The 61,304-nt window shown below is 39.7% G+C and overlaps 5 protein-coding genes and 1 non-coding gene across 11 annotated transcripts in view; 1 reads left to right on the top strand and 5 right to left on the bottom strand.

Moving 5' to 3' along the window:
* Window positions 1-1,437: 1,437 nt before the first annotated feature.
* Window positions 1,438-23,190, bottom strand: LOC119742984. Of its 2 annotated transcripts, none has more exons than XM_038219278.1 (5): window positions 22,738-23,190; window positions 6,433-6,650; window positions 5,258-5,472; window positions 4,343-4,468; window positions 1,438-3,758 (listed from the first exon to the last, which is right to left on the bottom strand). In XM_038219278.1, exons 2-5 carry the CDS (start codon window positions 6,603-6,605, stop codon window positions 3,172-3,174), a joined length of 1,101 nt encoding a protein of 366 aa, XP_038075206.1. In that variant the 5' UTR covers window positions 6,606-6,650; window positions 22,738-23,190; the 3' UTR covers window positions 1,438-3,171. The 2 variants fall into 2 exon arrangements, with proteins under 2 accessions (XP_038075206.1, XP_038075207.1); XM_038219279.1 differs by lacking the exon at window positions 22,738-23,190 and adding an exon at window positions 8,928-8,986.
* Window positions 23,191-24,521: 1,331 nt separating this feature from the next.
* LOC119742983 (mediator of RNA polymerase II transcription subunit 18-like) lies at window positions 24,522-32,788 on the bottom strand. 2 transcript variants are annotated; one of them, XM_038219276.1, is made up of 6 exons: window positions 32,471-32,788; window positions 31,139-31,202; window positions 28,820-28,990; window positions 28,565-28,643; window positions 27,246-27,379; window positions 24,522-25,568 (listed from the first exon to the last, which is right to left on the bottom strand). In XM_038219276.1, the coding sequence occupies exons 1-6, from the start codon at window positions 32,670-32,672 to the stop codon at window positions 25,544-25,546; spliced, it is 675 nt and encodes a 224-aa protein (XP_038075204.1). In that variant the 5' UTR covers window positions 32,673-32,788; the 3' UTR covers window positions 24,522-25,543. The 2 variants fall into 2 exon arrangements, with proteins under 2 accessions (XP_038075204.1, XP_038075205.1); XM_038219277.1 differs by having other exon boundaries at window positions 28,820-28,942.
* Window positions 32,789-32,916: 128 nt separating this feature from the next.
* On the top strand, window positions 32,917-38,244 carry LOC119742982 (lipoyltransferase 1, mitochondrial-like). Of its 3 annotated transcripts, none has more exons than XM_038219275.1 (10): window positions 32,917-33,022; window positions 33,289-33,372; window positions 33,680-33,738; window positions 33,912-34,086; window positions 34,222-34,380; window positions 35,259-35,366; window positions 35,818-35,964; window positions 36,223-36,291; window positions 36,701-36,872; window positions 37,749-38,244. In XM_038219275.1, exons 1-10 carry the CDS (start codon window positions 33,020-33,022, stop codon window positions 37,874-37,876), a joined length of 1,104 nt encoding a protein of 367 aa, XP_038075203.1. In that variant the 5' UTR covers window positions 32,917-33,019; the 3' UTR covers window positions 37,877-38,244. The 3 variants fall into 3 exon arrangements, with proteins under 3 accessions (XP_038075203.1, XP_038075202.1, XP_038075201.1); XM_038219273.1 differs by having other exon boundaries at window positions 32,949-33,022; window positions 33,184-33,372; XM_038219274.1 differs by having other exon boundaries at window positions 32,920-33,372.
* A 192-nt stretch (window positions 38,245-38,436) lies between these two features.
* On the bottom strand, window positions 38,437-44,141 carry LOC119743526 (O-phosphoseryl-tRNA(Sec) selenium transferase-like). 2 transcript variants are annotated; one of them, XM_038219948.1, is made up of 6 exons: window positions 44,017-44,141; window positions 43,289-43,411; window positions 41,657-41,832; window positions 40,712-40,830; window positions 39,312-40,134; window positions 38,437-38,949 (listed from the first exon to the last, which is right to left on the bottom strand). In XM_038219948.1, exons 2-6 carry the CDS (start codon window positions 43,379-43,381, stop codon window positions 38,727-38,729), a joined length of 1,434 nt encoding a protein of 477 aa, XP_038075876.1. In that variant the 5' UTR covers window positions 43,382-43,411; window positions 44,017-44,141; the 3' UTR covers window positions 38,437-38,726. The 2 variants fall into 2 exon arrangements, with proteins under 2 accessions (XP_038075876.1, XP_038075877.1); XM_038219949.1 differs by having other exon boundaries at window positions 43,289-43,409; window positions 44,009-44,118.
* Window positions 40,212-40,284, bottom strand: Trnaa-ggc. The gene has a single exon. It is a non-coding gene; the product is annotated as a tRNA-Ala (tRNA).
* Window positions 44,142-52,459: 8,318 nt separating the features above from the next.
* Window positions 52,460-61,304, bottom strand: part of LOC119743144 — a 10,718-nt gene continuing 1,873 nt past the window's right edge. Inside the window, exon 2 of the mRNA XM_038219508.1 lies at window positions 52,460-56,222. Within this exon, the coding sequence (XP_038075436.1) occupies window positions 56,044-56,222 (179 nt within the window). The 3' untranslated portion in view covers window positions 52,460-56,043. The remainder of the gene's footprint in view (window positions 56,223-61,304) is intronic.

Raw genomic sequence — 61,304 nt, 5'->3', positions numbered from 1 at the left:
ACCTCGCTTCTTTATAGGGTGCAGACCAGTAAATCGGTCCGAAATTGCCTGCGCCGGCCAAATCGCGATTTGCATGCCCTCAAAATCTTCGGTATTTGAGCATGCTGTGGGCCATGAACTTGAGGGTTTGTAAAAAATATGGGTGGAAGCCGTGCACAGGACTGGGAGCTTGCAGTTCTGTGTAAATTGGATGTAATTTGGACCCTAAAAGCGCTCTATTTTGCAATGGGGTGTAGGCATCGTTTTTCAAAATGGCGATGGGCTTCAGGACTATTTTCAGGGGTGATCGTCTTCAGATTGAAATTTCTCCTAAAAGTCATCAGTTGCCCCCCCCCCCCTCGTAAATTGAACAGAAAATGAAAGATGATGAAATAAGCTTTAATTTGATGTGTGTCTCGAACACCTTGGAGAGTTGTGAGTATTTTTCCCGAATTTTTGAAGTGGGAGCATTTACCATTGGGGTCTATGGTAGCAGACCAGTAAATAAACTTCCATAGACCCCAATGGTAAATGCTCCCACTTCAAAAATTCGGGAAAAATACTCACAACTCTCCAAGGTGTTCGAGACACACATCAAATTAAAGCTTATTTCATCATCTTTCATTTTCTTTTCAATTTTCGGGGGGTCAACTGATGACTTTTAGGAGAAATTTCCATCTGAAGATGATCACCCCTGAAAATAGTCCTGAAGCCCATCGCCATTTTGAAAAACGATGCCTACACTCCATTGCAAAGTAGAGCGCTTTTAGGGTCCAAATTACATCAAAATTACACAGAACTGCAAGCTCCAAGTCCTGTGCACGGTTTCAACCCATATTTTTTACAAACCCTCAAGTTCATGGCCCACAGCATGCTCAAATACCGAAGATTTTGAGGGCATGCAAATCGTGATTTGGCCGGCGCAGGCAATTTCGGACCGATTTACTGGTCTGCACCCCTATGGAAGTTTATTTACTGGTCTGCTACCATCAGAGTATCCCAGCGTCCTGTTTGCAGGGCGGGGGCGGGGACGAGCGAAGTCCATTTGCAGCAGTCGGAATCTTAAACGGCGCCCTCTTGCGATGTTATTGATTTATTTCCGTGTACCGTCTCGTATGGCTTAATTGGAACACCTGCGTTTTACAAAACACCTGCCTGTCAAGATTGATTAGTTTATTGGGTGAGCTAGAAATGATCGATTGTAAGACATAGGATTTGTTTATCCCTCACATGCAACTGTTTTTTTTCTGTTCCATGTGAAATGAGATATAATTATTCCATGTTTTTTCACGATTGTAAGACGTTATTTTCTTTTAGCAATCACATGCAACTTTTTTTCCATGTGAAATGATTGCAGTAAAACTTGAAAAACCAGTAGATTTATTCAGCGTATTTTAGACAATTTATTCACCCAAATTGCATTAAACTCAGAAAATGATTACAATATCACACTATGAATTCACATATTCTTTAATATTTATTTTCCGAATGAGGCTTGATATTATGTCCCAATTCACTCTAGAATGGATAATGAATTAAAAAAAAGACGCATTGCAAATTGTAATACTTCCTTAAAAATGTATACAAAGTGTATCCGAAACAGTCGTTTTGCCTCCGCATAAAATACCTTTTTATCAACAGTTTGCAGTGGCAAAAAATACAAAACACAAAATAATCAGCGTTACTAAACACACAATTCGGACTTGACATTATAACGACCACATAAACGCTGACACGGTTGTAACACCGTGTCTTTATGGAGTCATGACTGTACAGGGTGAGTAAAAAAAACCGTGATCCGTGGACAGAACCTTAAAACGGTGGTTGTGTTTAAAATTCCGTAACTTGAAAAGTACATGAGTGATTGGAATGATTCTTGTACTCAAAGAAATCTCATGAACTGGGCTCTCATATCCTAGATTTTGAAAGTGCTACATGCAAAACTTCAATAAAACAATAGTCCCGACATTTGGGTTTTGGTTTTTTTACTCACCCTGTAGAGTTTAAATTACATTACTATCTCAACTTGAATCGCAAAGAATCTGGTATGTTTTTAGAGTGGGGCTCCTAATATGCACGACCTCACCCTCATAATGTGGTATATGATACAACTACAATGCAAGACGATGGCGCGGAAAAAAAAGATCTTTTCACTTAAAAAAAAAATCGAAATCAAGAGGAGCAATGGTTCCCATAAGTTGAAAAAAATATCTTAAATCAACCAAGTTCAGAGAAACCACACCAAACCTTTAAAAAAAAAAAACTGGCTCCAAGACTTATATTTGGTCCATATCGGTTTTGTATGCAACATTGCGACCGGGCACCAGTCTAAGATGACGTGCCGAATTCATGAGACGGGACAGTACAGAACCATACAAATCAAAGTAATTAATTTCCAAGGTACAATGATCGTGCGCTTTGCCCAGCCTGGCGCTAATACGATGACAAGGCCCTCCGTTTTATAGGCTTTGAAGATTTTTGATCGAACTAAGGCATATAGGATCATTTACTTTTCGTGCATGTTGTTCCTTTCCAATCAAAATCCAAAGAAGAATGTTCAATCCTAACCTGTGGAAGTTTCAGCTCAGTTGCTATCACGAGACAAACTAAAAACAAACTTCCCCATCTTTGCTGATCACGAAACACAATGTCGTCTTTTGCACTCTTTATCTTAAAAAAATCAGTCAAATGACTGCTCGTTGGAAATCACCTCTACATTCTTGATTTCTTTTTAATGGCAGCAAGCCAGATGGAATAATTTCACGGGGTGTTTATTACCAGTACGATCTTTAATCCAAAACTTGTTTGATAATACATTGTAATTCGGTAAGAATACCGTTGGGATAAATGTAGATGATCTTATATGCCTTTAACTGGCTATGGCTTGCGATATTATGCGCCATCATATAGAAGCGGCATAATCCTCTCCTGATATAATCGTATATTACTGCCGGTCGTAGCCATGATTAAATTCAGATGTGGTTTTATTTCTCGCTAGCCAACCTTCTCCTCAGCAGGTTAGCACCTTCACTGTATAACGAGCAACCCAATCCAGTGAGTGCACCATATCTTGACATTAGAATTGTTTACATGGAATTTACAACAATAAAAAACATCTGTATTCATCTATCAAGTAAAAAATGTATTTAAAACAAACACACAATTTACTGCTCATCTTAAGAAACGGAGGAATCATTTTTTACACACGTAGGTCACGTTATCGAGCGGATCCCCCGGTACAGGGACGAGTGTGATCGACTGGAATCCTGCTTTCTCCAGGAGTGGTTTGAAGGATTCGCGCCCAAACGCCGTGCCCAAACCAAGCCCGCCCTCTTCGCTCAGCGACTGTGGAAGAGAACTGAAGAGACTACATGTGTAAACAAAAACTGCGGTGGGATTGTCGCGATTGTCGGCGATCTTTGACCTCATGTTGCTCTCCATCATAGCAAACAGTCCTTCGGGTTTCAGGATACGGTAGACCTCTTGAGCGATGACGTCAGGGCGTGGAGAGTCCCGGATGTTCTGTATAGCCAGCACCACGCCGAACTTGCCCGACCAGTCAGCGGGCAGCTTAGTCGGATCGTGCGTCTCCGCCTTCAGGTTGAATTGTTTGTAAGGCGAGCCGGGATTGGCTGTAGGGTCGCCGGGATTGTTTTTGTCGTCGTGAGCTAGCCGGGGGACATTGCTCAGGAAGAAACTACTGTCTGGAAACGCCCTGGCCAGTTTGCGAGCGGCTGACCCGTTGTGGCTGTTGATTTCTAGAACCTCAGTACCTTGACCTGAAAATGTATTTTTAAAAAGGATAGACTCAATGAACTTCTTGGCGAAAATGGAAATTTGAAAGAGACTGAGGAAGATTAAGCTTCCAATGAGATCGTTCTGAGAAGCATTGAACACAGTGCTTAAAGGTATATAGGATGTTTTGCTCTTCAATTTTCTTCAACATCCAAAGATTAATGTTAAAAACCTAACCTGTTGAAAAATCAGCTCAGTGGATATTGACACTATTCGAGAATTTTAACAGTGAAAAACCATGCACAACCTTTTGATCACAAAACGCGATTTCGTCAATACCACTCTTCATTTCCAAAAATCAGTCAATTGACTGATCGTTGGAAATCAGCTACATTTCTTGATTTCTTCTAAATGTCAGCAACCAGATTTTCACGCTGCGCGGGGTTTTTAGTACCAGAACGAAAAGCTTGAACATGTCGATCGGTATATGCTCTGGCTTTATCTTCAAAAGAAGAATTATGACATGAAATCTTTACTGCGCGTCTATAAAAACGATTAACTTCCAAATGGTGGCGGTTTTGTTTGTGATATTTCCAAATTCTACAAATATGTTAACCCTTTCTGTTACCGAGTATGGACTCAAAGCATGGAATGGATGGCACCACGGCTTCGAGGAGTGACGTCTGCACGAAGGTGTCGTAACATTGATTCCTCCATCGGTGGTAACTCGGAGAATAGTCAGCACTCGCAATACCTGACAGAACAATATATCCACATATTTATGGTCACTGATTGAAATCATAATTAGCTGCAGGTGTATACTACAGGTGTATAGACCATGTTTCCATTGTTTACTGATTGGATGTTGTGGTCACGTGGTGCCAACTTTCGGCAAACTGTTCTCTTCTGCACTGCATGTGTATCTCTTGAAATATGATTGGTGAACAAGAAGCGACATATACTGTTTAATGTGGGTCAAATAACATGCAAAAGCTGCTTCAATGTTTGGGTTGCCTGTCCATTGCCCGTTGGTATGACCAGGGGTGTGAGTGACCACTGATAAAAATAGCTGAAAACAGCTGGAAAAAAGGTGTAAAAAAGCTGAACTTAGGAAATCTCCTATACTTTTGTACACAGCAAGTGAGGGAAAAAGCTTTTAAAAAAAGAGCTGAAATCCAACACACACAAAAGCTGAAATCAGCTTTAAAGCTGACATTTCATACCCCTGTATGACGTCACGGGGCACGTACTCTTCGCGTGTCTTGGGTTCGAATCCTCAAAGTGTTAATTTGAAGTGGTTTCCAGTCCCCACCCAATTCCGGGAAATACCCTTATATTTCTCTCAGATACTCCATATACTTCAAACTCTTTATCTTTTTATCTATCATCACGTGCTCTCTTCCATCTCGTTACTAAGCGAGCCACGTTTTGTAATTTAGGCATTTGAATTTGATAAGTGTTAGAGTTTTTAAAGGTATAAAGTTATAAACCTGTTCAATGATTATAATTTGAACATATCAGTTTCAACAATAGAGTTGCTTACCAGTCGGTCCCGTTGTCTTCATGGATTCTATGACTTTCTCGTACACGCTAGAGACCATAGGTAGTCCCTGAGCGACCATGGACCAGTCTACTATGTCCCCGAGCCGCGTCACAGCGGCTCTTCGGTGTGGCGGGAGAAAAAATAGTTCGCTGGTTTCCTCGTCTATTTCAACAACGTAGCCGGATACCATCGCACCTAGCCACTCGCGCACGTATCTGAAATGTATATCATATTGTAATAAACGCCTTACCCTATGTAGTCGTTTAAATTTAATTTAACAATTGTTTTCTTTTATCTGTCAGAGATAAAATAAAATTGTTTTCATTTTTTTCAATTTCAATACATTTATTTCCATACAAAATTGAAGAATAGTACTGATAATTTCTAAGAACTTAAAACAAGACAAACAAACAAATGATCAAGTACAAACGAATACAAACAATAACAATGGACGGACTGACGAACAAATTGTAAATTGTAATTGCGATATACATGTAGCTGAAAAGTTACAGATTTACATTGTGAAATGTAGGTTTTCCCGGCTATTTTAAAACATTTTTCATTCCGATTCACCAACTCTAACATTCAATTTCGTCCGAAAAAATCTCCACATGCTTTTAACATACCACTTTAGTCATTAACCATTCAATTTCAAAGTTTGGTCACCCTTTTTAGTCACCGGGTCGAGAATATTCGTCATTACAGATCAAATTCGTCTTAGCTGTTGCCGAATGGCAGCATTCAGAGATCAAATTCGTCTTATATAAATCAATGAGACGAATATGATTTCTGAATAACACGATTCGGCGTTGACGAGACGAAATCGAATACACCGGGTCGAAAACGTGTGCTCATTGTTTGAATTTGTTTGGACTAAATTTGAAATTGTCTGACAAAAGACGAAATTAAACATTGGAAGTGCACTAAATCGATGTTGCTGGACGAAATTGAAAATAGGAATCGGTGAATTCGAAGGAAAAATGTTTTAAAATAGCCGGGAAAACCTATAGTTGGCATCCATTTATAACTTTGAATATTAGAACTTTTTATTTACTTATATAATTAATACACTAATAAATAGTACAGTGAAAATTGCTTTAAAGTAATTAATGGTAAAAATTTGAATAAATAATCCATATCAGAAGGTTTTGGCCTCAAATTCTTGATATCCTCACCTCTCTTTTAAACCAGCCGCGTCAGCGATTTCCTTGGCGCTCTTGGGTTCGTCAAACCCCGCCATCGTCTCGAACAAGCCGGTCTTGTGCCCCAGCGACAATGACAGACATAGAAAACCCTGGGTGACCGACTCAGCGAGGCGGTTGCCAAACATCTCCTCCGTCTCAGCCATGGTAGGTGAAGACTGGTGCCGGACTAGTCTGGTGCCAAAAATGATCTAGGAAAATCAAACAAAAATATCATATTGTTTGAATATTAATAATAACGTTTATAAAGCGCACGTATCCACCATTATTGGTGCTCAAGGCGCTACATCATTATCACACCTGTTCGCTTGGCCAGTGAAATATTCCAAAGACATTCTCAGCTCCCTAGGGAGTATACAGCTCGATGCTGTCATCTCGGCATAAAGCTGTCAATCAATAAGCTCGTCAAGAGTTTTCGAAACTATTTTATGACGACCCTTTTCAAACCTGTACTTTTCACAGCGTCAAATCTAGTTGTAAGTCTTCTGTGGTACACCTTATTCTCGAGGCATAGGAAGCCATTTTTGATCGTGTTCCCTGAATTATTTTGTGAATTGTAAACTGTTGAATGGGATGGTGCCAGACTATTTTATGATTGGAGTGCGTTCCGAGCCTCACTTTCGGGGTTTTTTAATTAAAATGTGGCTCAAAGCATTAGGGTATGTTTAATCACAAATGTTAAATTATTTATCAGAGCAGACTGGTGTTAATTTGTAATGAGCTTTTATTTCATTGCTTTCATTCTACTCGCAATTCAAAAATGAAGAGTTTACCTCGCTTTAAATTTAATATGGCCGACTCGTGAAATAAGCTTTATACAGCAACATACACGGCGAGAGAACATTCAGTTCAAAATTCTTGTCTGACGTCACAGGAAACGTCACAGACAGATATCTGGTGCTTCAAGCTGAAACGACTTGGACAAGTTTAGGTACGGTTCGATATGAGAAGCTAATCAAACAGAGTAACGCGTCAGGCCAGGGATGCAGGCCACGCGAGAAACCAGATCTGATTTGCGCGTTTTTAACAAACTGGTTACCACGTGGTTGTCTTGGAAACGGGAGACATAATCTTCCTCATCTTCTGGTAGTGTGGACGATTGTCTTACAAGAGCGGTTGATGAACATATATAGACGTGTGTGTGCGTGGAGAGATCAGATAACCGAATTGATGAGCGTCATCCCCCCAACACAAATTCTGCGTCGACTTGACGCAATCTTCTTGCTTGGTGAGGGCTAACGAAAACCTTGAGTAACCTTTATTAAAATCTATTCTTCTTAAATATAAAGCAAATACTGAGATTGACACTAACTGTATTTTTTGAAACGTTATTTCACTGCATCTTTCCCTGTGGAATAGATAGTTAGAACTAACGATTTTTAGGGGAGTATGAGAGGAATAATTAATGAACTTTTGATGGGACTTGTTTAATTAATGATTTCAGAATCAAAGTCCCTCGATAACTCGACGTCCTAGCAAATTAACCATAGATAATGGTACACTTTAAACTGCCCTTTACTTGCAAGAGTTTAAGGTTCGGAAAATAATCTACAGTTACTGTATACAGCAAGCAGCTCTGTTTAATGGCACTTTGAACTACGAACCTGTTTAGAACGTGTACAAGACCACGTTCTTACATGGTTTCAGTAACACTTGTCGACCTCTTATCAAACAACAAATATATGTTTGGCAAAAACACATACAGACGCGCTAAAGACAAACAAGATAAACGACACACCACAAAATCCGTCAAATGAAAGCCAATTTCCCACAGGCAGCGAATTGATGAACAAACAGGTCCCGTTACATTAAGGTCGTTAGAGTTAATGAAATAAACTAATCACAGGAAAAGGCCCGAAGGTTTGTCCATGGAAACAAAAAAATAAAAATTCTCAAGAAAACCAAGATGACATCTACTTGGCAGTTATGGGATAGGAACATGATCCACAGAACAAAAGCAAACATTGATGTCAAAATAGAACACACTTGGCCCCTCAATTCCATAAAAGATATAGCTTGCCAATTTATTCGACACGGACAACAAAGTCTTGCAGTACTTTGTACCTCATATACATCCTTAGTAATCCTGGTCCATAGTACCTTCTCGGCCTCTTAGCTTGAAACATTAGAAACCCTACTACGACAAAGATACAGACATTGCATCATCGGGAAAAAATCTAATAGGCCTATCAGGTTCCTGTATGCATAGCCACCCCAATTATGCGCACACGCTATTTGCTGTTTAAGGGGTGAAAATCACGTCACGTGTCAAGCCAATACAAAACACAGGTAAAACATCGAAATTTTCACCACTTGCCACTGAAAACATATCTTACCTTATTTCCCATCAGCTATACAATTCCAAACGCAACTGTTGAACTAATATAATAATAAACTGTCCTTATACAGACAACATACACATTCTAAAATATTAGAACGGCAAAAGATTCGTCTGCAACCAGACCTACCTGACGCCGACCCTCTCCGCTCGATGCTGAGTTTCCTACAAACTGCAAAACTACAGACACCTGCGCTAGTGCTATAGCAGCCCGATGTATTTTTAGCTGATCATAGATTAGGCTCTCGGTGTGTAATGACCCACGCACTCCAGGGCCGTGTCATATATTGACTGAGCCATCGTGATTTTTGAAACGATAACAGCTCTCAAAATTAATGTTTGTCATGTTCATATACCATAAGCGTGATATTGTAAAAAAAATCTCTTATAATTATTCGCAACATGCAAGAAGGTCGCATTGAGAAGTACTCGAATATGAACATGTCGTCTGTGAATGTTTGTTTTATCGGGCGTATTGAAACTTATGAGAAATGTAGTATTCATCCATGAATTGAAACATTCACTGCTATACAAAATCAACAATTCACATTCTTAATTAATTTGGCGTATTATTCACTGCTATTCAGTGGATGAAAATAACAACTTTACGCAAATTAACGGAGGCTTGTTATTTTCAGCTAATAAGCTTAATGAGTTCTCTGCCAAACAAAATTAACGCTCCTTCCACCAGAAGTAAATTCAGCTCGCATTTTTGACAAACTAAAGCCTAAATTTATAATAAAGGACCCCTGGGCCAGTATCTTATAATTATGATTAATCATAAAGATGTAAGAACCACGATTCAATCAGTATAATCAGTTCATTAATCTATGAATTAAGTTCCGAGTGTAGGTACCATCTGCCTGCAGTCTTTTAGAATCAGATGATAATCAGATATTATGATTATAAGGTGACTCGCTAAGTAACCATATAATATATGCACCTGCCTCATAACGTAAAGTACATGACGCAATTTTAGGCTAGAAGAATATAGGGGCTAAAACATATTTGAAATGAATGAGCACTTGATTCTGAGACAATTATTCTGTGGGGGAAACAACTCGATCGCCTTATTAAAATCTGCGGAGAAAAGGGAACATTTTGGAAAAAAATTTGAGGAATAGGGGAAAATTGGCTGTGGTTGTATAGGCCTAACCAAACTCGGAAAACGGTGAACAAAACAATTTAAAGATGGGCTATTTTTTAGATGGATTTTTCAAGGATGAAGACTTAATCTCTACAAAATACTAAATGGAATAAAATAATACATGAAGACAAACGGTAGTTACGTCGCCAACATGAGCGTCGGAGTCAGCCGTGAGTTTTTCCCCGGAAAAAAAAACACCTGTCTCCACTCGTACTAGGCCTACTTGATGATCGATTTGCTTGAGTAACGCTCAATGAGAGAGAAATATTACATAAATAATAAATCAGACAGAAAGACGCTCGGTCACGATCCAAACGCACATTAGTAGATTATGGCAGGAAATGTCACCGTCATGACTCGTTAAATCTCGTTCAATAACAGTACGAAGGCTCTGAGCACTATTCGCGTACAACGATTAGGTACTCCATAATAGTTTTGGTGGTCCCAGCTAGGCCGGTGTGGAAGGTAATTCTGTCCCCCGGTAAAAGTGTCCGGGGGGACAGAATTACCTAGGTAAAAGTGTCCTCCCTGGCCCGTTAATTCTGTCCCCCTCCAGGTAATTCTGTCCCCTCCAGGTAATTCTGTCCCCCAGGTTTTTTGTCCCCCTCTTTTGACCCGGAAGGTTATTGTTTTGATGAATTCACTCTACAAGGTATACATTTTGGACTTTTATTCTGCCCTTCATGAATATATAAAATATTTAATTTAGTCTTTTAGATGATACGTGAACACAATGTTTCGATTCGGAGTACGGTGAAGTCTATCGTGATTCTACCGCGATAGGTCAACACAGCGGCGATGCATGGCGATGGCCCTCGTCTCATTGATAGTATGATACAACGTCTCCTTGGATTGGTCTGTGTTCCCATCATAGCGCGTAACGAAATTTCCTATTGGACGAATTTCCATTGTAGAGGGAGACGCATATATGTACACATGTTATAATCACTGCCTCAAATCTTGCAGCATGTACTGGCGCGTGCGACACGCTGCTGCTCTCAGTACATACTGCAGGGGACACATTTACCAGGGGGACACTTTCACCGTTGGGCAGGGGGACATTTTTACCTGGAGGGGACAAATTTACCTAGGTAAAAGTGTCCCCCCGGACACATTTACCGGGTCACGAGCCGGTAAATGTGTCCGGGGGGACACATTTACCAGGGGGGACAGAATTACCTGTCAAACCGGCCTAGTGTCCTACACATTATCTGACTGACTGACTGACTCCCCGACTTCCCCCCCCCCCCCCCGACGGACTGACTGACTGCCATTTGTGACTTAGCCTATGGGCAAGTTCGCGCAAGCACTATTTTTGACCAATGGTTAACCATAGTTCGACTAAAGCTAGCCCGAACTCTGTCTAGTCGACGATGGTTGACTGCGCTAGTGTACTCTTGGAACCAGCTTACCGTGGCTGGTCGTGCAACGATTTACAGCTGGTTATCAATAGCAATTTCCATAGCATAGTGCAGAGGGGACCAACTATCGACACAAATGGCGGAAAACGAAACTGTGAGCGCTAAATTTCATTTTCATTGCACAGGTTTTCCATGTCAGTTTACGATTATGTCACTGTTGTCACCATTGTACAATAATATTGGCGATTATGTAAGATGTCCTAAACTATACGCAATCGCAAAATAAAGAAAAACAACAAGTGTTGAATTATTGTGCGACCGCCATTTTTTGACGGTCAATGACATGACAATAGTTTGACTAGAGTCGTTCGCACTTCAACTTCAGCGCACATGCGCTAGGTACGTCACGAACCAACCACTAGTCAACCACTGGTCCTTGCTCGAACTTGCCTCTGGTTGTAGGCAGGTGAAGAGAGCCGGGCAGTGCTATCGTGAATGATTACCCCGTGTAATGGGCTGAAGCCAACCCATTGTGTGGAACAGAGGCGTGGACAGCGCAATCAATTGAAGTGCATTTTGCGCGCTCTGTCTCAGACTCTGAGGCCAGCTTTATAAGTTTTCAATAACATCTGACGGTTCCTAGACAACAGAGGGCGCTATGACTCACATGCCGGTTCATTGATTTCTGCGCATGTTATTTATACATACACATACCGTGGTCGTGCCAATGGAAACTGTGAATTTTTCACGAGTTGTCAGCACGGCTCGTTATCAAGTTAAGCCTCGACGGAGCTGAGGTATCACTTGACCTAGATATTACCCCGTGCCTGAGACTCTGCTAGGAGCAAGTCTTGCATACGAAACCGTGAGAGTGTCTCCCAAGGCTTTTAGGCCAATTAAAAAAAAACGATATGCGGGGCTTCGCTTAGTGCTTGCATCAGAAAAATACGCCACATTGAGTTGTTTTTTCCTTTAGAGACATTGTCTGGTGTTCCTTCACAATTAATGAGTCACCAGGTGGTACTGCTGTGAAAATAAACCAGTTGGCGAAGAGACTGTTGATTTCGGTTTGTTTTGCCAAACAATTGGCAACATTGTAGAAATATAGATACTTTCCACACATTCGACGTGTCTTCAGCCTAAAATATTGATGACCTAACCGAATTGAATGGTTAGAATCTACGATTAAAAATTCTTAACTGTTAATACATTCAGCATTTTCAAAAACAACCTATTAATAAAATTGACGTTCAAAGTTCAAATTGTAATATTTGGAAATATTATTCCAATAATTTTATGAATTGAACAATTTGTTACCAATTAAGTAAATATTTATAATGTAACTTTGGGAGAAGACGAGGTTGTCCATAGTTTATCTAATTATTAGTAGAAACTCTCATTAATACAGAAAAAAAAGTTGTCTCCGTATTTAATTTCATCGAGAAAATAATCGTGGCAAAGCCTGCTTTCCTAGGAATGTGCTTTTCCCTTAGTTCCCGTTGAGACCTACAGCACGACTCCCGCATCAACCACGGAGTAGAACCAACTAATTATCCCACAGACGACTGAGCATATGATTATAATTAGGACTAAAGAACACTGTGCTTCGTGGCGCATATATCATGTCTGTCTCGCAAAACTACAGACAGTACAGAATTTGAATGAAAATTGTAGAAATTAAAGCAAATAAACTGGGTTTTTCTTACCAAAAAATGGGCAAATACGCAGTGCAACCAAATGACGTCATTATTGTAGAGTACTGAATATTAACCAACATTCCTCCAAAAATTTAGGAAAATCGGGCCTCGCATGTGGAAATTAAGATGCGGGGGGGGGGGGCAAAAGGGAATACCAACAATGCCCTGATCCTGACAGGGTTAATCAACTAAAATTCCAAAATGATATTCGATTTTTTTTTTCCTGACCAATTTTTAGTTAGTATTTTTTTCTTGTTTCGACATTTTCAATCCTCTTAATATACACTTTTACGTATTGCTAGAAAAAAAAATAGGAATCGAACAAATTCCCCTCTTTTTTTTAAAGCAGGTGAAAAAAGCAGGTGGAGAGCAACATTCAGAAAGTACATTAGAAAATCTAATTAGAAACAAAATAATTTTGTTATAATATTAACATCCATTAACATCCATAAAAGATAACCTGAAGGGGGAAAATATAATTTCCATTCTTGCGGCTAGAAGACTTTGCCTTTGTCAAGCCAAGAGACTGCCCGCGGCTGTTTTATGTACAAAAATTAACGACGGCTTCATTAACTGTCGCGTTGTGTGACGGAGCGAATCACAGTTGGATGATCGTAACTGACAGTTTAATTTAGTGGAAGTTTTGAGAGGGTCATGAAAGGGTCGTTGGTTGCCCGACTGCGTCTGCGACATTCGGTCTCCGACTAAGATATACTCTGCTTTTAATGTACGTAATTCATCTTTTGTGCATCAGTGCGAATAACAATAAAACACACACATTGTCACTGTAATGTTTGTGTCTGTTAATCAAACCAAGGTTCAATGTCCGAACTGCTTAGACAAAATGGTGCACATGAAAACACATTAACCCTTTGAACAAGACTGAAATATTACTGCTTTGCTTTCTTCCGTGAAAGTGTAGATAAAATAATGTAAACGTACATGTATTCGATTCCTGGTAATTTCTTAAGAAAATTATCCATTATGGTACGCACATATTCACTACTGCACAGTTCAGCGGAGCGCTGACGGTTTAAGAACGAAGAATCAATATACAAGTTTCATCTGGAGTTTAGAAATGTATAACATTCCTCAACTTTATGCCAATATAATTCATAATGACCATGATATTCAATATCTATCACAAAGGTCAAACAAGCATGGTATGACGCTCATGTATCTTGTCAGACATAAAACTGTTAAGATTCTGTTAATTGATTACAGCCAAAAGTAATGTGTACACGTCATCAATCGTCGATACCTGTGGCGTGTACATTATTTGGGTGGCGTTTCTCCCGGCAGGATCCATAGGTATTTCGTTCAAAGACATAGGATCATTTGCAAAAAGTAACCTACATTATCGAAAAGCTTACTTGGATTAAAGATCGTACTGGTACTAAACACCCTGTGAAATTTATTCCATCTGGCTTGCTGTCATTTAGAAGAAATCAAGAAATGTAGGTGATTTCCAACGATCAGCCAGTTGACTGATTTCTGGAAATAAAAAGTGATATTGACGAAATCGTGTTTCGTGAACAAAAGGTTGTGCATGGTTTCTCACTGTTTTCTCAAAAAGTATAATATCCACTGAGCTGAAACTTCAACAGGTTAGGTTTTGCATGCATGCATATTCTCCTTTGGATTTTGAGTGGTGTTATTATTGGAAACGAACAAATGCATGGAAGGCAAATTATCTTATAATTGTGCCTCTAAACATCGTGTACTCGGTATCAGAACCATATATGTTCGCGTAATGATATTAATTATACCTACAGACCTATCGTGATATGTTCATTGTGATAGACACTACAATGCGTCCCCAAAATACCCGCAACTTTCTTTTTTTGCGAGGCTCTAGCGTCGGCGCGAAAACACGTACCGCCATTATTTTTTTATACAATTTCAAAGCTTGGAATCTTAACTTTATCCCTGGTGAGTATTGGTTTGATATTTGAAAGAGTTTTAAAATCATTCTTGTTCAAATAAAGGCATGTCGAAAACAAATTCAACCGATTTCAAGAAAAATCGATGATGCGGTATACATCAGATGCAAACTCCAGTCATTTGAGCGCGCTTGTTGAATAGGTACATACTTGCACGTGAATTTCACAAAATTGAACTTGAAACGAAGAACACTATTGTGAATTAATTTAAGGTGTAGTCTACGTGGATCGAAACGAATGAGAAACACAGAAAGTAAAAGGCAACGAGATCGTCACATCATGAACATGATGAACCATTTCCACATTCGAAAAAACCGCACGATTGATTTTCCTTGAAATCGGATTCGAGTTTGTTTTTGACATACCTTTATTTGAACACCAATCATTTCAAAACCCTTTTCAAATTCAAACCAATACTTACCAGGGACAAAGTTCAGATTCCAAGCTTTAAAATGATGTAAAAATAATGGCGATACATGTTTCCGTGGCGACGCTAGAGCCTCGCAAAAAAAAATGTTGCCGGTATTTTGGGACGCGATGTATAAACATAGTGCTTTTCACGCACTAGCACGTTAATTCGGGCGTCAAAATGATAATGTTAGGTAAGGACATCGTCGGTAGTACATGCACTATGCATCAATATACTCAGCAAATTCTACACATGATTGCACGGCATCGTCTCGATGGGGGAAATCCAATTTAATATCAACCACAAGTGGGTTCACAATATACACATACAGCCTGGATATTTGAAACCATGTGTTGTGAAGATTATTACGGGTATTATTTACACTGCATGCAGCGCGACGCCGGCGATGCTGCAAAAGCCAGAATGATCACAAACCACGCGACTCTCTTACGCCCATATACACGTATACTGCATGCAGAAGAACATTTTGTTTAGCACCATTTTCCAGAACGCTGCAGAAATCTCTCTTGTTTTCATGGGCGTCAATCGGTGGGGAACGGGGGGGGTGGGGGTGGGGGGGGGAGGGTATAAGTGTGTGTGGGTGTGTGTGGGTGAGCTTGTCTTACATACGCAGTGTGGACTTCCGAACAAAAGACGTCCACATAATGTAGGTAGCATCGACGTTGTGTGGACTTGCCCCACGTCCACACAGTGTTTCCCCATTTCTGGAAAACAGGTTTAGAGGCATTTTTGGGTTAGGTTTATCTGTAGCAGAATGAAGAGAAACACTAAAGGGAATCATAGAAAAAAAATTGGGTTGAAAGAGTTTTCACAGTTTGAGAAAAATGAGTTTTTTCACTGGTTTTTCTTAACTACACGAAAGCAATGGAAAGTCCACACTAGTCATGTGAAACAAGTATGGGTGTGTGTGTGTGTGTTTGTGGGGGGGGGGGTATCATATCGTTTGCCCCCCCCCCCCCACACACACACTCACTTTTTTCGTCCCCAAATAAAAATTGTAGCCTACTTTAATGATTCTATAGCTCAGAATAATTGATTCAATGACTCCAAACTCAAAAATGATGTTTAAAAGATAATATTTTGCTAAACAAAACAAATGGTTTTAGTGGTCAGAAATTGCCTCAGATCGCACCACAGAGATTCTAGAATCAAATTTTTTTCATGGGTGGCTTTTTTTTAAAATTCGCCCATGTATCGCACTGAAAAGTACCATACATTGGCCGTTTGTGTGCATAATTGTCGGTTTTGAATAGCGCCCCCATCGACAGATGGTACCACCCCCCCCCCCCCCCCGCACTATTTGATTTTACGGAGGCCAAGAGTCCGGGGAAAAAAAAGTGTCTACATTTCAGCACAGATGTGCAAGTGCCCTTTTCAAGAGTTTACCCCCCCCCCCCATAAAAATGACATAGTTACGTCCCTCAAATTTGACCCATGTACATCATAGTATATACTGATTGATGTCTACTGACGTAATTCCCAGTCCGTTTTTAAAATTTGGTTTTAGCAACGTTATAGAAGTCAAATTTGAACAGCTTTAACATCCAATAATTATTTGCACGCAAAGTATTATAATGGATGTATAATGAGGAACATTGTTTTTAGCTGCAGCTAAAACAGTGTTCCCTCTTTATACATCCACAAACGTATATATTTTTCCTGCTGGCCGCAGTCCGGAATTATTTGATTACCAGAACCACTTGACATCCATCCATGGTATTTATAGTAGTGGCACCCCCGGGGATTAGCTTCGCTGAAATCTACACGGGCAAGTGAGAACTACGAGTGATATATCGGCTTGTTTTCAGGCGCATCGCCTGCCTCGTGTTGTCTTTGCAGTTATTTTTATCCAAACGTATCGATCATAAACTGTCAAAAAAATTGTTACTATTAAACAATATTCCTTCATGGTGTCCATAATATGAATACGTTGATACGTGCAATAGACTTTTTTCCAGTCAATATAGAAAGTATAATTCGCTGAAGTCATTAATAATTACGAATCAAATAAAGACCGGGCTAGAGTATTTTCTTGGGGACTAGAGTCTTATCAAAATGATAACTGATGCTCGATTATAAGTCGTAAGCTGCTTTGTAAAAAAAAACACCATCTGCAAATATTCAAAACTGACACTATCATGAAATGTATACAACGTGACCGTAAGTAAATAATACAGGATCAAGCATCCTGTGAGATCTTGCACCTGCATGGTAAGCTGTCATTTTCGAAAAAAAGAGGAATTATACATGTACCATCTTTCCCTCGCGATGATTATAACTAAAGACCACCGGAAATATGCTTTGCGTCGTAAAAACTGAAGATGCACTTTCACAGTTTTCTAAAAAAATACTGAGCTGAAATTGCGACGGATTAGTTTTTGTAATAACCTACTTCAGATTTATTGTATACACTTGTTTTTGCAAATGATGTCCTATTGTCCATTACCTTTTAGGCAAAGAAGCTTTCTGAAATATAATCGAGCATCGTACATTTTGATTATAAGACTCTATATAGTTCCCAAGGAAATGTATTTGATATGCTAGCTCTTATGTTTGATTATTACACATTTCTCTTCGAAGGATTGATTAGCGATAATATTATTGAAGACACACTACATCTTACGTTTTACAAAAGGGAACATTCATTCCAGATTATATTAAAATCGCAACAGTACGTTTGAGAAGGCAAAGAATCGTGAGAAGATATTTCTACTCAGTCTATAAACTTATCCCTATCGACAATAGTAAGTTCATGTATGATGTATGACTGAATATAAAACCGAAAGAAAAAAAACATTGTACGTATTCAGATTTTGGTCATTTTGATTGTTGGTTTATAAGTTTCTTAAAACATTTTGAAACCAAAACTGACTTAAATATAACACAAGTTTCAAGGTTTTTATCGTAAGGGGAGTATCATTTTAAAAGGGCTTTCTGTTTGAAGTAATCAGTGGCTGATAAAGTAGGTGCATGTTGTTCATTCAGTCATCTTTTACGAAATGAATCGAGTCATTTCTTTTCTATGCCGATCTCAGGAATTGAAAACCCTTCGTTCCTTAAATGTACATGTATGTCACAGTTGGTGAGCTAAATATCAGGACATTAAATTAAATATGTAGCTGTTCTCAATAACATGAACCCAAAATCGTAACTCTTCTAAAATTGCGTGCAAAAGGCCAACCATTGTTTGGCCTCCTTATTATGTCGTGTCTCTGTATGTTTATATAGGCACCCCATCACATTTAAAAAAAAAACGCACATAAAACTCGTCCAGACATTAGAATATTCAACAGACAGAGGAAAAGTTGGCGTCTGCTGTTTCAAAATTTAATTGTCCAGTCTCGACGACGACCCGCAGCAAATCACGCCAGTTTATCCCATTATGAGCATCAGCGCTGCACAAGGTTGACTCAAAAAGACCGCAAATTTGATAAATTGACATCTTCATATTGACGCACTATCAAAAATTAACTCAAGTTGTGAATAAATGAGTACCGTCAAAAAAATATACAATCACGAGAAAGGTCAAGAGTTTAAGCAGTCGGTAGTGCAAAGATGAATTGTACACTGTGATTTTTCTTTATACATTGAACAAACAGTAGCCTGGTAGCTGTGTCTGAATTAAAAAAACAAACACGCGCAAAACAAACCAATCAAAAGGCGCGCGCATAATTTCGTCACATTAACATAAAAATGAACCAATCACAATGCAAGTGCATAAATTATTAGATGAATATAGACAAATCGAATGCAACCATTGAAAACGAACTTTGATTAGTTGAAGCCTTATTATTTAGGCTACCAAGGTCGATCAGATAACCTAATTGCATCGAGTATAATAACAAGATTACGGTCTATCGAGCAGAAAGCAAGTGGGCCATGAACTATTTCATGTGGCGGCGTATCTACGGGGGGGGGGGGGGGGGGGGCGTGGGAGAGGGCCGGGGGGGGCGCCCCCCCCCAAAAAAAAAAAGTCGTCCCCAGTCGCCCAACCCCCCCCCCCCTCCCCCACTGGAAAGTTGACAATCGGAGAAAGTCACGAAATCATGATTAGCGGTTTGAACATAAAGTGCCTTTTGGTTCACAGGTTTAATATAACATTTTTCGCGATTGGCTGTATATTTTAACGTCCCGTGAAACGCGTATAGTGATACCCATTGTCTGACAATGACCATGAATTCGGTTTTGAACAGTGCCCCTGTTATAATATGGTGTCCAGTCCCCCCCCCCCCCTCCCTCCCTGCCCTATTTGATTTTACGGCGGGAGGCCGGTTGTCCGGTGAAAAAACTGTCTACCTTTGAGCATGGATACAATTGGGCGCCCCTCCACAGTTACATCAGCCCCCCCCCCCCGAGACCGCTTATTTCATGGCTTTAGAAATATGTGCACACATCAACGAATGGCACAAACCAAACAAAAGGATGAGAATACAAGAATATCATTTTACTGAAAATTCGAAATTTTACCCCCCCCCTTCTTCCGCCCGTTAGTAGCCTACAGTTAATCCTTCATGATCTCAAACCGCAACAAATTATCAAGTATTTTCTTAGTTCTTACATACACCAATGTATACTTCGCCCCATCTTCAATATATTCTAACATCTCAAGTTTTGACCATTTTTTTTTTTACATTTTGACACCAGACGTTCAATTGGACTTAATCACTGTTAATCACTTAATCATTCATGTACTGAGATAATTCTTGGCGCGCTATGGCACGCCCTTTAGACAAATTTCGTGGTCTCAGTTTTTAATTGCAAACGGCAGTGCCCCGACTGCTGTTTTTCTTTTCCGTACGAAATTTAAAGGAATATAATGTCCTGCAACAAATAAATTTGTTTTGAAAAGTGGCGGCTCCAGTTCAAAAATTGCGCACACTAGGATTCAGAACGAATAAATTAGGAGCGTCCCGCTCTTATTTCAAAAGTTGAAATTAATTAATTGATTACTTGTCGTGCGCTTTTTTGTGCGATGTCTCATTGGAAAGCTCATAATTAATGTAATGCTAAAAAATTATCAATTCAATTTGAAAAACTTTTTTTCAAGGTGCCACACCCAAAAAGCAGGTATAGGCCTACACCAACTTTATTATTATTCTTGTAGGGTATTGATATTATTTATAGTCCTATTTAAGTTCAGTTACCTCCGGTGACGAAATCCCTCATCAACCGCGGTTCAATGACCCCCATTATTACTTTTAGCGCGCTACTTCATCAATTGCCATGGCAACCAGCCTGATTCTTACTCATTATTACCAAAAGTCCAGCTGCTTGGCGCCGTGCGTTTTGCTGGCCTAGGCATTACATTGAGAATGCATACATTATGATACAATATACAGGGTGGGCCAAAACCAAGTTCACACTTTTCAGAAGCAGATTTCTCAAAAAAACACCAGTTTGTCCACATGCAAGTCAATGAGGCAAGCGTGTGGACAAACTGGTTATTGACCATTTTCTGTAAATGGCCGCCATTTCTTAATTTAGGCTTTATTCTCAACGACATTTTCACCATATACCACCAAGATCTTGTAGAGTAGGAATATCTTTAAAAAATTTCAACATGTCTCCTCAATTTTGAGAAATCTGCGTCTGAAAAAGTGTAAACTTTTTTTGGACCTACCTATAGAGAGGGATTCAAACGCCGAGTGCGGCATTCTAAGAGAAAACTGAAAAAAATACTATTAATCTGCCACCACTTGGAATTGGCAAGAATTATGGGGAGAGAGGGGGCTTTGCAAGTTTCTGAAACGAAATTTAAGCCGAAGCTTTTGTATTGTGTTTTGTCGTCCACTTACTGCAAAACCAAATAAGTGTTGAAATGATATGTTCCATTATAATTATTATCCATCAAAGGTCATGAAAAATGGCGTAGCAAACGTATTAGAAATACTCATGTTGTACATGATAGAAATACTCATGTTGTACATGAAATTTAGGTTTGATGGTTATATCTGTCAATCGCAAAAGGTCGGCTCGACACGGACGATTTAACATCTCCAGTCCCTCAGCGTTAATCGTGCATACTCAAATCGCAGCATTATATACATATGAAACACAAATACTACATATACTGGTGTAGAATGAAATCATGAATGTATGAAGCCAAAGTAGATTAAATATTTGTTTGTGGTCTCTATGAAAGTTACTTTTAGATTACTGATTCCCTCTTTTATAGCCCAAACCAAGATTGCGTTACACTTGTGAATGTGTCTATCTAACTAAATGGTAACCTTTATAACACCCACCAGCACATGTACTACATTGTATAACATTGTGCTTATTCACTGTAGAATCAATAAAACCATTGAGTGCTCGGGCGGTGTCAGGCAGTACAGTGGCTTTTAAAAAATAGTTTGTATTGAAACGCATTGCTGAAATAAATATGAACTTGTAAAAGTGCAAAAGTAATTTAAAAACACCCTACCCGTTTTGACAAGGTTTCTCAAACTTTCACCTTGACTTGCCACTGGATTTGGTGTATAATATTAATGTATTCATAAAAATAACAGCTCCGTGATAAAGAATAATCACTTCCCGCCAGAAGGTTACCATTAGTACTGGCGTCAAGGATCTGTACATTCAAGGACTGTATAATGACCGGAAATAGTCGTCTGTAGAGTAGACCGGCCAATCCGGTCACGCTACCAATTCTAACACGGAGGCCCCCTTCAATGGCGTAAGGATTGTGATAGCTGCTGTTCAGATAATCCGCCACGGGCCAGTTGCTTTGTAGTAGCGTGCGCAATGGTTTCTCCATTGAAGGGGGCCGGCCCCGTGAGAGTCCATGATCGAGAGTTCCTTTTCACTAGCACTCCGACAAAGGGTTAATAATAAAAAATCGGCCATTGAACTTCTACTTCATAATTCACGACAGACAGATCCCACGTGCAATTTCAACGTGTTCATAATATAATCGGCCGGGTAGGCCGAGTCGTTAATTATCGAGAGAGTGCACCGGCATAAAAATAATACTTCCCGGAAATTTCCTGCTGTTCTTTTGCTACAGGAAGAGGAAGTGTCATACTATTTTGTTGACAGTTTTTTCTTGCAGTTGTTTAGTTAAACTTTTAGGGTTTTCTGAATTTTATTGCTGCCGAACTCTAGCTCCGTAAGACACAATGACAACGGCCGAGTGCAGAATTCGTTTTTGTTTCGCAGATCCAGGTTATATTCCTGGTGGTATTTTAGATTATTCCCATGCATATAAACGGAAGTTCACGGCTAAAGATAAGCACCTCAAATACAGTGATTCACCATTATGCATCACAGCTCCGATGCATATACATGTACACACTGCACTCTCAATGAGGTCAACCATAAAATTGACTTTTATGAAAAATAAAATAAACAAAACTAGCTCACCTTTACGTCTTTCAACCGGGTTGAAATTCACAAGCTCCTGATGACAATTCTGGGATAGGCAAATTTGGTAGCCTACACGCCCCTGTCTGATAAGCCCACACACAGATACAGGAAACTCACCGCAGCAGGCAATTGATAAAAAAATCCCTGCACCACTGAGTCAGCTTACAAAAGAAAGAAATAAAATCGCGTAGGGTAAACATGTACAGATCGACATGAATACACGGTTCAGACTGACTGGCTCTAAAGTTCACGATCGCACGACATGATGTAGAGTTTCTTACTGGCGCTTGTCACGGACGCAAACTCACGCTGTATCATCACCATGAGTGATAAATCACGAGGATATACGAGAGTTGGCTGTCACATTGATCACGCGCGCAAGCCGTTCACTGTCGATATCCGTACTATCCACTTCGCACTAGACGGCGCCTTTCAATTCGGTTCGATCGTTATACACGCATGAATTTATGAACGGGTGTTATTATGAACGGTACACGGTAGACTTGCTACTAGTCTTCCCAAATAGAATATCTGGCTTGTAATGAAGCATTTGTCATGGAGCTATCAACCAAAGGCTAAAACTTTAAATGGACATTAGTAAATTCTTGGGGAAGACTGATAAAAAGTTTAAAATGGAGACTTTAATTAAGTCGCGCAATCTAAACTATTTTAAAACAATCTTCTGGAGAAATACAATATTTCAATCATAATGGTGAATGCTGCCTCATTAACATAAACTGAGCGACCAATCACAGTGTTCCTTTTGCTCAGAAGTAATAATCAAACAACACAGTTGGTTAGACAACTAAAGTATTCCACATGAATATTCAAATATTTTTTTAAAAATTTGGCAAACCAAAAAAGACTGCAATTTTAGAAACTAGACTTCATATTCAACTGGCCACGATTGACCTTAACGGCTCTGGACTGCACAGTGTCATGACAATACACAGATCCATCATGTATACAATTTGCCGTTTAGACATCAATGTACTATTTATATAAAAACCAAGCTAAACTGAAACCGAGAAATGAGCAAATTCAGAAAGTCAAATACAAGAAACAGGAAGTACATCGAAGGTTAGATCAGTTTTATTCAATTAAGGTGTCAAAGCAGCCCTATAATACACAGGATCATGACCACCCAAACAAAAATCAAACAATTAAACCAATTTTTTAATTGATATTTGATCTTTACCCACATTGGTCTGCCACCCCCTCCCTCTTTTGTGTTTCTCCTTCCAACCCTGCATGCTTGTGTTTCCCCTACATGTTTGTTTCTTATTCCTCTGTCATGTACCTATGAAGAAGGCCTTGCCGCAAGGCTGAAATAACTAGGCCACTTTAATTTTTGATTTGTATATTTCAGATCGACCCAGTCAGCTAGTAGTTTGCAGCAGTTTCATTCATTTCATATTTTTGTCTTCTGAAACTTTACAATATTTGTATTGCTCGCATTGATAATTGATTTAATCAAAACCATCTATATATACTGTGGTATCAGAAATCATGATATAGTAACCCAAATAATTCCAAAGGCAGGGAAATATTAATAAATATTTACATGCCCAAAAGGTACTGTGTTTCGTAAGCGTACTTGAGAACTAGGCTAACCAAACACTTGAAGCAAAGATATGCGATGGAAGAGACCCTTCTTTTGTGTTGGCATTGTCATTGTGTTCCTGGAGTCTCAGAAATTCTTTTGAGGTATCTAGGGGTCTGTTAGGCAACAAATGTCTGGAGTATGTATAGGGACACTGGGGGGGGGGGGGGGGGGGGGGGGGGTCGGGGGGGGGTCGGGGGGGTCCACTGTCTCAAATCGTGCACAGTACACAACCAGAGTACAGGAAAGCCAGGATTTTCAAGAAGCATAACCAATACAATTTTATGAATTTCGAGGGTGTTGCCCATCCTCATACATACCAGGACAGGTATCCAGTCTATGTGCTCTCCTTTAAAAAGAAACTGGCATCTAGAAAATGAATCCTTCCATCAAACAATGCACACTGACCAATTGGTCAGGTGAAAACTATAGCTTGCCGAATCTCTGATCAACAGCACTCATAGAAATGTACAAAAACTGAAGGTGGGCATGCGCAGGGCTTGTGGCCGGGGCTTGTAGGCTGGGCTTGTGGGTGGTGCTCGTGGGCGGGGCTTATGGGCGGGGCTTGTGGGCGGGGCTTGTGGGCGGGGCTTGTGGGCGGGGCTTATAGCCAAATCCACAATGCTTCATTTTTGCAAATAAATCTGCTAACCGTTACTCTTAGCAGCTGTGTACAAAATAAGAACCCTTAAAGGGGCAGTCTCATCAATATACTGCAGGGAGCAGGGCAATGGACGAACAGCAGAGGGCACTTCTTAATCATTTTCTAAAGCTCCGGTGGAAGCAAACTGCTTGCGTGCACCGGTTCGCGTGCCTATGCTGCAAAGCACATACGTCTAATATAATTCCGAGTGTGCATAATGCAGCTGTGTCTCCGTGTGAGCTGCAGGTGCTGCACCGACGGTAATGTGTTATCAATGTCTGTTCAAGTGGTCTCTCCCAACCCTCTCCTTTTGGCCATTGAGGGGGTACTTGCGCACAGAGTCTATAGGTCTTTGTTTCCCGACTTTCCTCACGACATAAGCAGAAAGTAGAAGATGTAATATGGTCCAACGTCCATTTTGTCAAATCACAATCACCCCAAGCTTGAAAACCATCAACTGGTTCCAGCAGTGTGAAGGGAACTTGTCTGTCTTCAGGGAACTCTGACTGGAGTAGTTTAACCTTTGACCTTCAGGTAGGCGGCAACTCAGGAGGAAATCAAATCTTTTCCATGCTCACAAGTCTGAAACAAAACAGTTAAGGAATAAAAACGACAGTCCAGGTTCTTGCAAACACGAATAGCCTTTTGATAAATTGGTACAATTAGCCCTTAATGGCAGTGCGTGAAATTAGACAAAAAAAGTGATCAGACAAAATGTCCGAGCACAATCAAAAGTGTTCTGCCATTGTCAAGTTTTGATCTGCCATTTAGCGTTCCAAATTTGATTCACCCGCTCGTTTCTGTAGTAAGCCACGCTGTGAGAATTTAGTAACAATCACGCACTTAAAGCATACCGCGCAACACAACGTACTTTGATCTTGCTAAATTCTCATTACATGTATGCGCGTCAATGTCCTTATAATACTCTATATTTCGACTCGTCACTATACAGACTCGATTCAAGTCTGCAGAACACATAACTTAAACTGGGTGAAATTGCAGTTCTGAATGTCCAAAGAGGCTCGATCAAATTATTATAGCAAGGAATAGAGGTTGAATCAGGTCCAATTTAACACTTTTGCCCAATAGAAATTAACTGGGAATTCCACAAACGGCCACTGCTCATTTCCATAAAATGTCTTGAAAAGTACAAAAAGTTGTATTAACTGATTTGTAGAAGAAACACGAAGACTGCTGATCGAAACACAATTTATCGACTTGATTTCACGTCTATTTTTTGGCAAACGGCACGTACGTACGAATGCCAATCTATCGCTGTGCACGCCGCTGTACTAGACTGTGTAATGATTGGGGTGTAAACGCGTTGCATCTATTGCGTGAATATAAGACAACACGTACATGTAGTTAGCAGCCGCTCAGCGTACGGTAAGTATTACAGACCGGATCATCGGAAATAAACAACAAAATACTTTTGAGTGCAAGCGTTTATTTCTGAAAAAGACAACTCCACAAAGAATACATACATCGCTCGGACATTTTGTCCGAGCACATCTGCATTTGGTCGGACAAACCATGAAAGTGGTCGGAAAATGTCCGATGTCCGACTGTAATTTCACGCACTGAATGGGTCCGTGCGCCGGAAAAAGAGGGCGCCCTTTTACCTAGCAACAACGTCCCATGGGCGGGACATTTCGCTGGTTGACGCGCACCATTCCCTGTGTGTGACGCACATACACTAGGGGATTTGTACTATGTACACGCAGTCAGGCAAGATGGCGTCAGTCGGTCACCCCCAACTGTACTTTCTTTGCCAGTGAGGGGGTACTAGCGGATACAGATATGGACACAATACGAGGGCACTTTTTGGTTTGTTACCCTCTTTCTCTATCTGACAAATTCACTGACTGTTTTTAACAGTTGAGTGCTCCCCGCCTTCATAAAGCAGGGTTGACTGGCTGTGACTGTTATGAAACGTGATACAGCTATGCTTTGACTGTAGGAGATTGCTAAGCCAGCTGTAAATGTAACTACCAGTCACCTGCTTTTGTCTGTTGATGGAATTTGACTAGACATGGTGTTTACAAGAAATATGATCCAACTGTTGGTGACTAGCCTGTGTATACGTTGTGGGAGGGGATTGAATTTCTGACTGTCTGTGACTGATCAAACAGTAGGAGGGTTAATTACATTACAATCAGCTTGCCAATGGTCGTCTTGCAGCTGGAAGAAATTATGGATCCTACATGTAACCACACGAGGACACTCTTGAAATGACTCAAGAAGTCCATAAAAGGATACGGTCTGAGCTGTTCTGCAAAGGCTCTCATGTCTTCACCGATTCCGTCTGTCCCTGAGGGCGCTATTATACTGAGCTCGACAAGCTGAGATATGGAGAGGGGTTCTAGAGCCTCCAAATTGCCTGGCGTTAAGATCTGATCAGACAAAGCGGAAAAGACAAGTTTCTTGGATGAGTTTAAATACACATCACTGTCACTGCTTTTGTGTCATTGTTTTTTCTTTGTATTGGTGTGTTCACCAGTTTCACATGCAAGTCAGGTTGGTAGTGCAGGCCTACACCGCGTTATGGGGAAGTTTTTTATTGTTAGGCAACTTAGGACCGAGTTATGGGGCTTTCTGCTGTCCCCACAGTGTTTTCGGTCCCCACAAATACCTCGTACAGACGAGTGTATGACCCCACAACTACAGAACAAGTATGATTGACTTTGTTTTACAGTCACTATGTGGACATGTGAACAAAAGAGGTCCACATAATGCAGGTTGTGTTGACGTTATGTGGACTAAGCCGTGTCCACATAACGTTTCGCCCTCTCTGGAAAACAGGTTTAGAGGCATTTTCGGGTTGGGGTTATCAGTCGCAGAATGAAGAGAAGCATTCAAGGGGAAAAAAAAAAAATTAGGGTTGAAAGAGTTTTCACAGTTTAAGTAAACTTATTTTTTTGTACCGAGTTCTCTTAACTAGACGAAAACAAAGGAATGTCCACATAGCGTATGTAAAACAAACATGGGTGAACTTTTGTGTGTATGGGTGTACAGCCATTGCAGTCACTCTGTGGACTTGTGAACAAAAGAGGTCCACACGATGCAGGAGATTCAGACATTGTGTGGACTTGCACAGGTCAACAGTGTTTTCCACTTTCTGAAAACAGTGTTAGAAGCATTTTGGGGTTAGGGTTAGCAAATGAAGAATATTCAAGGAAATCACAGTCAAAATATCAGTTTCAAAAGTGTTGACGGTGCAAATGGCAACATTTTGAAACAAGTTTTTTGAAACAAGAACAAAGCAATGTCCACACAGGGTATATAAAACAAGTCTGCGTGTGTGTTCGGTTCATCAGTTGATCACTTAGTTGATTGAAGCAGTTATTCCCCCAGGTTCATTTAAAAAATATCTTCAATAGCATACAAGTTTGAGTATATACATTGACCCTTTAGTTGTAGACTTGCACATTTTGACGAGTATGAAAACAAGATTAAAGTTGTCTGTCACTACACTGTTTCCAATAGTTTTGTGATGCCCCAATTATGGCAATGGTCCCAACATATGTTGGGACCAATGCTATTGTTGGGCAGCAACAGTTTTACGCTTGAATTAGTACCTTGAAAATTTTGGTGATAGTCACTTTCATTTTGCCTTTCCTGAACATGTGACCTTTGGCAACAAACTCATGGTCCAACCTGTAAGTAAAATGAACGGAAAATAGTAAAAAAAGATTGTGTTGGAAATTGAATGACAACATAAAGGACTAACAATTATTATGCTCAATATGAATCACTGTAAGAAATAGTTGCAAAAAATATAATACCCGGTAATTACCAAGTTTTAGTCACAAGAGGGCGCCCTTCGCACTCACCTGAATCCAATATCTGTCAGGAATTGAGGCAGCTGTTCCGAGGTGGAACAATCCAGATAACTGCGGACTGTTACAAGTCTACTCTTATCACTGATATCTGATTGGCCAAGGTAGCGTAGCTGCCTGAAGAAAGAGGGCGCATTCAAATCAAAACAGAAGTAGGAGTAATTCCTTGTGTGAAAGGGAAAATGAAAGGCGATATAGCTGATAGGAATTTGATACTGAAGTGAGAGAAGTGGGTGGGTGGGTGCGGGGGGGGGGGGGGGATTTATAAGTTATTGGATCAGCTGAAGCCTTATATACATGACATATCAAACTCTTGAAACAGGTAACATCTTCTGTACCTAGTCCGAAAATTTGGGACTCTCAATACTGTGTATGAGAGTCCCAAAACTTATTTATTTATTTCTTGTTTATCCTGGGGAGACCTTTCAGTGGAACACTGTTTTTCAAAGGTGCCCAGCAGTTACAACAAACATACGATAGTATAAAAATAGAACAAGCAATAAAAAACATTACAAAGATATAATTAAAGATATAGTCCATCATTTGTAGTTTGTGCATTTTGTTCATTTGAAGCAACAAAAGTGTTCAAAATCTAATGAAGGATACTGAACAACTAACCTGATGAAGTTTCAGCTCAGCTTCAGCTGTATATTCCGAGAAAACAGCATTCTAGGATCTCAATTTCAAATCAAAAGTTGCTGAATCATGTTTTGAATTGTTTTGAATTGCAGCTATAGGCCTATGCGATGTCGCGCACTGATCCGACGAATTATAGCAACCACGCGCCCCTTTTTCCTCGTGCAATGCTTGGGCGCGCTGCGCCGAATAACAAAACGAACTACTAATTTAAATTTTCCTACGGTGCGTCTTAAGACGCACCGTTGGAAAGGCCTTCTTTCGTTGATTACTTCAAAATGATGACTTGCCAGAAAGATTAATTTCACAGGGAGTTTAGTCCACTTACTATCTTTCAACCAAGTATGTTTTTCAACAATAATACGCCAGTTACTTTTTTGGATGGCTGCAAATGATGGACTATAGCTTTAAGAAGATTAATAAACAGTAAAATGAGACAAGATTAATCACGGTTGTTGCATTGGCAGTACAAAGACAAAAACAAGACATACATGTACCATGTAATATTAAACTATCAGGTTCTTGTAGTGGCGCTTAAAAATTTAAGGTAGTGAAAACATGCAATACAAGAAAATAGACTGGCACATGAAACAACCAGTCCAACACCCTTTTAGTACTGTATCAATTAAATGTGTCAATAGAAACATCTGGTACCTAGTCTCTTTTTCTACACATTCTCTCCACAGTCATGCCACCAGACTACTGAATGGTCAATCTTTTCAAAAAGTTGGACATGTCCATGTCTAGTCTTAAATTTTAAAATCACTTTGCAGTCTCAGGTGCAAAATGTTGAAAAGAAAAATCTCCCTTAAAAATTGAAGAAAATCTTCTTCAAAAATTAATTGAGACTTCAAACTTGGCTGGTGAAATACTGAGGACCTTGTCTTTGCCTCATGAACATTTTGATGGCAAGAGTGAGTAAAGTTGGCCTGCTTTCGTTTTGCATGTTTTTCAGCACTTAGGGTCGACGTTAGTCCGAAAATTTGGGAATCTCAATACTGTGTATGAGAGTCCCAAAACTTAAGGTATCCATATCGTGCAAAAGTTTGTGCTGCATAACAAAACCAGTGTGAATCAAATTTACAAGCTTCTTACTCACTGCAGTTTCTTCAATAATTCCCGAAACTTTTGCCTCGCAAAGTTGCTGTTGTGAGCATTGCATCACCAAAAATTCAGCTTTTAATTCTAATTTTGCAGAGAGATATCGAAATCCATACGTGAAACATCACGTTGATGTGTACTGCAATGCATTATGCAAAAAGACTCCTCAGCTATAACATTTTCATCGTGTAGATAAAACAGCGCCCTCTTGTTGATCTGAGTGAATGCAAAATGTTTCATTTTTTAACAGAGGGCGCTATGTTCATTTGGCCATTGATTAAAAAACAAGTAAGCTGCAAGGCTCTTCCTGCACCTACCCAGAATACCTTGGGAATCAGACATACATTTCTAGAGCATGGAGAATGACGTGGATGGTTTTTGAACTGCCAAAAACTTGCCTTAAAATTGGATTTCAGGTCTCAAATTTCGCAGGTGACATGCTTGCAACTATAGCATTTTGATGTATGTGTTGTGTGGGCATTAATTAGCCAAATGGTGAGTAAAAAAACGTCAGTTGTAATTTTGCACGTTTTTATGCACTCACGGTCCCAGTCTGGGTCGACGTCCGATACTTACCATGGCATGTTGTGTTGATCTCGTGCATGCCTTGCACGTAGCACCACTGGATTTCCTGGCCCACCTGTTAAATAAAACCATTAAAAAGAAAAAAAGGTCTAAGGCAAAATAAAAAAAAAACATGTTTAGCGTCCTGCCTCTTTGACAAAAAGGAAGGAGGAGGCCCTTTTTTTTTTTTTTTTTCTTTTCAAAATGGCCGCCCGACACATTTTTCAAGACAACGCGGCCGGGCTATTTTTCAAGATGGTTACCAGCTTTTTTCAAAATGGCCGCCACTTGGACTCAGGAAATGACATATTGGCTTCTTATGGGCAAGATGCAACAGAAAATGAGACCAAAATGATGTAACTATGCAGAACCGAACATCTCTTCTGCACAGAGATCGTTAAAATTTATCAATTTTTGTCTTTTAAAAAAAAAAAAAAAAAAAAAAAAAGGAGGCGGCCTCTAAAAAGGAAGCGGGCGGGGACGCTAAACATGTTTTTTTTTTACTTCGCCTAATAAAACCAACAGTTTGGTGGATATCCATTTTCGAAAAATACAATTGTAGGGCCTACAGTACACCTCATTATACAAATGTTACCAAAAACACAAATTTTTGATATCTACAATCAAAGGAAATTTAACTCTATGAATAATTTCAACCTGTCTGTGACAACAGAAAATTTTAAGTGAGAGTTAAACATAGTGGTGCAAGAGTATTTTAAAACAAATTTGAACCTTTTCTCATTATAATCATGTCATTCTCATTCTTTAAAAGTTGGCAATGTATATTTAGCCTGCACCGGCTAAATTTAAGTAAACGATATTTTGCCAGCCAAGAACTGAACATGCGCAGTGACTTTTTGGGGACTTAGAAATTAAATTGTTACCTTCACAACTTAATTTAATCTGGTTCCGCACCAACATTGTCGTTGTGACTTCATGTTCACGAGATGGGAATCAGACCATTTTACAATTTCGGACTTTTATTTCCCTTTAAAAAAAATCCTCCAGAGCCACAAATCACAAACATGACAAAAAGAAAATGTAATGCTCTGTATTGTTGGAGTCTTGTCAAATTAAAATAAGAAAAAAAATAATATTCTCAATATTTTGGGATGAAACAAAATACCGTTTACTGAAAGAAGAGCCGGCTAAACTAGCGCACTAAATATAGGCCTACACTTCCTTAAACAATTTAAACAAATTTAGAAGTGTGGTTTATCATTGTTTATTTTACTTCCCATCACTGACATGACTGAGGTCATATATACTGGAAAGGTTTCAGAAGGATAGAGCTAACTAAGTTTTTTTTAATTTAGCTACATTATACAAGTCATAGGCCCCTACTTGTTCTGAGCAGATACACCATCTCATGATCTTGAAACGTCTCAGGCGCGCGGTCCACGTTATCGCACAGGGCTCTCAACCGGTGCAGCAAGGCGTCACAAGCCGAGTCAACCACGCTGCCTTGCAGGACAAATTCCTGCAAACTGGGCACACTGCTTGAAGCTAAATTACTCAAATTCACGCCTGGGAGTGACGAAGTCATTGTCCGTATCCGTTTGTGTGAATAGTGGAAGAACTATTAATGAATATTTTGAAGATTTTGTTGTTACAAAGTCATCCGCTTTCACACGCACGATGTTTTTGTTTTGGGGGTGACCCTTGAACTTAGTTTTCAAAAGATCTGATATAAAATAACTAAAAATAATTAATCTTATTCACGTACTTAAAAATAAATCCCTTTATAAAAATTGATATTATTGTAAATTATTTAAAAGTAATCATAAAAATGCGTTTTGTTTATAATTACTGTGTCTGTTACTCTTCACATAAATATAAATAAACGAACAAGCCTGTCATGGCAGCGCCCATCGATAAATTTGAAGTTTTTACATGGTATTTTCAGTGACCGTTTTCATTAAGTAAATCTTCGGGTTTAAATTAATGAGTTCCGTAGAAACACTTCCGATACACTGTGGATTAGTTCTGATCACTGACATTCAAAATCTGTCCGTTGATATCTGTTAAATATCAAAAAGAAATTTTACCGTGTTTAGTGCTCGCGTGGTGCACTTTCGAATGCCTGTCCCGCCATGCCCGCGATGTATCAACGAAACGTCTGCCATAACTTGGCAAAATATCTTCGACGTGTTTTTCTAAAGAACGGAAAATCAAAATATGAGATGTTTCATCACCAGTCACCTTGGATCTCGTCCAATAGAAGATATTGCCATGCCATACAACGGGTAAATACAATATAAATATACATGTAAAATCTTACTTTTCTTAGCCCCATTAATGTGGCCAATTTACTGGACAACCTTCGTAAATATAGTACCGTCGTCCAGTAAATTGGCCAAATTTTACGGGGCTAACATGTATTGAGCCTATTTGCATTTTTACATACGTGTGCCGTGATTACTAAATTTATCAATGTTTTTCTTTTAATTTATATTTTGTTTCAATATATTTTTATTTCAAGGTGGCAAACTCTAGTGAAAAGGGCATCGTTTATTTTGTATCTTGTCATTTGTTTTCTTTTTACTTTGCAAGGGAGTTGTATATGAATCAGTGTCCAGCGATGTTTTCACCAACTTGGCATTTGAAGATTGGTAAGCATAAAGTTGTCTGGCTCTCTAAAGTTAAAACTTCTTTGCTCATAATTAAAAAGGAGACTGTTTATGGGATAATTTTTGAACAATTTCCCAGATTTTGTCATTTATCTGACCATTTTTTTGCTTAAATGGATATTTTAACAATTCATAATTGAATTCTTTTCAAACAGGGTTTATAACAACCTAGATTTAAGCACAACAAATCTACTACTGCTATGGCGAAATGATCCCTGCGTTGTGATTGGTCGTCACCAAAATCCGTGGGCCGAGTGTCAGCTCAGGCAGCTCTGGGGTTCAAATGTCAAATTAGCAAGAAGAAGGAGTGGAGGTGGTACTGTTTACCATGTAAGTGGTATTTTTTAACAATCAAACTTTAATTCCGAAACCATTTTCATCATGCATATTATTATACACAGTATTGAGAGCCCCACATTTTCGGGCTAATTCTCATAGGGATCGTTGTCTTATTTTCTCTCCTAGGATCTGGGCAACCTCAACTGCACTTTCTTCACTGACAGGAAGCGATATAATCGCAAAGAAAACTTGGAGCTGATAACCAACGCACTGAGGTCCACGTGGCCAGGGTTGGACGTCACTGTGTCATGTCGGGATGATATTCTACTAGACAACTTTTTCAAAGTATCCTTTGTGATCGTAGTTCCCAGCCTTGGAGGTGGCATTGTTCACAATGATGTGTAAGAGCTCAGTGTAATCACTGACGGTAGGAGGAAGGTTCATATGAGACCAGTGCAATTGTAATTGACTGCACAAAAAGAATTGTGAAGGGATGTTGAAAGTCAGGCAAAGGTTAAAAAATAACCAGTGCTCCCCCACCCACCTCTACCCTCCATCCTAAAAGAGCCCATGCAATGTAAATTATTTAATGCTATCCTTGAAAATGCACCTGTGTGCCACATTTAACCTTGTTTTCAATTTTTCTTTTGCCATATTGAAGGGTATTTTGATGCCTTTCTGTTTTTTATGCTAATGCATTTCCATATTCATGAGCAAAACTGTGATGTCAATTCCGGGCAGAAATTTCAATGTTACAGCTGTTTCAGCACAACAAAGTTGCAAGAATTTTGGATATTTTGCTGTCACAAATGCTCTTTTTTTGTGGTGATTTATTGTTTTGTAAGTACGTGGCAGTAAGCCAATGAGCAACCCTTTCACTTCAATGAGCAAATTTTGGGTTCACAATTTGAACAGAAATCCCCTAATCTGAACTGTGTCTTCCCGAAATGATATCACAGCAACAGCGCCCTCAGTTGTCCGGAAAAGCATGGGCAATCTGAAATGTTTTAAGAAGTGCACTTTCAATCAAATTAACCAAAAAAGGGATGTCAAATAGTTTTCATACATTTAAGAGGAGTAGAAAGTTGCACAAAATGAGTTCCTAAGAAAAACTCATCGCATGAACACTTTTATCCAAACTTTGTTTCCCTATCAATGCAGTTGTTTGTTCAGGGAACTTATGCTCACAGAGACATGTTTACAGATCTTTAACTGTTTATTAGGTTTCAGGCTCATCAGCCAAGTTAGGACGTCAGATTGCATATCATCACTGCACGCTACTGCACAGTGTTAACACGCCAGAACTAAAATCACTGCTACATAGTAAGAAGGTTAATAACTTTTTAGTCATTTATTTTTAATCAATTTGCAGTTCTATATTCACTAAATATTGGAATTTATTAAAAATGTCTTTGGCCATGGGTTTGCAAAAAAAAGTTGTTGTTTTTTAAGGTTGAAATATGTGTTTGGGGCGGTTTTGTTTCAAGTTGGATAGAGAAAGTGATGATGACTCTATATTATTCGAGACGTCTTCCTTAGAGAGAATTAAAAACTGGTATGTCATATTCTGTGCCATCTATTGTGATTATCATGTGGACTCACAAAAAACCTCACCAAACAACTCAGATAGGTGTTGGAAGTTTTAGATGACGTCATAATCGTTTGAATTGAAGTTACTCTTTCCGATGTTACTCCATCTATTCATATGCTCACTCAGGAATGGTTTCTCACCAAGGGTAAACAATGATTTCATTTCAATTTCCTATTTCTTTTAACTTCCAGGAGGGACTGACTAACAGAGCCACTCAGAGTGTCGAGTCTGCGGTCAAAAACTTGTCGGATGTAGAACCAAGTGTAAGACACTCGTCCCTGGTTGATGTCATAGCTGAGAAATTCTACTCACAGTATCAGCCATTATATGAAAACAAGGTGCTTATAACAAACATCATCGATAAATCTTTCATATTCTTTATTGGAACTAAAATTGGAAACTATATCCAAAGAAAAAAAATTGTACAAAATAAAGCATTATAATATATTACAATTTTTCATTGCATATTGTACATACTTATTATCATTAAATAAAACTTTCAGAGCTCTTGAAGCATATATATCTTTATGGATTTTATAACAGTGATGCATTTTGTTTCAATTAAATAAAAAAGATTTTTCTTCTTGATTTTCCAGGTGTACCCAGTGGACCCATCATCTGAAGTAGACTGGCCAGGAGTCCTTTCAAGTAGAGAGGAACTTGGAGTAAGTCCTTTTTCTGGCCCGTTTGCATAACTACAGACAAAAACTGAAAGTCAGAAGCATGTTTCTTTCATGCAGATAAAGGATCAAAATGTTCAGCATGGGTTGTCTCAAATTAAATGTAAATTACTTGAACTTTTTTTCATACAAATTACAAAAATTATATTTTCTTTAATTTTGAAAAGTTTTCCTGCCCGTTTAAATTTTGGTTCAAATCCATTCTTGATTTTTTTCCCAAATAAAATCTTGTTAGTTATGGCTTTTTTCATGTTCCCGAATTTCAAATATTCCCTAAAAATGCCACTTGATGTTAATGCTTGATTTGTTGATGTGCGATGTTGAAAGATAAATCTGATCATGATTTAACTTGTTTAAGAGTATGTTGAAAAAATTGTTTATAATTTTCCTGCAGAGTTGGAACTGGGTGTATGGGAAGACGCCACAATTCAGTGTGCAGAGATCTCACACTGATGTGTCAGTGTTGGTCCATGTTCACCACGCCCGTATACTGGGTGTGGTCATACAAGCGTTGGATGGATGGATTGATACAGGGCTTATACAGGAACTCACAGGACACCTGGCAGGTAATACATTAAATGCTGTTCCATCTGAACCACGCCCATATAAACCACACCCATATACTGGGAGTGGTCATACAAGCAATAGATGAATGGATTGGTACAGGTCTTATTCAGGAATTGATCAGAAATTTAGCAGCTAATACATTAATGCAGTTCCACGCTTGTATAAACCACACCCACAGACTGGGGGTGGCTTGTCACTCATGCAGCTAAACCCCGCCTTCTCTTGACTGTATTGATTCCCAAATGTAGTCAGTTTATTGCACCAGTGTAATGCAGGTGACATCCACACACCTCTATAATTAGGTGAACAGCGCCCTCTATAGTCATGCACATAGCCATTAGGTAGATTTCAGTCTTTGCTTAAAGGGAAGATACAACATTTGCAAACATCAAAGAACGGAATGATCAAATTATCACGTAATACCTTACTGAATTGTTAGGAAATGACATCCTTTAAAACCGTGGCTCCTGGTGTGCTGTCATTTTCAAGAAAAACTGGCTTTTTTCAAAAACTGTTCCTACTTTTTCATATTTAGTTATTCTGACTTTTCTTTGCAATTGATTACACAGGAGTTCAAGCTTGCTAGACTGATTCTCTGACCTTTCAGTTTCCCAAAGTGTATTAATTGCTCCATTTCATCTTAAGTGGGGTCAGGGAACCAGACTACAAGAATAGGATAGGTTTTCTTGGTTTTTCCAGCATCTACAAGCCCAAAACGTGACTTAAGTCAGTTTAACAATATTTTCTAAAACATACTCATACATAATCCTCCAAATCCATTTATTTCTGAAAATTGCAGCAAAACCAAATGTTGTACATTCCCTTTAAATGATGTTTAATGAAGGACCATTCCGTTTTTCTTCGTACTGATGCAGGAACAAAATTCTGGCCAAAAGATGTCGCTGAAATCACAGAGGCTTTCCTTGGAGCAGTCATTGTTGACGCCGATACGAGACAAAAACTTCATCTTATCTGCAAGCTTTTACTAGAAACACTCTCTTAAGCTGTAATCAACATCTTACTCCATGAAAATAAAGATTTGTGTTTTTCCAAACCCAAAAAGTGAATTTCTTGACTGGTTTCTGTATAACCGAGTCTGTTGGTAAAATTCAATGTGCCCACTTCTGGATTAAAAAATTACAGTAAAAATAAGCACAAAATACTGATTATAAAACTGAACAAATTTTAACAGCCATCTTAGTCGGTGCCTCTTTAAAAAAATCATTGCAGTGTACGCTGTACATTGTGAAATATTGCAAAGCTATCAAATTTCTAGGGCTGCTTTTTCTTCATCCTTTCTTTTATAATTTGACAGTTTTAATGTTTTACTGCAAACTCTTTAATGTTTTTGCTGTACTCGTATTGATACTCATCAAATTGCACCCGACTACAATCTACTGGGTTGGGTAACTCAAGTAAAGTCTGTCACAAGCCAATGTGGCTCATCAGGCCGGCGTTTATCTGCGGTTTCAGTAGCATGAAACGACTAAGAATATTCTATTCCCCCTGGATAGGATGCTAGTCCATCGCAGGTTACTCCCCAGCTAATGCCGGTATCATTTATAATCCTGGGTGGAGAGAGGCAAGTGGGGGTGAAGTGGCTTGCCCAAGGACACAACATATGGCCAGCAGCTGGATTCGAACCCCTGACCAACTGTCCATGAGACACAAACCCTAGCCACTAGGCCACACTCCCCACGAATATTACTCAAGCTCCAATCTAAGTTCAATTGTAACGCAACCTAGGAAAATATATTTGACTTCAAGATCAACCCTATTCTGCTGGAAAATTTGGATGACTGACTTTAAAGTGAATTTCTTTCGTTGGCCTTGCTCTGAATCTTACCAGAGCCTCAAGCATAATTGACATCATCCAACCCTACATCTTTGGCTTTCTTGTCTGCTCTCTTGGCTAACACCTTGTCTAGCCGCTTCACAAACAAATCCACATCCTCTTTAGTAATCCCAATGGCTGCGGCTGCTGTCAGGTAGCCGGTAGTGTACTCATTGCAGTGTGAGCCGTAGCCAGTGAAGTCATAGCCGCCAATGGTCTTGGTGACACCCTTGGGCACAACCCTATGAAACAAAGAGAAAGAAAAAACATCATAGTGAACACCATGTCAACACCATGTTAATACTAGGTCAACACCATGTCAACACCATATCAACACCATATCAACACCATGCCAACACCATGCCAACACCATATCAACAATGTTTAAACACCAGGTCAACACCATATCAACACCATGCCAACACCATGTTAATACTAGGTCAACACCATGTTAACACCATGTTAACACCATATCAACAATGTGTAAACACCATGTCAACACCAGGTCAATTTTCTTATTTTTTTGCGACCCAAGGAGGGATGTTAACCCCAATAAACCTCCCCCTCACCCTTCCCCATAGATCAGCTATTGATTATAACTTGCCTTGCTCCCGACACGTTTCTCTTGAAGAGCATGGATCCCACCTCTGACACTGCCTTCCCATCATCCTCTGCATGTTGACCTAAGGTCATCGCCATGGAGATAGGGTTATGGGGCATGCCCAGCAACCTCTCCCCATGGGCTTCTGCAATGTTCTTCAGTTCCTCCTGAAGATAAACATACATCTCCTTTCGCTCCTTCAGAAGTTTCTTGTAACCGTTTGCTCCAAGGGAAAGAAACGTGATGAAGAGGTCAATAGAGGGCGACGCAGATGCGCGACCGGGAAAAGTCTGCGCGATCTTATCCACGAATCTCTCATCCGTTCCAGCAATGATTGATCCCCCAACAGGAACAAGGAAGTTTTTGTCGGTACTTTGGACGAAGGCGTCCACCCTTCCCACTCTGGATGCTTGCTGAATCAGATGCATACATTTTGAAGACTGCACGCCGTATGCGTTGTTCACAACATGCCCCACACCAGTGTCTTTGCATAATTTGGCAATTTCCTCAAGACGATCAGGTACCCTCGGAGCAAAGCAAGATGTCGTCGAGAACACACACAGGACGTTCTCCGCACCAAGTTCCTGGATTTTCCGTTCAATCTCCTCAACGTCTGTCCTTAGTTCATCCCCTTCTAGACGATTCTCAATGATGATTGGCTGAAATCCAGCGGTCAGTATAGACTTGAAACAAGTCTTCTGGTCAATACGAGGCCAGATGATGTACTTGGCGTTGGGTCGGAGTTGACGTAGGGCAAGGAAACAAAGAACAAGGCTCATTCCGGTGGCTAGAGGGACAACAAAACAGGCTGCGGTAGAACGAACACCTGATGGAACAATCAAATGCCAAATCAACCACCTGTACAAGCATCTCAAAACTAAATTTAAAGTTGGACAAAGAAATTGACTGGAGCAGGGTTTGAACCTGCAACCTCCGGATTGCCATTCCAGTGCTCTACCAACTGAGCTATCCAGCCCAATTTGCCAATTTGTTCAAGGGGCACTAGTAAGATGCCTTTGTGGTTTATTTGAAAATATCTCAAAACTTTATTTAATCCCAGCAAGGCCAACAAAAGTTGAGTTTGTTTCAAGGACCGATCTGCTTCTGTGTGTTTACCCTCAAGAAATTGTCAACATTGCTGTCCGAATAAGTTATCCATTGTCTTCATTTGAAGGGCTGTTATGAGAGCCGTAGTACCTCAAAGCACTTTTGAATAGTTAATTCAAGAAATAGCTTTGGCAATAAAATGGAGCTATAGTGATAACGATGCTCATAACTATTTAGTAGAGTGGTGTAATAGATGTTGCATATTACGGACATAAAAGCAAGCGAATCTCTCAAGGAATATCACAAAACAAGGATTATAGTGACCCAACAAACCCCAGAATAACATCAAGTGTTACCTGTTATTCTGAGAGCGTCTAGTGCCATGGCGTTAGTCAGTTTCATCAGGATGCTAGAGCCAGCAGCCTTGGGTTGTATAGCAGCGATGTCCCCTGAACGACCAATCCCATGACCAAGTCTGAAACATGACAACAATGTTGTATAAAATACAACTCTCTATGATTATAGGCAAACTTAACCCATCAGAGTAAATGCTTGCACAACGCTTTCATTTAACACTTCAAAGTTCAAACCCAGAGAAAGAACTTGGTCACAACTTTACAAAATTAATGAGCAGAGACTGAAAAGCTCATAAGCTGACAAAAACAATTGCAATCAAGTATCTTGCTTATGGACATCAGCCCCATGACTACATATTAGCTGCACACTCCTCACAATTGGCCTTCAGATCTTGTGTACTTTGATAGTACACATACAACAGTATATCGGTTATTTCAAGCATGCAAGCTGATGAAGGTGCTTAACCTTAACCATTGATAGTGTTGCAACAATGAAAAACTAATGCTCTGTGGAGTAAGGCAAAAAATTACATGGCATTTGCAATTAGGGTAGGTAGGGACTTTTTTTTTGGGGGGGGACAATTTTTTTGTATGATAATATGGAGGTGTCTGGGTGTAGTCAAGGGTAAAAGGTAGTAATTGATGATTTTCGAGGTTTTCCCCCTCATTTTTTCCTCAAAAAAATTAGGGTAGGGGCTGTCAAAATAGGGTAGGTAGGGTAACCGGAAGCAGAACTATTTTTTTTTTTTTGCCTAAACATGTAACTGCAGAGTAGCTGATGAGTTTGCAAAGCACACAAACATTTCATATCAAGTTTTAATTGTGAGGCTTTGCTAACGGAATAAGAACAATTATTAGACTTCAAGTTGTATTTTCATCAGCAACAAGAGGAATTTCACTCTTCACTTCTTCCATCCTCCTTCAACAAATCTCAGCCCCGCCCACCTGTAGTGTCTCCTAGCAACCAGTGACGATGCAATCCTCGCCTCCCGCTCCCCGACCCCACAATTGGCGGTGAAGTTATTGCTATCCATCACACTCAGCTCCTGTAGGAGAAGCTCAATGGTTGCATCATCCCAGCCTTCCTCCGGCCACTTCCGATGCTCAAGAAGGTTGCGAATCTAAAAATGAAAACAGCGCCCTCTATAGTTTGAAATTTCTTCAGGTGGATACAGATTTACAAAGACTGCGCAGTACTGGGCAGATTAACCATCCTAGTCGTCTGCACTTCACAACCATTCAAATTTGCAAAACCACTTTTTCCCCATAGAGTTAATAGCACCCCATAGAGCTATATTAAATTACTAGAGCGCTAACTCCTCATTCTGCGCGAGACGCTTTGAAGCCGTCCTGGGCGCAGACATTTTGAATTCATGTGCGTGTTTGTAGAACACAATGAAAGTAGATGGATTGAATTTTGAAAGTGTTCTCTACATGCAACGCGCAAGTAGAACATACGCAGACAACTTCAGCGCGTCATGACGGTTAAAAAAAGTCACGGCAAAAAGCATCTGCAGCAGAGGGCCCAGGGACGCGCACACGTTGCGCTGTTTGCGTAGAGCAAAATGAAACGCTCATTTGCTGATTGTGCGTTTCGGTTTTGGGCGTATTGGCTTCGATGACGCATCAGTATGGAATACAAACGCAGATATGCAAATAACTGTACAAGAGCCGTGCAAAATTTCAAGTTTTCCATAGGTTTGTGTACAAACATGGATGCGCCCATCAGGCATTACTTTGTACATCGAGTTAGCGCTCTAGTAATTTAATATACATGTAGCTCTATGTAGCATCCACATTTCAAATTCCTTGAGGTAATCTTCTGTGGAGTATGGATAACACTTCAAATCCCTGCACAATTCTTTGGTATGGTTAAGCCCAGGGCCGGCAAGCAGACAGATTCAGTCACGCTTCACTGCTCTCCGCAGTGCAGTGCTTTTTTTTTTGTAGGCAGTGACTCTCTGTATGCCACAGTTATAATTGAACACTTCATATCTCTTCACCTGAAACTTAGCAGGTTTTTTGGCACAATTGCAGAATACCCCGCCACTCGTTCTATCCACCTCGTAGCCGGCTACGAGGTCACGGTTGGTTGACCTCAATAAACATTCTCAGCGCTACTTGTATGTACTATGCGTCATGCTCCATTGCACTCCCACTTCGTAACCGCGTAGCCGCCAACAGGGTGGTTGGTTTGGACTTAGAATTTTTTCAGCAACTCCCATTCCTTTTGTGTTGCTTCGTTCTCAAGCATATTCAAGGGGACTCCCACTCCGTAGCCTCGTAGCCGCCAACAGGGTGGTTGGTTTGGACTTAGAATTTTTTTCAGCAACTCCCATTCCTTTTGTGTTGCTTCGTTCTCAAATAATGGACCCCCACTCAGCATGCTCAGTATCCGCGTAGCTGGCATGGACTTGAACTGTTTCTTTTCCAGTGATTCCAACCTCGTAGCCAGAGAATTTAGGGGTGTATTTCCGAGTGGCGGGATATTCTGCAATTACTCCGGTTTTTTAAAGGGTTTTAGGCCTACGTATTGCTCTGAATATTGGCTTCCCACTAGGGGAGGTGTACATGTACCTTGTTTTCATGGGCTCGTCTAGCCTCACGTCCCTGCTGGACATACGTAGCTGGGATCAGTCTCTCACACAGCGCATGGATGTCTGGATTCATGCTGGCAAATAATCCCTTTCGTTAAAACCTGCAAAAAAAATGATGAACGGATCAATAGACCTCATAACTCACCCGCCCCCCCCCCCCTTCCCTTCCATCCCTAGACTAGTACTCGTACGTACGGGGATTGGGGGGTCTAAAAGTGGTAACCCCCTCCCCCCCCCCCCCCCCCCCACACACACACACACCCAAACGTGTGTTCACCTTCGATCGTGGACGTCCTATTGTCCCTCTTTTGTTTGTACAAAACTTTTTAGGAAGACTCCCATAGGTTTTGTACACGACCCCAATCGCGGACGTATGCTGGGAATCGTGGATGATATTGTTCTTCTCTGGTATATTTCGTCCACGGTTTGAAAAGATGAACACGTACACCTCCACCTACCCCCCCCCCCCCCCCCCTTCAGCAAACCAAAGCGCAATTCATTAAAAAAAAAAAAAAAAAAGGCAGGAAGGTCAGAAGGTGGACCTTCTTTCTTAATCAGATTCTAGAAGAAGGTCCACCTTCATGCCTTTTGTGACTGAAGCATGAACAATGTAGACAAAACATCCTGCTCCTTATAAAAACAAACCATTTTTCATCAGAAAAGGTGCAAATTTGCAATGCCAATGCAGACTATAATTTACCTTGAAGTTGAAGTTGAAGGCTTGCACTTGCACTTGCAGACTAGACTTGAACCACTGCAAACCATTATTTGTAAATAGCGCCACCAAGAGAACTCAAATAAATCAATCCAATAAGCAGACGACTGTTTTATCTCCACCGCGCCGTACCAAAGCGCTATACAGGCTATGCACTCGGTAATAACCAGCGCCCTCAATACAGTGGGGTTTTTTCCTGTCATGTTTGCCTTGAACGATTCTTCATTTGATCATTCAGTTTCACTAAAACCGCAAAATATTTCTCACTTTTCGTTTCTTTTCCTATCTAACGAAGACCAGTTTACCGACCCAATTTGTTTATTGCACGCGTCGGTTGTGTAAAAATCAAACGGTTGTATACTATATGAACCTAGCAACCTGTTGTGTAACTTGAACTGTTGTTTACACAACTTGTGTAAAATATTACACAACTTGTGTAAAATATTACACAACTTGTTCAGTTATTTTTTTGCTAGGTTCATATAGTACACAACCGAAATAACATTGAAACTGTCTACTTGAAATGTAAGAGACTACAACAACGAACCCATGAAAAGGAGTGAACAAAAATGCAATCCTTGAAAATGTACCTTTGTGTCCCATTTAACCTTATTTTCAATTTTCAGTTTGCTATTTTCAAGGGTATTTGGTGATTTTTTGGTTTTTAAGCTAATGAAACTTTCCATAAATTCATGAGCAAAAGTACGATGTCATTTCAGAAACCTCATTACAACTAGTTTCAGTACAAAAAGTTGCCAGAATTTTGGAGATTTCCCTGTCGTTAACTCTTTCTTTCCTTTTGTGATTCGTTGTTGTGTCAGTACATGGCAGTAAGCCAATGAGCAAACTTTTCTCACAAAGGTTTTCAATGAGCAAATTTGTGGGGTTCACAATTTGAACAGAAAACTTCTAGAATGAACGGTGCCTTCCTGAAATGACATCACGGCAACAACGCCCTCATTTGTCCCGAAAAGCATGGATTTTGTTAGAAATGTTTAAAGAAGTGCACTTTTAAATTAGATTAACCAAAAGGGATGTCAAGTTGTTTTTCATACATTTAAGAGGAGTAGAAAGTTGCACAAAATAATGTTCCCAAGTAAAATCCTGTCATGGGCCCTTTGAGCTTGGATTTGGAAACAGGATAGTTAACTTTTCCGTGCGGAGGTCCCCCGGCCTACCACGTCCTTGCCCCCACCACGACCGAGGAATACAAAACCATTCCGGAACTTTTCCTTTCACTTCACCGGAAGTAAATTCCAGGAATAGTTGAGAGTTTACATAACACCAATCAAAGACATGCCGCCACACTCTTAATGGGAAATCCTTTTCACAAATATTTGGCACCTACTCTTGAAAGAAGAGGATTTCCCCTTCCCGTAAAAACCGCAACCTAACGGTCTGTCCTAATAAGGTTCTTGGGTATAATTAAAGCTGATAAGACATCAGCTGCCTCATGGAAGTTTTCAACTTTTTCTCGCAATCCGGTTTGACCGTCGACCAACGCATATCGCATATAAAGACCCCGTAGTTTTGACATGGTTATTATTCTATTTTTAATGGAGGTTTTTTTAATAGTGGGCAGGCGCAGATCCAGGGGTGGAGGGTCAAGACCCCCCCCCCCCCCCCCGCAGCTCTGACTCATTTTTTTTGCATATTATTATTATTGTTGGTTTATTGAAATTGAACTTGTAGCCAATGGCTAAATTGCATCAATTTTTACAATAAAAAACAACATATAAACATTAAAAGACAGGGTAAAATTCCATAACAAAATTGAACTACTTCCTCAGAAAAATAAACATGTTATACACATACACAAGACACCACAAGTTACTTACAACAATAAAATATATTAAGAAAAATATAGAGCAAACAACGCTACACAATATCAAAACTCAACACAGAAATATATATCTAAAACAAACACCCCCCCCCCTTAGAAAAGTGAATGGTTGCTAAAATACAACTTAATAAAAACAATACCCGAAATTGCACTTTGTAATACATGTATGACTAATTATTGTAGGTGGTTCCTGCCTTGAAAACAAGACAACACATAACAACAAATGTATCAATTACCAGAACCAGCACCCAAAAATATGTATGCACACACCAATACGTTGAAACCACAGCCCCCCCCCCTAATAAAAAAGAATGTGGATACTTACTACATTAAAAACATTACTTACTACACTTAAAAAACATTAAGCTAAAAACTCTGAGATACATGTACATGCAGCACTGTTACTATTGATGGTGAGCAGGCATAGATGTCTTATTGACCAAATTATTTTGCATTTAAGAGGCCACTAAATAAGGAATAGTACTGTTTGCATATCTGTTGGTCTTACACTTCACTCTAGAGATCTGTTGGCTGTCTCTCAAGTTATATTGCACCTGATCGCCCCCCTGTTTAGGAAGCCAATCTTTGAAACTGACAGATTTTCTTAATTCAGTGGCAAATTTGAGGCATATTTCGTTCCTACGTTGATGAAGGGTGCATAAATGCATTTTGTCAAGAGCCTCTTGATATAAATGTAGTACAAATTATGTGAACCCCCCCCCCCCGCCCCCTATGCTCTGACACCCAAAAACAATTATGGCAATTGTACCGTTAATGATGTCCGCCTGTGCACAACATTAGGACTGAGCCAGCTGGGGTACGGGGGGGGGGGTATGTGTACACTATTCTGTAATATAGTGTCCATGATCGTCGGATTAATTATGTGAACCCCCCCCCCCCGCCCCCTATGCTCTGACACCCAAAAAATATTATGGCAATTGTACCGTTAATGATGTCCACCTGTGCACAACATTAGGACTGAGCCAGCTGGGGTACGGGGGGTATGTGTACACTATTCTGTAATAAAGTGGCCATGATCGTCGGATTCAACAACGCTCCTATTGAAAGTATGGTACGCCCCCCCCCCCCCAATATCTCTGGATGATTGAATTAATATGCTTTATTCAACCTGTCCTTATAGGATGGCCTATTTGTGTCTGACGGAGTCCTATTCTTTAAAATTTACCGAAAACAGTGGACCATCATTATCAACTTTATATCTACCTACACAAATTAACCTCATTAATTTGATTGTCGCCTGATGAGCTAAAATACACCCCCAATTATTGAAGTTTTCATGCGAATGTAAAAATAATATAGTCATAATACAATTATATTATAGAAAAATTGGCCAACCCCCCAAAAACAATATAAATATTGGTGAACGTCTATACACCCAATTTGCTTGCACTTAATCTTTGTCCATCAATTCTTTTTTCATTCTTCAACTGAAAAAAGGACAGAACTTGTCAAAGTGCTTCTATAAACAAGCTACCGTCTTCTAGAAAACAACATCAATCTTTGAAATATGACAGTAAGTCAAATAACAAATCTAATCGCTATTTATAGCCATTTACCATGCTCTCAAATAAAAATGAAGGAAAAAACAGTGGAAGAAACATCAACCGATCCTCCTTAAGGCATGACGACTCAACCCAAGACATTAAATGTGTTCATTTGGATGAATGGCCGTATGCCACCCACTGTGTGTTCAATATCTACGCCCTCTTTCCATGTCAAATTGCCCAAATTTCAATAAAACTCACTCTATTTCTCCACAACTCAGCCAGTTGTAACGTCAATGAGTTGTAATATGATCACAATCATCATCACCGGAGCTCACTGGATGAAGTTTGGCTTGAGTAATGATGCGAGAATCAATCTTGATTCTTTTTGGCCCAAGACAATTACTCTTCATTGTTCTTGCGGGAGGAAAATTAATGGGCAAAGAGTCCGTTTGTCCGGATATGTAGGGACCTGGTAAATTACACGCAAACCTGCCGGTAGCCTGCTACTGTCATTGTAGATTTATCTTAGAGTTGCGAAAACTAGACTTCGAAAATGGTTCTCGTACCAGCACTGCATTGTGCATTATCAAGATGAGTATGAAGATGGCCCCGCATCCATCTTGTGTCCAGATATTGAGACGATTTTGTCTCATTTTCATGTGCGACTGCAGCGTACACACGCTCACCTGCGTTGTTTCCAAAACTACCCACCAAACAGTTCCCATTCGCAACTTTGATGAAACATTACTTATGCCGACCCTTCTAAGTTCCATGCGTCCTTCTCAAATCAAATTAAACATTGCAAAATTCAATATCCGGATGGAGCCCGCCGGGACATCACATTGCATTTAAACATTAAATTGCAACTAAATTGCGTTAAGAAAAATTAAATTCCCACTAATGTTTCCCAAACATGTCTTCATCTAAAAATGGCTGGATTTATCGCAATACTTATAAAACCTGCTGGACATGCATTCACTAAAGGCCCTAATTCTTAGAACGAAAATCTTGCCAGTAGCACTGCTCATCAAATGACAAATTTGACCTTAATATTGTTAGTAACCATTTTATGCTCCAAATAAAATTAGAAATAACCAATAGACCAAAATTTAGTTGACGGACGGCCACTGCTCGGAAGCAGACATAAAAAAACCTAATTTATAATAATAATAATGAGTTCCGTCGTATGACTGGCTGCATGCCACATACTGTGTCTTCAATATCTCTGCCCTCTTTCCTATCAAATTACCCAGATTTCAATAAAACTCACCCATGGTTCTCCGCATATCAGCCAGTTGTGAAATAAATGAGTTGTATTATGATCCGCAATCATCATCACCGGAGCTCACTGGGCGAAGTTTGGCTTGAGTAATGATGCGAGAATCAATCTTGATTCTTTGGCTCAAGACAATTATTCTTCATTGTTCTTGATTGCGGAAGGAAAATTTATGGAGATGTGGTAGTTTTTTATGTAGGGATCTGTTAAAAATTACACGCAATACTGTAAGTTATAAATGTGTATTATTATTACATGAAATCCCTGTGGAAAAAACCGCAGAGTAGCAAAACCTGTTCTCATATGGACACCAAATGAAATGGTGAAGCTTGCATACAATGCACGCATCGCTGCGCAGCCATGTTGTGTCCGGAAACTGAAACGATTCTTGTCGCAACTTATGTGTCACTGCCCTGTATACATTATACGCTCGCGAATCAAATGCGACGTTTTGAATATACCACCTGAAACTTACTACATCAACGAAGACAAGCAATTCGTCCTATCATCTTAAGGCATCTTGGGTTATTTTACCGAAAACTTACTGAACTTGTTGTATTTATATTAACTAATTTTTGTTTTGTCTTTGATTTAATTTTTTTCCAAGTGTATACTTAAAGCCCTAAAAAGGAGATTTTATATAATATGAATCTTATCATCATGACAATCCGAGCATCTTGAGCCCTGCCTCATTTAGGTCATACATACCCACTTGTTCCTAAAGCTTGCCATTTTTAATATCGCCATCCGTGATGTTGCTATACAGATCCACCTAGAATATTCTGATGCAATTAGTTGGGTGACGTCATCCAATCATTGAACGTCATAGGACAACAGAATATGACGTCATAAAAACAAATACCTTCCGTTGATATGTTCAAGGTAATATTCTTGTCTGATCGAATGTTTGTGTCGGTGAAGATCCTTGGGTGTTGGTTCAGAGAAAGCGTTGTAGGCGGGAGTGGTCAAATTAAAATGATGGAGGTCAAGTAATATCTTTCGATGCCTTCCAGTAAACTTCAGTGTTAAAGGATTTTTTTTTTTCAGAAACGGTAGAATTCATTTCTGGACCGCAATTCTTTTTTTAGGACAATTCTGGGCAAAGAAGGCAACTTTAGAAACAATTTATTTTATTTTTTGACATGGAGATGCTGTTTTTCTTCGTCCGATTTAAAACTGTGTCCTGCACATATGTATGAGGGGATGCAGGCGGGATGGGGTGGCGCACGGGTACCAGATTTCGACCCGACATTAATATTTGAAACTGAGAAGATTTGTGAAATTGGGGAGGTAAAAGTGAAAATTGGGAATAGGTTCGAGTTTCACTCCGTGACGTCAATTTTGTTGTGCCGTGTCTTGGAAAATTACAATATTGCAATAAATATTTGTATTTTGATGCTTCTCATTTTACAACGACCGGAATGATGACCTAGTTGCGTTAATTAAAGAAATCTGATGCTTAAATTAAATTGGAAATTTTTGTCACTGTTTTGGAATTCAGAGAATGGTGCACCCCATGGAACAACAAACGTATTGATTGATTGGCACAAACAGGTTGGCTTGTGAATCGAGTAAAATCTTAAACATGAAACAGTCGTCATAACAATATTCCCATCTAACTGTTTAATTACCGAGACACGAAATTGTATAGTTCTTGGCCGGAATTAGGAATCCTGACAGACATGTCCATTCATATCATTAAGGCAAGACAGCATCATGTTTGTATGGAACGCCGAACTTACAAATTTATTATATTCATCATGAGGATGGGGCTATTAATAGACTAGTATTGGAATGCTGTTAGCCTATTATGCGGTGTTGTCATCCATTATGTGAAGTTGTCGTTTATTATGTAATATCCCCAATCAAACCTATTTCACTTCTGTTAACTCATTAACAGTTGCAGCGAAAGCGGCAAAGAGCCACCGCACACTGTCACGTTTACGTACGGTAAATTCACACCGTAACGCCCACCATCAGTCGCTGAGTAATACACCTCACAGTTGAAATTCCTATCACAATTTTGACGGATGCGTGGTCAGATTTTCATCTTGTAGTTGATGACCAAGACCTCCATAAAAAGAATTAGAGCCTACTTTAGTCTGTTCCCAATAGGCACAGCTTGCGTGCCAGGATATTAGTTTTAAGTGCAGGAGCTGCAATTTAGATATTTGTGTGTATTGCATCGCCGGGGGAAACAGTAAAAACAGATGAGAGTCATCAATAGTCGACCCGTAGAGGAAAATAAAATAATGCAATATGGGATCCGGGAAGAGGATGTCATTTATTCATAACCTGAAGAACGGAATGGCTCCCCGTGGGGTGGGGGAGGGGGAGGGGTGGGGTCAGTGAAAGTCAACTTATCACGTGATTAGGTTGGATGCTTGCTAACTCGTTCCCAGTCTGCCGGAATTATTTTACAGAGCTTGATGTTAAAGGTAGAAAATATTGCTAAGATACTTGCTTTGCTTTGTAGAATCAATTATTACCAGTCTTAAATTCTATACACCACGTGACTTCTTGGCAGGTGTAATGGGTTAACAGTTTATTTGTGTCGTTATTATGGATGCATTGACGTCATCGGTGGAAGTGCTCAGGGTTGATGTTCCAATTGGATGCAGTTTTTGTCACATGACATTGACCTCGCTGTGATCAGCTACTTGTAGTTGTACCCTATGATGCCACAGTCGCGCGTGTTAGGCTCATGAATATGCATGTCTAGTTTTGCCAACGTGCCGGGTGGGTAAATGTTGTGTTAATTCTCAATTCAAATAGCGTGCTACAAGAGCATCATGGAAATCGTTCACTCTGGTCGTTTTGGTGGCCAAGTTTCCACTTTCATCCAATTAGTCTCGCCGATGGTCAGCCTACATCCGGGCAACCGGACATCTCTGGCCATTACACACCTCCCACCTCCTTCTACCGGACACTGAAGGTGTTTTCAGCAAGAATAACCGGACAAATAAAACTCCAATATCCTTGTTCTTTCAGGAAATCGGCTGGAATTTCTATTACATCAGAGTCAACAACTACGTAAATCTTCTTTATTACGGATTCGTAACAACAGAACAAGGCTAAAATCATTGGCATGAATCGGTAGCCTTCATCCAGCATCAAGATGCGCTTTAGAAAAAAACCAACCCAAAAAACCGGAAGGTTTGATAAGTTATTTTCATTTCCCTTGAAGCTGTGGTTAATTGAAATGCATGAGATCCAGTGCGGGAGGGTTTTTCCCTGTCTGAAATATTAATTAGATTCAACCCTTTTACTACAAAAGACGATCGTTTTCATGTTTAGCGATATCACGTGACTTCCGAATCTCCTAGAAGTTCTTATTTGCTGCATTGTCTTCTCTCATTGCAAATTCGCTCCCGGCCAAAGTTTGTCCGGACTTAATAAGGTCAAATCCAGAACGATGTGCGAGGGCGGGACTCGAACACGGAGACCCGCAAGCAAACGCGATCGACCGTCTGAAATATATACAGCAGAACACAAACAAAAGCTCTGTGTTCATCTTATGTCTGCGTTCGTTGGGAGTGAGTATGACGATTCTCAAGAGTGACATCGTATTATGAAAACAAACTTAATTGAGAGAAACTGATTATGTCGAATCATCATGCCAAGATCCTCCTAATTTCTATCAATAATTTGCCATTCGTTGATCATTTGTCATTTGTTGCAGCTCAGTTCCACAAAGCTTACTGGATGATAGACCATAAAGACGAACATTCACACAATGTCAATTAACGAACACACTTATAAGGGGAGGGGAAAGACACAATGAATAAAGTAGACAACAGAGGTCAAAGTTCAAATTATTTCAGATGCTTAGTGGTTTTAATTATTCTACCAATATCACTATATCGTCATCAGCACAAAATGCAATGTCAACATTTCGCCTTGTTGTGTCTTTTAAATGTACGTTTACATACAATCTTAAATGTTTGCATCACAAGCCTTCAGCCTCGCTTCTATACAATCGTAACGACATCGCAGATCGGTACAGACATCATCGCAGACTACAACCGCGTAGTCACAACGACACTATCTGCGACTTGTATTGGGAAAGCCTATCTTACGATTTACTGTACGGAAGCGAAGCTGTAGCAAATCGAATCATTTACTTTCTAACATTCAACTCTTCAAATCCACGTAATGGCTTGCCTAGCGGCAATGCAAGCTTAACACTTTCTGCAAATTTACGGACAGGACATCAAACACGTTGTCATTTTTTTCCCAGAGCCGAAAAGGGAAAAAAAGAGGCAGAATTACTATACAAATAGGCGCGCCGTTTTAACTGTTGTCATGTCAGGGAATATTTCGCGGCAAAATCCGATGCAAATAGAGTGAAACCAGAGAGACAATTGAAGAATTTGACTGCGTATCATTGGCAGAGATGCACTTTTTAAGAGCGACAATTTGCGAGGAAGATTGTTCCTGAAAACCTCGGATCAATCCGGCAAGTTGGTGAAAGTGCACAGCCCGCTAGACTTGACCGGAAAGGCTACTGCCGGATCGGATAGCACCGACGTGTCGAAATTAATGTAATTAGGAGCAGTTAAACGCGTTAGCCAGTCCCGCCTCCCTACAGGAAAAACCCTTAAACGAAGAAGACTGTTTACAGTCACAAACACCTAGACTTGATTCCGTAAGGAACACCTCCATGCATACACGCCACACATCATCAACACACTGGTTTTAGTTTTCGCGCCATTTGGGTCGATTTGGCGCGCTTTTTTTTCTCTCTCTCTCTCGTTTCTACCCATCAGCGGAAACTCTACGTGACATCATCAGTGACCATCCTGCCAGCAGCCTCGCTCGATATTCGTTACAAATGTAATTCCATTAAGGGATAAGGTTTCTACAATGCGACTCGTTTGCAAATAGACTTAGCTGTTTTCCCCACTGTTTTTGGATTATTCCGAGTTCATCAAGACAAAAACTCTCAAATCTCTGGGGTGCCTATTTCCCTGTCTATCAACCCTCTGCTGACAGCAAATCCTAGGTTTACCCCGCCTGTAGGGCTGCTCATGACACGGGACGTCGCACTTCAGATCTTAAATATCCGTGAAAAATATCAGACGAAACTTTCCCGCTAACCCACAATTTTGGCGTCAAAAATGTGTTATCGATAACACTTAATATCGTCACGTAAAATTGGTCAGTCTACATTACAGACTAAATTATGTTCATACAACTACAACAGGTTTTGTCAATAATTGGCAGACATTTTACAGGTTTCTATCTTTTTTTGCGTGGCAAACACTGCTGCAAAAGCACAATAAGTACTGTACTGCTGGACATTAAGTCAAGTGTCGTTGAATTAAATTCAATCTTGTCAGTCTACATCTTTAAAAGTAAAGAGCAAAAGCGTGTACATTGCTTGCTACAATCTTCACACAGTGGTCATCCTGGTTCCCACGCACCCCATAAACAATATCGCAATAAGACGCTTAATACCAGTTTCAATTTTAGTCTGGTATCTTCGGCAGTGCTTTTGTCTATCCATTTAGTATCCATCGAGAAATCTTACGCGCAGTCTGGGGATGTGACCAAGATGTCCACAATGTGAGTCTTCCAATAGCAATTGTTTGTTTCTGTTAAATTCTCACTAAAACATCAACACGTGGCGATTTACATTGACATAAATGACGTTTAAATTCTGTGTAAATCTAGCGAACATGTTACTGATAAAGGCATAATATAAAAGAAACTGCCAAAAAAAAAAACATAAGCTAAACATAATGACGGCAAAGTCTCGAAAACAAATTCGAGTTGAGGTTCATCGGTACTGAGTTTGGAATGGTTGATTAAAGATGTGAAACAGCAATAATAATAGAGTTTAAAGCGAAATACATAGACTAGAAGATGCCAGAAACGTAAATCTGGCCAAAAAAAGCAGCAGCAGAAATACAAGAGAAGTTGCAGATAAATAAAATATAACCGATCATATCAGTCCATATGATAACAACAACAATAATTTATACAGCTCCTGCAGATAAAACAAACATATATTATAATATAATATATCAGATTTTGGATTTAATGTATTTACAATATTCATAATAATACAAATAATAATGCTAACAACACAACGACTGTTTGATGCCAGAGGTTCTAGTTGCCTTATAAACACATGAATACATTTTGTCAATTTAATGGCGATCTTGTTGTTGGGATAATCTTAGCTAGCGTTAATTGCTTTTTGTTGTCACGATGGGGCGGACGAAATTAGTGCAAGGTCGTATTGAACAAACAGCACTTCAATTAAAAATGGGGCTTCAGCAGTCGTACATTATAGAAGCGCACACAACGCGGTGACGTTGCGGTATAATATGGTTACAACGTTATTGAATTTGCATCTTCTGTATTTGTGGCATTCTTGGCCAAAACCTTCATATTACACCTACGTAGATAAATCCTTGATTTGCTGAACCGTCTTTACTGTGGTTCATTTTTGTCTTGATTTTACCCCGAATATCGGGTATTTAATAATAATGTCGTTTCATGACTCTGACGTTGGATAGGTATAGTCGGCCAAGGCAGTAATATTAAAATTAAAATACAACGTTTTTCTTCTTCTTCGTCTTTTTATCTTGTCACAGGAACTTCACGACTTTGCCACTGCGTGTGCAAATGCTTCACACAGTGATATCAGGGAGTTTATACTGACAGATGCTTTTTGTACGCTGCGACACCTCGACCATTCACAGTGTAAATCGAGCAAGCGCTACAATAATTAAAGCTGCTGTATTTTACCGGACCATTTGTCATTTAAAGGACTGGTTACAGAAAAAGGTGAAAAGCTTTAGCACAATACATAAGCAAGAAAATATACACATTAACTTCTGCTTCGGAAAAATATAGAGCAAGTTTTAATTTTGTTTCCTCAGAAACGACACTTAGTGCACTATATACATACATTGCGAGTCATCAGCTATTTAGGCCTCAATAATCCTCGCATAAACTTCTTTTACCTAAAGTCTTCTTGGTCATAATGACAAATTAAGAATAAATAACAAGAAAATATCTTTAAAGTGTTGTTAAATATACGGTGGCCGATAACGGCCAGCGTTTTCTATACCGTGAAGTAATTTCAGGTTTTACCGACGGAGGGAATACTTGGACCAATCACGTTATGCGCGTGCGCTTTGACCTATGTCATACATGCGCAGTATCGACCGTTACCATGGTAGACATCTATTGGCTACTTGTTTCAAAACCATCCAGAGCACCCTTCAACTCGAAAAACACTTGTTTGGCCTTTGAAACAAAGGATCCTGTCCATTCATTAAGCGCGTTTTCTCTATGTAGGCCTAAAGAAACCTTTTGATGACGAAACAACAGAAATGTCAAGCTCGTAGTCTCCCCGTGCAGTCGTTGAAGTGACGTTTTAACCCAGCTGTTCCATCTTCGCTCGCAAGTCCGCGGGTATACTGATGACCTGGTTGTTCTCGTCAATGACGCCCATGTCTCGTAGTTGCTGAAGCTGCTGCAACGCCTCTGAGTGGCTCTCCGAAGCCGTTCGGAGTTGGCTGAGTAACCGCTGGAACGCAGACAACGACGAAGAGTCTGGACAGGAGAATAAAGAAGACAGAAAATGGCGGGAAATTAGTCACTTCCATTTCTTGACATGCGGCCTTAAGTTGAATCCCAGAAAGGGATTGAACACAATGAAAATGCGCCATTTTATGAAAAATGACGGGCACTTAAACGATGATTGGTTTATTTAGGTCTCGTGTCTCATTATCTGTCCAATCATTGGAGAATCAATGTACAGGGTGAGTCAAAAAGCGGCACCCAAACCCAAACAAAATATATTTCACATTTAAAAAAATATGTAGCACCAAAAATAAAAATGACTGGTAAGCCAATTTCATAAGCTACTTTTAGATGAAAAAATTACTGAAATTGCTCAATCCGTTCAAAGAATATCACCATTTAAACGCAATGACCCTAAAAACCTGTTTCGTTAAACAAAACAAACCCCAATTTATTTGGAACTGTTTGGAACAACAAAGAAACTGACACAGAAAACTTGTTTCGACAACTGTCAACAACAGTACACAATATCATTATTAACAATCGTGCTTAGGCAAACAATATGATTTACAAAATCCCCTTTTTTTGCAAAAGGCGGGCCTTCAAAAGGACTTTGTTGAATATTTTTAACTTTTAACCTGAGGTTTTATCGCTGGTGATGTTTGAAGACAATTGTGACGACGATCCTTGAAATTCCATTTTTGGACGAAAGAGGTTTTAGGGTTTTTGTGTTTAAATGGTGATATACTTTGAACGAATTGAGCAATTTCAGTATTTTTTTCATCTAAAAGTAGCTTAGGAAATCGGCTTACCAGAAATTATTATTTTTGGTGCTACATATTTTTGTAAATATTAAATGTATTTTCAAGGTTTGGGTTCCGCTTTTTTGGACTCACCCTGTAGTTCACCGTATAACTATATTGCGAAGTCACCAGTCAGCGATAAGCTCTTTTATCCTGCCGACTGAAGGCAAATGAACGAAATCCCACAGGAACAATACTCGAAATGAAGTTTTAATGAAATAATCGTGTCACTGTCAATGACGTCACTGAACAGATGGCCTTTTTTATACAAGCCTGCACATTGCTATCACAAATTGTTGACACATATAGCACGAACAATCTGCACTGCCTGTTAAAGTAGGATTACTGAAAACTATAACGGCAATCTGTACTCAGACTTGAATTGACAAGTAACTTTGCGTCATCAGTTCTAAACGCTCGGCGACAGATAGTAAACCAGAGGACTGGTGGCAGTCTATGATAACTTGAGCGATGTTGCAGTTTTCATTAAAGAATTAGTCGGTGGCCGGCTCTCGGTTGAGTAGCTGGGGCGACCGGGCGGGAAAGCAGAAAATTCGATTTCATATCCCCCTGGACATGAATAAAAGACAGTTTGCTTGTTAGACTGTCGCGCAAGGCCCTTTTTGATTTCACGAGTGACGAAATCCGGGTCAGTTTCATTGGCCGGTGGGGGAGAGGTTCAAAATAATCAAGGCTAACCGTCCGGCAAATACGTTACTCCTCATTGAGAGAGCCTGTGATGTTTCCATGGTTTCTGATAATTGATATAATGAACAACATTGACGTGACAGTTGTATAGAGGTATGATAAATAGCATCACACAGTTTTGTTGCGAGGCGCAGACCTATAATTGTTATGTGTATAATTTTTGGTTTTTTGCCTGTGTAAAGTATAATAAGATTTTTAAAATTTGATAAAAATTTGTTCGGTTCTATTAATAACAAGAGTAACAAAATGTAGGGGAAAAATTGACTTGATTTATTATTTGACACCATTTTTATTTCCCAGCAGCAAAGCAAATTACACGTGACTGCTAAAATTCACGAGTATGTTGGCGCGCTCCTATAATTACATGCGCCTTTTGTATTTATTTCCTTATTAATTATTTCTCTCTATTTCAAATCTGTGTAATCACTTTCTTTTTCGTTGAATATATTTCACATAGCCCGGTTAAAGTTCTGGGGACACATGCTGTGGTAACAACAACGAACCGCGGCCTGTTTTACGACCCAATAAATGTCGTCTGCATGACCATCAAAACCCCATTCCACGCTTAACTTAATACACCAGCCGGATGTCAATAAAGCAGACCCGTCTTACCTTGAACTACGCGTTGGTAAATATTTTAATTTCTCATAATAAAACGCGCATACCGGGCGGATTTTTGAGGAATTTGATACAGTGAGTGTAGTGCATGCGCAGCCTCTTGCAAATATGAACAGGCAGATGGAGCTCAACCTTTTAGCAGCGGGCCGGGTACGGTAACGGTTTGCAGTACATGTTTGATTTCTGGATTGCAGAGAAAATACAATTAGTCAACGAGACCTGAGACTTACAGCTCTGGTTTCGTGGGTTGGAAGCAGCTCGCCTCAAGATCGGAGCGAAAACAGCATCTCGCATCAAATTGTCTTAACACTGTTAAGAGTCAGGTTGGCGCATTGGTTACTTTCCTCGCCTTCCACCGCTATGGCCTGGGTTCGATTCCTGCCTGGGCCAATATGTAGATCGGGTCTTCAGTCCCTGACTGATTCTGTGGGTTTTCCCCAGAATATTCTTCTGGGCTTTTCCTTCCACCTCTAAAAACTGTCATTTCTTCTCATTGTCCCCTCTCTACAGGTTTCTTCAGGCTTGCGTGCTACAGTGCCTTGGGCACTTTTCGAGAAATCGTTGTTTCATTACCAGAAAGAAAGAAAGAAATAGGCATAAACGATATCTAACACATGCCTTGCCGACTCTGCAAAACATCCAGGAAATACTATCGTACGAATAAGTAATTTGCTTTGTCTAGCCTTGCGAACGGGATTTTAATGAGCTAATTATTGATTGAAAGACTGATGAAGACCTCTCCGACAAGACAGATGCAATAATTGTCCACGTTGCAAATCAATAAAAAGGATGATTATGAAGATGATTTCTCCCAAGTGAAATGTAAAAGCAAACATGACACGGCGTGCTACGGAGTCCTGCAGTTGGCACTTTTTGTAGTTCGTTTTCATCGAATGATATTCACGGTAAAATTATCAAAGGACATATCTTTGGGGATAAAAAATAAATATTTCTAAAAAAAATCGGTATAAGAAACAAGAATTTGAGTTACCCTCCCCCCTTATTCTACATGGCAGTGCTTATTATTATCATCCAGTATTGCAGGATCATGTCCTCAAAATAACTGTAAATGAGTGTGTCCTTTCTTTACTGTCATAAGAAAATCGCAATTACATTATGCTTTCATTTTTGTTTGGACTCATGCCTACATTAATTGTCTTGGTTATGATGTACATTCTGGGACGTATCCAAGCAACATTAAAGACACGCTCGAGTGTCTACTACCGGTGTTTTTTCTACTGCCTTTTAGATTAAATGATAATGACGGCAGAGATGACCTAATTAAATTCCAGACGACAATGATGAAAATTTAATATAAAAAAGGCAGCCGTGGAAACTAGAAAACACAATGAAAAAGCTCGCTGGGTAATCAAAGGGAACCGACGGAGGGGTTACCATGGGAACCACGGAAATACACAAAACCGCGTCTGTAGCTTATTACATGTTCACGGCATGTTAATATGCGTTAATAGTGTTCTCAAGTAGAAACGTGAAATGTCAAATTCTTGGCCATGCGTCGCTATATAAATTTGATAATTTTTTATTTTCGACCGCGCTTCAAAATTGCGCACTGCTTGTTGCTTTTCACATGGAAATCCACGCACCCACGAGGCCTACAACAATAGTAGTCAATGATTTGAATTTGAAATGCAATATTCTCCGCGATTGCAGAAATTTCTGTTCGAAAACATAAAATGGAGTCGTTCGCCTTGAAGGTGTTTTGAAGAACGCAATTCAAGCGTGGGAAAATGGTGTCGCTTTCCAATATTACCGGGTGATTTCTGATACTTATTTTCATGAAGCGGAAAACGAATGTTGCTTTTAAAACTCATTTTCGTCTCGCTACATCTGGTAATGTACTTGTCGCTATCAGGCGAGGCGATATCAGTGAAAACAGTACGGGATGACGATAACCATTACGGATTGTTTACTCGGTAATGCAAGTACTTCTTGGCAATTTTGGATTTCAAGGGAGATCCCATCATTTTGTTGGTAATACAGAAAGGGATAATTGTTACATTCAAATTACTGTGACAGTGAATATTGTTTTTAAGTTCAAACTTTTAATTTTCATATTGCTCAAGATCCACCCCCAAAAAGCCAATTCTTGTGTTTGTTTCCAGTTTTTGTCATCTCGCAGTTCGTGCTCATAAACATCTGATCAGGATGTGAATTTGGTCAATGATTTTCGATAAATTACGCAAATTAGTTACGAAACCATCTTCCCAAGTCACGTGTGCTATGCTATTCTTGCCCGAAGGTAACGTCTTCTTGTAACATTGAGATCTCACTCAGTCATGTCACCACTTCACATTCCAACTGCACGCGCGTCTTAAATGCGCGACAAACACCATTGTAATCTGCAGGTGGAATTTACGCTAGGCCTATTAACGGTCGACGTGACAGGTGGCGACGGGTAGCCGGGAGGCTCGCCCGTCAATTGTCCCCGACGATTAACATTCTTGGGAATTATTTGTCAAGTTGTTGGACATTCCTGACTTATCTACTCGTGAAAGTGAGAGTCCTTAACCTATTGTAAGGGGCGGTGGGGTCGGGGATACGGGTACGGTTGGAGCTTGACAAAAATGGATCAATTAGTTCAAACTTCTTTGGAACGCCTTGGAATAAATACTGGAATCTATATCGTTAGACTAATGGTTAATTTGTGCATTACATGTTTTTGTTTCCATTTGTTGTTAGGACGAGGCAATAACTTTAATTAAAGGGTACAATTTACGTGATCGTTAGAGAATAGTGAAAAGGTTTTTACGGTTTTTTTTGTTCGTTAATTTTCCATTTCACGCAGTTGTCTGTCTTGCACTTTGTGTTCTGTGGGTTCAAAGTACAGGTTGTTATTGAAATTTGTCTATTTATATTTAAAACGACCTTCTCATTTTGATTTTTTTTTATCGTTGATAAGTTCTATTTTACCCGAACTAATGCATGTAACCCCCTGACATATATTTGAAAGACGAAAACATTG

This window comes from Patiria miniata, unplaced genomic scaffold (genome assembly GCF_015706575.1).
Source record: "Patiria miniata isolate m_02_andy unplaced genomic scaffold, ASM1570657v1 HiC_scaffold_6, whole genome shotgun sequence".
NCBI classification, from domain to species: Eukaryota; Metazoa; Echinodermata; class Asteroidea; order Valvatida; family Asterinidae; genus Patiria; species Patiria miniata.
This window is presented reverse-complemented; position numbering and strand designations above follow the sequence as displayed.

Excerpts from the sequence above, each read along its gene's own strand:
- LOC119742983 (XM_038219276.1), bottom strand. The coding sequence starts at position 32,672 with ATGACTTCGTCACTCCCAGGCGTGAATTTGAGTAATTTAGCTTCAAGC. Across the intron at positions 31,203-32,470 it reads GGTGTATCTGCTCAGAACAA|GTGGGCCAGGAAATCCAGTG; the intron begins GTAGGGGCCTAT and ends TTTATTTAACAG. Across the intron at positions 28,991-31,138 it reads GATCAACACAACATGCCATG|GAATTACTCCTACTTCTGTT; the intron begins GTAAGTATCGGA and ends CTTTCACACAAG.
- LOC119742982 (XM_038219273.1), top strand. Across the intron at positions 33,373-33,679 it reads ATTGCCATGCCATACAACGG|GGAGTTGTATATGAATCAGT; the intron begins GTAAATACAATA and ends TTACTTTGCAAG. Across the intron at positions 36,292-36,700 it reads CAAGTAGAGAGGAACTTGGA|AGTTGGAACTGGGTGTATGG; the intron begins GTAAGTCCTTTT and ends ATTTTCCTGCAG.
- LOC119742984 (XM_038219278.1), bottom strand. The coding sequence starts at position 6,605 with ATGGCTGAGACGGAGGAGATGTTTGGCAACCGCCTCGCTGAGTCGGTC. Across the intron at positions 4,469-5,257 it reads GAAGACAACGGGACCGACTG|GTATTGCGAGTGCTGACTAT; the intron begins GTAAGCAACTCT and ends TTGTTCTGTCAG. Across the intron at positions 3,759-4,342 it reads ATGCTTTGAGTCCATACTCG|GTCAAGGTACTGAGGTTCTA; the intron begins GTAACAGAAAGG and ends ATACATTTTCAG.
- LOC119743526 (XM_038219948.1), bottom strand. The coding sequence starts at position 43,381 with ATGAATCCAGACATCCATGCGCTGTGTGAGAGACTGATCCCAGCTACG. Across the intron at positions 40,135-40,711 it reads AGACGCTCTCAGAATAACAG|GTGTTCGTTCTACCGCAGCC; the intron begins GTAACACTTGAT and ends TTGTTCCATCAG. Across the intron at positions 38,950-39,311 it reads AGAAACGTGTCGGGAGCAAG|GGTTGTGCCCAAGGGTGTCA; the intron begins GCAAGTTATAAT and ends TTTGTTTCATAG.